The sequence below is a fragment of the Melanaphis sacchari genome, unplaced genomic scaffold, assembly GCF_002803265.2.
Source record: "Melanaphis sacchari strain LSU unplaced genomic scaffold, SCAv2.0 Contig0_pilon_pilon, whole genome shotgun sequence".
Taxonomy (NCBI): Eukaryota; Metazoa; Arthropoda; class Insecta; order Hemiptera; family Aphididae; genus Melanaphis; species Melanaphis sacchari.
In genome coordinates this window covers 22,108,149-22,169,096 of record NW_020270366.1, presented here as the reverse complement: position 1 = coordinate 22,169,096, position 60,948 = coordinate 22,108,149, and the positions used below count along the sequence as shown (strand labels likewise).

Below are 60,948 nucleotides of genomic sequence, written 5' to 3'. Positions count from 1 at the left end.
AATGATGAATGTAACGATACTAATTAATTTGTTTAAATTTAAAATCATTATTTGTAAAGACTTAAAATGTTTACGTATATTATGAATTATACTATATTCAAAATGTGTGTTGATTAGTTTTGAAATATTATAATACATTTATACTATGAGTTTATTCATATTTTTTCGTGATATTTACAGTAAGCTATTATTATAACTTCTAAATTAATAACAATAATATAATATATGGTATTAACATACATATTATATATATTATTAAAATAATAAATGCAATATTTTTAGAAAAAATTAAATCAACCTATCGTGATACTAATGGCAAAATAAATTACTTCAATAGTTACATTCTCAAAAAATATAAATATAGTTAGTAATATAGGCAGACAAATCATTTCTGCTCAAAGTTTTACTATTCATAATGATATATCATTAAATTCAAATTTAACACATTTATTACAGTAAAACACTCGATACCTAATATATAACATAGGGATACCCAGTTGTTTACCATTTTTTAGTAAAATTTAGCTAAAGACCTAAAAAATGATGAAATAAATACAAATAAGAATATAATTAGTTGTAACGTATATAATAATAATATAATAATAATAATAATTTATAATTGATATAATAATATAATATATAATAATAATATAATAAAATTATAATAATAATAATAAAATAAAATAATAATTATAATAATAAAAATAAAAAAATAAAAAAAAAATATTAATATAATAATTATAATTATAATATATAATTATATTATATTATAATATTATATATAATTTATGATATTTTAGGAACTATACATTTTATATACACAAATATATAGTATAATATATAACTATAATTATAATTATATCGAAAAAATACATATATATACCTAGTAGCTATTTGTCTTGCATTATTTTTATGCTTAAGTAACATAATATTACGTACATATATTTACACGTACTTTATAATTGTTACAACCTTAAATAAATGGTATACCTATTATAATTAATAAATCACCATTTATATTGATTTTATTAAGCACATGACATACAAATGTACAATACTACTACTACTATTACTACGCATCTACATGTATTAACTATAGGCACCAACATAACTACGAATAAAATTAGCACTGCCCATAATATGTATATTAGTAATATTACCCTATTTTGGAAATGAGGGAGCATTTAGTGATACTTGTCCAGAGCTTAAATGATTAATTCATTTCAAACAAACGATTTATCAAACATTTAAATCCACTTTAAACTTTAAATCTAAATAAATTATTTTTTAATGGTTGATACGCAATAACCCTTTCTAAGTTAGTAAATGCTTTGGTTAGCAGTAAGTATACTAGGATATACATACATATTAAAATTCTTAACTTAAGTAATTAGAGAATAAAAATAATTATTATAGTAAATTAATATAGTAGGTAGGTATAAGGCGTATAGTTAAACAGTTTATTTTAAATTATTTTTAATGATTTAAATAATGTTTACTGTATTATAATTTTAAAGGTTGTTAAATACTTACAAAGTTTTAAGCTTTTTAAATTTTTTTAAATTATTAACCAAGTTAAAATGTTAATGTTTTAATTGAGTTAATAATTTAAATAGTTAAAATATTTGTTGTAAAAACTTAAACTTTTTAGGGTTTATTTAAAAAAATAATACTGATTAAATACATGTTTAGAGCCTTAGGGGTATCTATGTAGTATGTGCCTATAACTATGTTTATAACTAATTAGTTAATAATTTTTATTGTTTAAAACGCTGTACACAATATGATTTTAAATAAAAAATAAACAATTAAATTACTATTTATTGATATAATAGTTGTTGTAATTCCTTAAATTACGTGCATGATGATTTATTATAATAAGTGTATTTTTTGTTTTTTAATATAAATTTAAGAGGAAATCAAGAATCAATGGCATTATATTTTGTTTCTTATCTTTATACTAGCACAACATTGTAGCAATTCGAGTTTAGAGGAACCGATTTTATGAAGTTAGCTTTAATATTAAAATAAAAAGATAGGGATGTAATAAACAAGGGAAACACAAGTACTTTTATTGATATTTACATTTTAAAACCAATTAATATCGTTTTAAAATAATAATACGTATATTTAATATTCATCCAGCAAAAGAACACGTCTCAGTCCGACAAAAGTCGGTTCTCACACATAATACCTTATCATAGTGTATATAGTATGATATAGAGAGACCCGTCTTGATTTTTGCTATACTCTATCAAGAAAGAGCACACTGCAGAGATTCTACGTATACCGCCCTTGCAATGACACCATGCTAAAATCGAGACGTATTCTTTCGCTGAATGAATATTAAATATATTATTATTTTAAAACGATATTAATTGGTTTTAAAATTGAAATAGCAATAAAAGCCTATATAAGGTGAACTAGATAAAAATTTTACCTTTAGGTTTTAACTTGATGAAATATCACCAATAAGTTGCCTCTTCACTCCAGACATTTTCAACGACCATATAATAAATTATATAACTTATACTTATTGTAAACTGCTTTATAGATTGTATAATAAAAATATTTTTTAACAATAAAAAAAAAAAAAATTAATTAACTGATAATTCACTCTAATATAAATTCTACACTAACACAAAATTAGTTCTTCTGAACATAAATTTATAATGTTGTGTTAAATCAGAGAGAAAACAAAGTGAGTCCAATGCTGACATATTGATGCACGCACGGATATCGCATCATCGTCATGGTACCTACAATAATTACATATTATAGTATATTCATACGAAAATATATTTAATTAAGTTTAATAATTTTAGTTAAGTTTCTCCATCAACAAATATATTGAAATAGTCATACACGCACATTAAATAACAAATCAAAAATAGATAATAATTTATTGGTATATTTACCTATACATATAATCATTATAGATTAATATAATTTTATTCAAATCATAAAATTAAATTATAATTTATTTGTACCTGTTAGCTCTCCCTCTCGTAATAAAATACCATGATAAATATGATGAAACATTTCTGTGATAAGTTAAGCAGAATACATAAGAATTTTAATGATATAATTTTATAAGCCTATTTTTAAGTGATTGAATTTGCAATATTTAATTATTGTAACCATGCAATAGTTGTATATAGTAAGTATAAAATAAATATTCTACTGACTATTATTATTCAGTTATTATGTAGTTAACTTTAGCTTTATGTAGGTATATAAAGTTTAACTAATAATATTTATTTTTTTTTAATTATTATTAAAATAAATATTATTAACAATATCAATACGATATTATTGAACATATCTATTTTCTTAAGAAGTATAATATTATATGAACAATTCAAAATGCATTTTAGTAACGAAATAAGTAAAAGTATATCTTATTTATTATTTTAAATGATATATATCTAGAGGTTTTGGATTATTTAATTATTTAGTATACCTAAAATAAATAATAATTTATGTTTATCATAAAATATATAATGGTTTATCTAAGTTCTAAAGTAACCTACATACATGTGTAAAAACTGCTACTATACACAACTACTTCCATATTAGTTTATTTTAGTTAATTCAAATTTTTTAAATAATTTTCGTGCATTTAAATATAAATTGAAAAAATATATCAATATCAGTATACCAACCATATTTTGAAAATCTATTGTTTTGCAAAATTTTTATTATTTTTGTCCCTATACAAATTTTACGAAATTGTATTAAATTAAACAATTTGAGTAATTTATTCATACAATGTTCTAGAAATGCATGTTTCAATTCAGATAATATTAAAACATCTCAAATAGATGTCGCAATTAAATAATTAGGTATTGAAACATTAGATGTTAAGTCGATATAATTTCTGAAACCCATACTTTATACTTGGTCACTTGGATATATTTAGTTATTAATGTTTTGTACAGTTGGTAATTTATTGGTATAAGTACTAGGTAGTAGGTACATAATAATAAACATAACTCGACATTTTTATTCGTTTTTATTAGGTACAAGAATAATTTTAAATATTTAGTTAAAACACGATAGTAAATGAATAATAGTTAATTTTTGTATTCAATATTGTGTTTACCTATGTCCTATAGGCTATAGGTTATAACTAAAATAACATAGGTAGGTACCTAGTATATAATATGTTAATAATAATTAATAAATATTATAATGCTTAATGCGATGAGTAATCCTCACACTCGACATTTTGTTTGTTGTTGCAACCTGAATCTTATAAAATTTGTGTTAACACTGCAACGACAGTAATTTCAATTTCAAAATTATATTTATGTATAAATTCTACGTGGAACCACATAGGCTATAGCAACGCATATTCGTTTATTAGTTTATTACATATATTGTAAAATATAGCAAACGCGTTATACCTATGCAATAATTATTACCACGTCTATTGCCATTGCGTAATGAAAAATAATAACAGTCGTCCGGTTATTATGAGTCGCGAAACTGTGAAAGTAGATAGGTTGGTCAGCAAATTTACGTTGTCGCGTAAATACTAAATATTAATATTGTAATCATAACAACTAATAAAAATATTACGCAATAATTTAGCACGGGTGTCGAGGTCGCACTGAAACGAAGCGTCGCACTCGTAGTGAAAGGCAAGAACCGATGACGAGTTCACAGCGAGCGCGAAAACGCCGTCGCCGGCAACCAACGACCACGGCCGAATGGCAGTATTGTATCGTGTATTCGTGTCGCCGCCATCTCACTCTATCCACGTCTTTCCGTTGCCAGTTGGTACCGTAACGCGCACATCGTTTCCGTCTGCCGATTATCGATAAGACACGACGGAATCGGAACGGACCACCACCATTATTACCATCAAGGCGTGAGTACCGTTTACGACCAATCTATTGTTGAATCGACAATATTGTTAAAATAATATGATGAACAAAACGTAATTTTTACGTCCACGATAGTCGACGTGTCGGCCGTTACATAAACGGTGCGCACCGGTTGTTGGGTATGATATCTCTTATCGCTGAATTAAAATGATAAGCGTAGATTTTCTTTTCGTGTGATAAGAGATAACAGCGCGTGGTAGTCGATAAGATCTTCGCCGGGACGATTATCAACGTCCCAAGCTTTTCTTCTCACGTATGCGCCAGGACTTAAATCACGGCCTAAGAAAATAATCTTATGAAGTACCTGTATTACATCATAATTTCCTTACAAATATCACGGGTCAATAAAACTGACTTATACTTAGTAGCTTATTGAGGATATATTGAAGAATTTTAAACTACTTGTTGTGGATTATTATCATTATATTATGTTAACTGTAATTTTGTAATGATAAACATAACAATTGTTTACTTACAAATAACCAGTGGACATACCGATCGTAATGTGATCTTATACTACGTGTAGTATACATAAATGCTATGTATTATGTATTTATTATTAAAAAAATACGAATATTGAATATGTTGTGTACGCATCATTATTTACGACTCTACTCTGGTCTGGTAGCCGGTGGCCGGTGGGTATAGAAATCGTTGATAAGAAACTATGTTTTTATATTAAGAATCCCAAGCGTATGCGTGATAAGGATTCAGAATGTTGTGAATGTCCGGCGCTGATCCAAATTCCAATCGTGTGTTGTAATGGCGAGAGATCACGTTCTCGAGTAAACAGCTGATGATCGTTTGCCGGCGTGCTGTGTGTTGCAGTGTCTTCGCCGCGTGAAACGCCGATTTTACGCGTTTGTAATGTTTGTATAATGCACCTATTTGAAAAATATAAAATCGCTATTTTTTATGTTTCGATCTTTCATTATTTCTATACCATTATAAGTATTTAGATCATATTATTAAATTCTAACATGTCATCGTTCGGCCATTCTTGTGTAGGTATATTCTGAAAATATTCAACTTATAGATGATACAAGATATGAAGGTAGTATAGGTACTAAGGTTAGGTTACCTACATGTGATATGCTATAGTAACTTCAAGTTATGTTTAACGTGAGTCGTAAGGTATTTTTATGCGTGTAGCGACACTTATTAACGCTTAATAATGTTTATTAATCGCAATTCACAATTCACATTATTTAACCTGATTCCCCGCTGACAATATTTTTATACTGTTACATCGTCGTGATGATCATAACAGTGATAGTTTTTGAAATTTTTTCTATGTAAATATATCAGTTGGGGATTACCTATAATAATGCAATTATTATTTCTCTCCAGGTGTTTAATTATTTTTTTCAAATGGTTATTTCATCTTTTAAAAGGACGTTACATCCGCTTGTGTTATCTACCTGTCTCCGTCTTCCTAATGCATAATAATTTTAACGTTCAAAATAATACATTTTATACCTAATATTTGTTTTCTTTATCAGACCTACGTGTAACATAGATAAAACGCTTTCGTGTAAAATCGTTTTTATAGTTTTTAAATTACGTATCTTAATCTTAGATCTTAAATACATCTATTTCGAAAATTATAGAGGAAATCGTCTTTGAGGGTTTAATATACATATCGATTTTAATTTTTTTATTATTTGACGTTGTATTTCTGTGGTTATAGTTTTTAAGAAATCTTGTATTAATAATTTCAAGCATTTTGCCAAGATATAAAAATTCTATCAACATTCAACATAAATTAAAAATTAACATTAAAAATATTAGTTATAAATAGATAACAGATTTATGTGCAAATACATGTATATATATATATATATTTATATATGAGCTTTTTGAAATCTAATGATAATTGTTCCAGATTTAGATTCATTCTTATTAAAATAACACTAATTTGATTTTGCATATTTTACAGATTTCAACGTTTTTACCTTATTTTGCACATTTTAATGCATATTTTTATTTTCATCATGTATATTTTACGTCTTATATTTTTACATTTTTAACCCCACACAATATCGACTAAATTACGACCGGACGTTATCGCCAAAGTTGAGATACACCATATCCAACACAAAAATAAATTGTATTATATAATATATATTTCTTATAATTTTTGAGCCATAATAGTTAAATACTTGAAACTAATAAAAAAAAAATATAATATATATATGAATTCATGTTATATGAATCTAGTTCAATTGTTCCACATACGCCCCAATCAGTCAGTAAACGTGCATTCGTGCGTTCGTTACGTGTAAAATTATATGTAAATCATGCCAATTTTTATTCAATATTTTATAGATTGAAGATAAAGAAACTTAAAGAACTTTTAGTGAAGACAACAAAATGCTATTTTTAATATTTAATTAATAAATACATAAACAAATATTTAATTTTAACATAATTTTAAATAAAATATTTTTGATTGAATTTTAAGTGCATATTTGAGGTTTTTTTGTGCATTTAAATCCTCCTTCTAATTATGATGCACATGGCTTATTTTTTTTTAACCATATTTTTGTTTACATTCTAAAAAATGTAACCAATAAAAACTACTGTTTAATATTTACTCTCGTCTAATTAAAAATGTAGATGAATGGTATTTACTAGAGTCGTAATTTAAAAAATGTTAGCTGTGTACGCCTTTATATATTCTGCTATTCTAAACTTTAAATACTTTAAGTTAATTAAGTAGATATCTACTGATTCAATATAGATACATCATGAATAAAAATTTTCAGAAAAATATTTTACTACAAGAATGTAAGTTTCAATAATCACGAAAAAAAAAAAAATTTAAAAAATATTCTTTTAACATAGATTTTTTGAGAAAATGATTGTTCCGTTATAAAAAAATATATATTTATATATATATACGAATACATATACATATACAATAGGTGTTTTATAAATGTCTGTTAGTGTGTATGTGTGCATGTATTAGCCTATTGACTATCATATAAAATAAAATTGCACTATCATTTCGTCATAGATGACTGCAGCGGCCGCAGGAGGATCGGCAGCCACAGTTGCAAAGATGAGGTCGACAACTGCGGATGATGACAGCGGCTGTAGAATGAAAGCGACAGACCTATGGGTAGATGTTAACGGCGTGGCTACTCGAGTGCTTTGTTGGGGCCAGCCGATCGACGAGGACAACAAACATGAATTAAAACGAGTAGTACTATGCGTGTGCGGCAACCCAGGAGTAACAGAGTTCTATGAAAAATTTTTGCAGGAAGTCTATCGTGTCCTCAATGTTCCTGTCTGGGTATTATCGCATGCAGGTACAAATTTAATTTTTTATTATTTTACGTTTTTTTTAATTTTCAACAAGGTGCTTGGTATTTTCGCAATTAAATTATTTAGTAAAACAGTGTATATTAACTATTATAATATAACTAAATTATTATTATAATCATTTTAACGTAAGTCATCTATTCAAGTATACCCCTGAAATATTTATAATTTTTAACTTCGAATTAACGAATAAGAAAACTTTAAAATTGGTGCCTAATTGTGGTTTCTTTTAAACATATTGATATTCATCAAATAATAATTAATTCTAAGATTATTATTGATAAAGATTTAATTTATTCTTAGCTGAATGAAAACAATTTGGAGTTTTGTGAAATAGGTATTTGTAGTTTATAAACTGTTTCAACTACAGTTGAAATGTATCAAAAACATAAATGCAGTTTTTCAAAAAAGTTTTTTATCAACAGAGCGCTTAAAACGGACTTATATTTACACTAGTTATTTTAAAATTTTAAGGACTATAAATATTTAAATTTTAAATAGGTATATTGAAACACTTATTTTTTTAGAATTGCATGGTAAATCTTTACATTTTCATTCATTTATAAATCTTGTATAATTAACTAAAAAGTATTAATCAATTTTACTAAAACAAATACACGTTTTACTTTACTGTATTTTTGAATGTATTATACACACACATATACAGTATCAGTTTATACTTACAGTATATTTTATTATCGTTTATGTATAATGTGTATGCATGTTTTTAGTTTCGGTATATATGGTTTAAAATTTATATTGCTCTTTAATTAGTTTATGAAGTAGGTAATAGGTACCTAGATTGTGTTTTATTTTTTTTATTTCATAATTTGTTTAATATTTTATACGCTATAAAGTAAATAAATAAAAAACACTAATTTGAATAGTTTATAAACTTCCATGTGTTATATACGACAATAAGTAGATATACAATATACGATAAAAATAAATAATAATAGTTGAATAACATGAATTTTTGTAGCACAATGACTTTTAAAATAATTAAATATGTTTACAACTGAACATAATATTATGTATATTGTATTTTCACCATTGAACAAAGCTGCATATGATATTACGTGAAAAATATTTAATTATACTTATATTTGCTTATATTTTCACTTCTTTTATTACATTGTTAAATGTTAAACAAATAATACATTTTAATAAACTTTATGTACGTACGAGTGCTTTATAAATTAATGTTATCCAAAGTTCAATGATTAACTTTTAAGATAACACAACTATTGTTAATAAAAATTCAATCTAGTCAAAAAAGTTCATTAGGTAATCAATATATTTCCTTCTTAGGCTATCATAGTAGCATAATATTATTATAAATTAAAATAATTTTTTGTGAAATGTTTAGTTTATAAATACTAACTATAATTAACTATTATTTTTTACTTATATTTAAATAAAATAATTTAACAAAATATTCTTTTTTATTAAACTTTTTATTAGATTTTTTTGATTAAATTATCTGCGTATCATATTATTTTAATGTAAAAACATACAATTAGTAAACATATAATTAGTGCATTATAAAAATAACATCTGTTACTTTATTGTCATTGAGCGAAATTCATGTTATAGCCTTTTCATAGTTATTATATTATACAATATAAGTATAAATTGTTATTAAATGTATAATTTTTAATTTGAAGCAATCTATTAAAATATTTATTAAAAAATCTTTATTTATTAAATTTTATCATAAACACATCAAATTATTATTAATTTCCTGATTTGCAAGTTCTATTTAAAAAATGTATAATATTAACTTCATTATCTTCAGTAAAACCTATTTCATAATTAAGTTATCACGTGGAAATCTGTCCAAATTACTCATGTAGATTTGTTTATTAATTCATTAACTATTATTATTATTATGGTAGTTTTCTTAAGTTTTTAATTAATTATTAGTTTGCAATTAGCATAAACTTAGGAGCATTTTAGTTTTATAATTTTTATAATTATAATTTATTCATTTATGTATTCAGTTAAACACTTCAAAAAGTTAATTATACTGCATGTTTTTTTATTTTCTTTATTAGCTCTATAATCCAACTTGTGTTCACTAGTATATTTAATTTTAATAAATATTAATAATTTTTTTAACATTTATTTTTACATTAAAAAATTTGTTTTAGTTTATAATAAATGTAAATTAATTAGGATGGGGTGACCTATGGAAAAAATGTATGGAATTTCAAGCAGTGGGAAGTTGAATTTTAGTCAACTATGTAATAAATCACGGCACTAATTGTATTAAAAATCTTAGAGGGCCAGTGATAGAATTTTAATAACTATGAAAATTAATATTTTTATCCAAGTGAGCTATAATATTTAAACATTTATAATTTTAGGTCATGAAGTTCCGCCTTCGAATTTGGGACTTACAATCCCTGACCCTAAAAAGTATCCTGATCTATACACGCTAAAGGGACAAGTAGAGCATAAATTACGATTTATCGAGAAGTATGTGCCAGATAATTGTGATCTATATTTAGTGGGTCATTCAATCGGTTCGAAAATTATATCAGAATTGCTTAAGGACAGTGCAATGGCTCAGAGATTGTCTGTTAAACGTTTAGTGTTCCTGTTTCCCACTCTACAAAAAATGCGTGAGACACCAAACGGGCGTAAACTTATATTTACTACATCCAACTTTCTATCCATCACAATATTTTTATCTTGGGTAAGATATGATAAAAACAATTATTAAATTTTACTAGCGTAGTGTTTTTAACGTTTAATTTTTACTTTATTCATAGTATATTATATTGGTATAATATTATTATAAAATAATGTATATATTAATTAATATATACATTATATTAAATTCACTATTACATTAATATTGAATTTCTTAATTATTAGGATTAGTTATTGGTTAATATAATATTAATAAACTATAATATTGATTGCATTCCTAACATTGTAGAATTAATAAGATGTAGAATACATTACAGATTTTAATTTTGTACGAACATATCAATATGCGTTATAAAATGATGGTTCAAAATAATTAGTAGGCATATTAATTAATTCTTTCGATAGATTTTTGTTGTTTCGATTATTAATATACATATAATCAATAATCATAATAATAATATATAATTATATATATTATATATTATTCTATATAATTTATATAATCACTTTTCATGACAGAAAAGTGTATCGAACATAGAATAATACATGAAAATTGCAATTTACATTATAAACTAACTTCTTATTATATAAAAGTATATACGTCTGATAAACTCGTTCATATAAAGCAGGCATGTCAAACACTCGGCCCGCGGGCCGCATGTGGCCCTCAGCACTTTTTTTTTTATGGCCCGCGGCTACCAACATTAATGGACAAGAAAAAATGAATAATAAAATATTAATGCCGTGTCACAACTTATCTTAGATTCTTAGAGAATGGTTTGTTTGGTATACATTATTACTCTGTCTTATCTTCTGATAAGATAACCTTTTTTTATTTAGTCGTATCTGCTGTGTTTCGTAAACGTAAAGAATAAAATTGAAAAATTTGTAGAAAATATTTGTTTATTTTTGTTAAATTTTCATGTGCGGACCGCATCGAAAACTATTCATTTTATTTGGCCAACTTGATACTTTGAGTTTGACATGCCTGATATAGAGTATAGATATTATAACTTTGTAATATTTGAGTAGGTTTACAATCAAAGGGTCATAAACATCTGGCTTAATACTGGTTTTGGATTTTTAATATGGATTCTAGAATATTATTGTTCGCATGAATTACTTTAAGCCCCTCGAATAGCGCTTAAAAATTCCTTGTCAGAAGAAGCCGGTAAAATCGGTTTTGGTGTCCGTAGCACGTTCATATACAGTATAGACATACATAGCATGATTTTCATTAAGATACCACCTGGCATTTAAAACTTGAACATCACATGATATAAATTAATTCTTTAATAGAATTTTTATTTTTGAAGTACATTTCTGGTTCGATAAAATTCCAGAAAATTAAAAAATGTATAATACCAAGAACCCAAAATTTTTTATTTACTTAAAAAGTTCATATAACTGTTGAAAATATTAAAATGTTTTTAAATAATATATACACATATGTGTGTGTGTGTGTGTGTGTGTGTTTAAAAAAATAATAAGAACAATTTTTATACTATTAAGTCTGGGACGTTTCTTTAAAATTTTTGATGTTAAAGTTAAAAATAATTCTGATATATAAACAATAATTATTTAATTTTGTTGATTATTCCTCATTGAAAACTGATAAATAAACATTTTTCTTATACAGTATTAAATTAATTACATTTTATAAGTTAAAATATTATGCAATATTGTTATATTTATTTTATTTAATACGACTTAATATTTAATAATAAACAATATATTAATATATATTATAATACTATAATTTTATAGTATAAATTAAAGTTTATTATCATATAGGTAATACCTGTAATAAATTTATTATACGTTGCATTATTGAAAATCATAATATAGTTGTTATTATTTTAAATAGTTTCCTTTATATATTCTTGAATAATTTCGTCAAAATAAAATAATATTAAAAAAAAATAAACTTATATTTTACATTAAAAATCGAAATTTGGACGATTAGATTTTGTGTTGTAAGATTATTGGAGTGGTGTGGTACGGGTATCCCCAACAAAATTCATTTACGTAAACTTAAAATACTTATAACTATTTATAATAGTTATTACTCAAAAAATACTTGTTTGGATTTAAATTTGTATACATCGTATTACTTCAAAAAATATTCTGGTATAAATATGAATTAAAAAATATACGTTGTATTTAATAAAATACAAAACTTAAAAAAGTATTAATTCTTAAAAATTATGTTGTTATATTTCAACCTAGAAATTATGTGAAACAAATATTTTCAAAAACATTAATAGATTTTGAAATAATGAGTGTTCAATAAAAGAATCACCCAGTATATTATTACATGTTATATTTCATTATACATAAACAAAGTTTTTAAATTATATGAATATTAAAAAGAAAAATTGTATAATAATTAATTGGGTTAGTAAGACTACGTATATGGGTTATAACTTATAAGTTATGACTAATGATAAATATAAAGGTACACATCGGTAAGTAACATAATATATTATGAGGAATTGGCAATAAGTATTAATTATGTTTACGTTTTCAACTACTAATCTTATGATATTGTTAGAAATATAGGTACCTATAGGAAAAAATTAATTTTTTTACTCGAGTTTTAAAACACCGATAGCATATTATAGTTTAAAATATAACCTATTAATAGTTTAAATATTTAATTGTTCAAGATAAAAAAACCTATTTATTATAATGCTTAAAATAATTTAAAAATTTTAATTTATTTAGATTTTTATTTCATTTCCGGCTTTTATCAAAAAATTTTTGGTAAATGTAACACTATTAATCATGGAAGGAAGGTTTGTCGATGACTATGTTATAAGGTCAGCAGTGCATTTGGTTCATCCAATGGTGTTACGCAACGTATTTTCAATGGCATTAGACGAAATGGATAAAGTATACGATTTGGACTGCAAGGTTTGTTGTAATAAATTTACCTATTTACGTGTCTGGTAGATTATATAGAATAAAGGTTTTACCAAATTAAACGTTTTGAATTTTCAATTAAATTTAGTAATATTTTCTATCAATTGACAAATAGAATAAAAAATTGAATTACATTATCTAAAATCTATTAATGTTCTTCTCGCGTAGATAAAATGTACACTGTTGCATAAACCGCATAGATGTAGAAAAGCTTATTTAACTGTTCAACAATAATTTAAAAATTGTTCACCTTTAAAAAATTGTATGCTTTATTAATACACCGAGTTAAAAACGTAGACAATAAAAGTGCCTAATAGGATTTCTGAGAATTCTATGAAGAATCTCGATTGTGTACTTCGCCATCTTCATTTTTTTTTTTTTTTTGACGTGTTGAAAAGAATCATTACAATAGATAGTTGATGATGAATAGAAAACCCGAAATGATTGTTAGTTTACGGTTGAACAAAATTATTTATATAAATTATAAGTAGTATCTGAACAGTCGTCTATATTTTATTCAAACCTACTAAAAAATAGCTTAAGTAATATTTTATAATTCTTCTTTTTACATATTATAGGAAGCCAAAAAGATTTACGTCCCATGTTTAGGTATATAATACTTTGCCGCCGTTTAAAAAAATTGTATCTTAGAGATAAATATATATCAGTACTTATGAGAACTAATACTAACGTAGTTTTCCTTTTTTGTGGGAGTTCAAATAATAATAAAAAAAGAATATAATCATATAATATAGTAAACATATTTTTTAAATTCTAATTAAAATATTATATTAATTTTTTTACAATGTTGATTTGTGTTTCCAAATTGTATTATTTTTATTATTAGTAAGTAGCAATAATTTAAATTTATGATGATGTTATATATAAATCATAAATTTATTGTAATATTTTATTAAAATAAGTAATAACCATGATAACAATGTAATGTGAACTTACAGATTAATTAAATAATTTCTTTAAATACGTACGGACCTATGTATAAAAACTAACAATTTACTAATTTACAAATAACTAGTTAATTGTTAATTGAAACTTATAGTTCTTATGTAGCCATGCAGTGTAATTACTTGAAAATTAATTATAGCTACTATAGATTTATAAGAAATATATAATATATTTTCACTTTTTCATACATTTAATATTAATGGCATTTTTTGTTCATTAATTTATTAGTAGTGTGGAAAAATTATAAATTATTAAAAGTCAACACTGTTCAATAAATACTCTGCTCCTTAATGAAAATAACCAATGATAATAGTCTTACACCTATACATTAACCTGCAGGAGATCGAAATTCTAGAATACCCGTGTTTCTAAAACAATGTATTTTAATCATTATTGTAATACGTCTTGCGTATAGTAAGCAACAAGAATTTTCACTGTTCTTAATTTCGTGAAATTATATAGGTAAGTACTTAATATTATTGACGTGATTTTACAGCCGTTGAAGGACAACGCGAAAAGATTGCACATGTACTTCGGCAAAACCGACGATTGGTGTCCGACGTCGTTTTATGATGATATTAGCAAGTGCGTACCGGAAGCAGAGTCTGTATTGTGCGACAAAGGCTACCAACACGCATACGTAATCAATTATTCCGATGAGATGGCCGGCATCGTGTGTGACTGGCTCCAACCCGATCTAGGAGACGCTAAATCGCACTGATTTTACATATGATAACGTCATTCATATCGAAGGTGTCCACCAGCTCACTGCACTTAAAAACAATTTTGTCTTACAAATCATGGTGTTTTTTTTTTTTTATCAACCATTGTTTTATCAATGTCTTTTTGTACTTACCTGTGATATTCTTCTAGTTTGACATGCCTCACCTTACCACGAAACTTATAAATAAAATCGTAAATTATTAAAATATAATATGTATAATCAGTATTTTGTTTATATTGCATCGTATAAATATATAGTTTAAAATAATAACTATAATATAATAAATGACTACATAAACGACGTGGTATACCTTTATTTGTCAATTAATTACCTCAGTACCTATATAACATTCTGTGTAGTACCTACCTCTATATAATATTGTTTATAGATACTTACATTTTCCGTACAATATTATAATATAACATAAGTACGTATGACTCTTCTGCGTTTCATAATGTATAGACAGTAGGCACTATTTAATGTAATATTATTATAATACAACGACTGCCGCGTGAATCCAAAAAAGTGCTTCATATTCTTACGACCGTTCGACAGATGGATAATGCATACACGCATACGTAAATATAGTGTGTACTGCAGTGTACTTATGTATGTGTGTGGACATGCTGGCGCGTGTTTTTAAAAACAAGGTCATGGGAAATGGGAATAATCGATTCCATCGCACGCGCTTTTACGTGCACACATCCCCTATTGCTTCCTCATCACCGAGTTCAACGATTCGGTGGTGGTGGTTTTTATTGCACGTTTTTTTTTTTTATTTTATTACGTATCCGCGTGGCGTGACGCCGCGGTCGGCAGCAAAAGCCGTTTTGGAGTTCAGTTTTGCGACCACGTCCGGTCATTAAACAATTCGTCGTTTCCGCGCGTGTATATCGCGGTCCGACCTATATTATTATTTTATACAATATAAATTGATAATTATATTTTGTAACATCAAATAAACACAATATCTATTATAATGGGTAATTAAATAACTGTGTGCATCATGATTACGACAAGCGCCTCTAAAATCCAACGTCCATGAGACAATCGCGGTATTTTCAACGTCATATTTATTACAGCTGTGTTGACGATCCTCGTTCAAGTAAGTATGTTAAATTTATGTATATATTTATTGGTATATACGGCAGTTTGTAGGGTAACGTTAGTTACTATTTTAATATTTCATGCATAACTATGTATAAACTCGTGTATATTTTAATTCGAATTTTAAAATATCCTTTTCAGTTATCTACAGTACTCATAAATAGAAAAATTTACTATTGCCTAATATTGTAACCATATTATTAACATTTTAACTTTTTATTTAGCTTTAAAATAAAAAAGAATTAACATTTAATTTCGCAGTCACCGGATAAGTTAATGGATTACGTTGAATTATTATGTAATGACTAATGACAAACCTACTGATAATATCGGTAACTAACAAAAACACGTTTAATAAGTATATTTTTTGTTATACTCATAAATTACCGAATCAAATGTATAGATACAATACAGCTCGAGTGTTGCAATTATTTAAATCTATAACTTAAAGTTCATTATAGTAAATGCAAGTTGCAAGACACGTGTTCAGTACTACCTTGCAGTTAATTATACTGCATTATTATATTTTATTATTTATTATACATAGCTATTATATTCTGCAGACTGCAAGTTGGTAATTAACACAACTTTAGGTTTGTTTATAATAGTGTATACCAGGGGTCACCAATAAATATTTTTAAAAATCCACATCAAGAATTTACATATTTTTAACATATCTTAAGTATTATTTTAAAATTTGATGTAATGAAAACATTATTTTTTATTTTATTTATTATTTACTATTGTTTGTAAACATTAAGAACATAGTTAATATTACAAATATTTTAAAATATTTTAAATAAAAATTCATAAAATTAACTTTTTATTATAAATACAATAAAGATAGAAAATTATTCAATAATATTACAAATAAATAAAAAAATTAAAATTAAAATTGATTACAAATACAATAACATTTATAATGTTTTCGTAGTATAATATTATGTTATTTAATGCGGGCCGGATAAAATTTGTTCGCGAGCAAATTTAAAATTTGATGACCCTTGGTGTGTACTGCATAGTACTACACTTCGTGTTCAATGTAAAAAAAAAATAATTACATTCATAGTTATTAATTATTACATCTCAACCACATGTTTTTATTAACACTAAATATTTACAAAAGAACGTTTTAATTTTTCTAAATACTTTTTTTTATGCATATAAGAAGTTCATTTTAAATTAAACTGTCATTTTAAATACGAATTTGATTGGGAACGGGAAAACAGTGCGTTTTGATAAATTTTGATGACCCCAATTCTCAACATTTTTTCCTTAAAAATCAATCTATAACTCGATTTTGTAAACTTTGCCAAAATTACTCTTCAGATTTCCATCCCTCAAATATTTTCTGATATAATAATATATGGAAAATTATAACGAAACTATGTATTAAAAAATGTATTATGTATTTCCATACTACTATAGTTATTTTTCTTTGTCACCCAAGATTAATTGACTTTGTATAGTATGTACCTTTGATGATATACTAAATAATACGATAAGCATTATGTATTTATATGATACAATAAATTCACATTTTTGAATTTCCATTATTGTTTTAAATTATAAAAATTTACATGAACTACACTTTAAATTACAAATAAATAAATAATATTTTGTTTTAATTAACTATAAAAATGGTCGGTAGTCTGTATGTTAGCAAAATGTGCTTAAAGCCATATTAATAAAATATAGTTAAATAGTTTATAATATAATCGATTAAAGTACTTTATTTGTCCTTAAAGGTTTATTGATTTCGTTAATTATGTATTCGTTTTATTGTGGATACTGGCAGTTCTGTAAAGATACACATTATGAAATGGTGTAAAGGTATTGCAAATTATTCCGGTTACTTACCCCATTTTTAAAATATAAGTATATTAATATCTACCAGCTACCAATTATAATTAATAATTTATTTTATTTTATTACGTATCTATAACTTATTAGGCAGTAAAGGAAAAATGAAACGATTTCAGTATGTGGGACATTAAATCAAACACTTCTCATTTGAACGATTTGATTGACCGTAAATGCAAAGCCAATTTTAAAATGATGCAAAAAAATATACGAAAGTTAAAAATATTTAATTGATCTCTTTTTAGACGATAGTTTTTTATAATTGTACCTTATTAAGACCATCTTATACCTCTAAATGACCAACCAAAAACTATTCAATATTTATAAATTAAGATATGTTACATTGGTAATTGCTACATATAGTAGTATTTAATTTCCTGACAACTGACAAAGCATTTAGTTATTAGATAAAATATTTTACATAATGTTTATTGAATAAATATAAAAACTAGCTTTATTATAAAGGTAGTAAGTTTTGAATAGGTGTCTCGCCATTGAGCTTTGAACCATTGATTAGACAAGTTATATGTGGTTATGCATTAGATAATTTAATTTAAACATTAAAATTGTATTTATACAAAAATCACTATACCTATATGTGCAAAAAATGATTCCAAGCAAAGGAGATGAATGAATTAGCACCTATTATTAATAACAATTAATTGCATTACCGTTTAATATAAACTATACTTATATTATTACTATTATTATTATGTAGTGTATTTTATTAGTACAATTGGTTGGATAATATTGTATAGTATAACAAGCTTATATAAATCACAACCAACGTATCGTAAAATAATGTGAATAATAAATTCTAGGTTTAGTATAGCTTAAATTTAGTCTAAAAATGTTTAAAACTGCATTATGTATACACAGTTATAAGTATAATTAATAGTGGAATATTTGAAGTTTTTATTTCGGTTAATATTATCCTGAGTTCAATAAAATAAATATTACACGAAATAAGTCAATTATTTAAAACCAATGAGTAAATACCTATGCGTATTACACCTATAGGTAATAAAAGTATATTATATTTTTTTAAGTTTATCATTTAATATTATTTATTTAGCGATTAGAAATACAAATAATATCTCCTATTATATGAAGAATAAAATAACCAATCAACTCATACTTAGAAACTATAGTTATACATAATAAATATTAAATCTGAATAAAATGTATAATTTTTTTAATAAAGTTGAAATAATATTTTTTGTTTGATATTATTTTTTTATTAAAATAAATTACCTAAAAATCTATATAATTTACATATTATAACAAAATAGGAAAAAGAGATAATTAATCATAGATACAGTAAACTTATGGGTCGTGGGTGGGTAAATCGTCCAATAACTGTTCCTAGTATTTTTGATTACCTGAATTTTGTTAAAAACAATTTTTTTCGATTATTTTTAAACCATTTTATTTACTTGATTTTTGACTTTTGTTATAGCCTATTGGTTCCTTTGTTACAATAAATTACTTGTATACTGTAATAATTATAGCAATTTATTATTAACTATACATAATGTCTTTAATTTTCGTAATGAATCAAATCTTTGAAAAAATGTATTTACGTACTACATGTGGGGTCGCCCAAACACTAGGTAACTATAATAATCCATATTATTTCCTTACATCCTGCTGACGCACGATTTATTTTAACAACTTACACGTGTCCTTTGATTAAAAATCACAGTTTATCGTAGTAAGTATCATGTTACTTCGTTTGTTATATTGAAAATGTATAAAAAATGATTGCAAAATATAACATTCTTACAAAACACAGCAATATTTTACGTAGTATTTTAATATTATGAATACATTCAACGTTTGTTAGCCACGTGTCATATAAATATGATGTGTAATTTTCGGGTCATACTGTGTTCTCTAAGCGTTACACTCATTGTAAACAAAGACTAGTTGTATTAACCGACATCGCCTGAAATGTAAATTGTTTATTTTAAGAAAATTGTACATTACGATAAAAATCAAAGAGATATGAATGAATTCTTATTTCACTACTTAATTATCAGGGGACAGGAATTGAGTCAGTTGTAGATACTTTGGTAAAAAAAAAAAAAAAAGTTGTAAACATTTGAAAGGTGGTAATGATCGGATAAAAATTGTGTTGTGATTGACCAGTTTTTAACCCATGCTAACCTTTGGTGTATACTACGTAGCACGTAGCCTATGTGGCTATATCCTTTAAAAAATGATTTACAACCAACTGAACCAACATAAAAAAGCTTAATATTATTTAAAATCAATATAGTAGTTTGATAATTAAATGATAAATATAAAATAATATTGTATTGTACCATAAGTTTATAAAACTAAAATTTGCATGACAATCAATAACAATACTAAGTTACAAATGATGTTTATTATTGTAAGGGGTTATTATAAGACCTACTTGCTTTATGTTTAAATCGTTGACAGATGAACGGATAAATGTGTATTATTTGGCTTTCACATCAAATTACTATATAAAACATTATGTTATGTTTGTTATTTTAGACGAACTTGGTTGCTGTTATTTGGTATGTCCTCAAACAATGAACCTACTTGGAGAATATGCAGAAAAGCAGTGTGGATGTTGATAAAAAATGTTAATAACTTAGCCAATTCCGAAGCTTTACTAAACCGACAAGAGAATGACCTTCATATTGCAAGCGGCAAATGCTTCATTTTATTACTGGTCAGTAATTTTTATGATACATTTTTTTTTTCTTTTTTAATAAGTATGTTCTCGAAGTTACTATTTATTTACCTTTTATATTTTTTCTTCGTAGAGTATTTTATTTTTATCATTAATTGATGATGTAACTAATCGTTCTTTCCCTGTACATTTTTTGTTTTTGAATTCCATATCATATTATAGTACCTACTAGTAAATTACCTTATAGTAAAACAATCGATATTTAACTGTCCTATCATAATACGTATATATTATTAACTATTCTAATAAAGTTTAAATAAAAGTAAACGATATTCATTGTAGTTTATAACCATTAAAAATATAAAATTTAATATAACAAATGGTTTTTTTTAATTTTATGTGCGATTTAGTTCAATTATAGTTGAATTGTATTCAATACATTTTTTTTTTCCGTTATTTGGATCTAATTGAAAGATTTTATTTTAATAACAATAAATTATAATACACGATTGGAAAATTAATTCAAGTTCAAAGAAATATTTTTCATACAGTAAGACCAAATTTTATAATAATTGAAACCTGGTAAGTAAGTAATTGTTTTAATTAGTCAACGAGTATCTAAATATTTTAAATAATTTCATCTTAAGCAATTTGTATATTTCATTGATAAACAGAATTAAATCTGAAAAAAAATTCGTTAAATACACTTTCAAAAAGTAGTAGACAAAATCCTCAAAAGACCAAACATGTATGATCTGCAGGTATACTTTTAATGTAGGTATCATGATAATATTAATTTACTAATAAAATAATGTAGTAAATGACCTGGGGAACGTTCATATTGCTTAGCGGGCGTTGATGTTTACGTTTCTTCTAACGTGTCTGGGTTTCCCGTAGACGGCTATCCAAGCGCCGGAAAAGTCACGACTGGAATCCGCGCAGGCCGAGTTCAAGCGATTTGAAGCGCGGTGCGGCGCAATGTTGGACGATGGTGGTTGGTTGGGGTTGGTCAGGCGAAAACTACAATTTTCTTCCGTCACCGCCACGGGCGTCGACTACTACGACGGACAGATTGCGCTGGCTGACGTCACCTTATGCATAGTCGGACTGATGGTCGTCAAGATAGTGAACGGATATAACGTCGGTCATATGGCTACCGCTAAAACGGTTTACACACTGCGACGTGCCTGGAAAATGTATCAGCAGTGTTACGCCTCTATACTGGACGTCTACCGCACCCTGTACGAACTGGACCCCGGTCAGCAAGTTAACCACGATTTTTACTCGATATACGTATACCACGGTTATTTAATTTTAATAGCTGATAACCGTGACTTATATACCTAATACCTATGTAATACCCATTGGGGAACACCTCATTCACGAGCATTTTTTTTTTTTACTTTGTTGTGTGCATCAGACGAAAACGCTCCGCGGTGGCCGCCGGTTTTGAAACGCAGACAATCTTCATCTGCCACCTCGTTGGCTTCGACGTCGAACGTAGGAAGTCGTATGTATCGCTCGGCTACCACATCGTTTGAAACGATTCGTCAAGACGGGTATACGTACAATAATTTATTTATATTATTCAACAGTGATTATCGTGAACCGGGCCAAAATTATATTAAACAGTGTAGGTAGTTTTCTTCAATAATTAAAAATTTCATACATTTCTTAAAATAATATATATTGCTCGCAGTTCACGAAAACAAGAATCATTTTCTAAACCTATTCTGTATAATATGATGTCTAAAACTCGCCTGTTTAGTCTACTATATAGTATAATAGGTACTTTTACTTTATATTGTAATTTTTATTACTATTTACCAGTAGGTATATTAAATACTTACTACAGTGATTATCACTAATTTGTTTAACTAACTTATATTACCGTAAAAAAAATAATTCTTCTCAACGATTTTAAATTTGATACAAAGTTAATTTTTAAATTAATCATAATAATATGTTTGAGTTCAGTTAAATATTGTTGTTTTTCTTACAGTGTAGCAAATGGTATGTCTAAAGACATAGTTAGATTAATGGCAGCGGTCAGTGTGGGATACGGTGCTTTTAATTTGATTTTATCATTAGTTTCACCAATGATGATCCCTCTAATTGGAATGTTAGGTTTTCGTGGAAATCGCCAAACCGGTCTAGACGCTTTAACGTTTGCCAAAAATGGACCTGACGTACACGCACCGTTGGCATGGTAATTATAACGTTAACATTTTTATTTTTAACTAAAAAATTACTAGATAGGTACTCAGGGCAGATATTTAACATACATACAGGATATGTGTTTGTATAAACACTTTTTATTTTTACTTTTGAAGTAGAAAATTTAGTTTAATCTTAAATACTGATAACAATTTATGGTGACTAATTTGAATTTGATATATAGTTTATAATACTTTGAGAATCAAAAGTAGAATAATCCCAGTACTACACTTCAAAATTTCTAAACTAAAAAAAACCAGGGTAAAATGAGAATATATACGTAATTCAAAATGGGATTTTTTTTTATTGTAATTTAGTAAGAAACCTACTATTAGTTCCACTTATCTAATTAAAATCAGATTAATAAATATGAATAAAATATAAAATAAATAATATCCTTGAAAATAATAGAATAATAGACGTTTCTTTCGCTTAGAATCATTTTATTTCATACATTTATCATTAATTTCAAATTTAATACATATATCACAGTGGTCTATAACTATTGATTTTATAATTTATTATAAAATCAATACTAGAACTCATTAAGATAACACACATGAAACATATTATGCATAACAGATTGATATTTCAATAATATTGCATTTTAATTTATGTACAATGTACATACAGGATGATTTTTAAAATTAAAAATCAATGCTATATCTAGGTTTAAAATGTATTGTTTTTGTATATAATGTGATGCGTATAGCTTTCTATTATACATATATAGTGGTTTGTAAAATCAAAATATAATCTTGGTAAAATAGTCGCATGTAAAAAAGTTCTTAAATAATGTAAACAATATTTTAGAAAAGGTTTTAGACTATTTTAAGTTAAATAAAAAATCCAAAAAATTATAATTTAAAAATAAACTTAAAATTTAAGCACACAATAAGTTGAGCGTACTTAAAACCTCGTTCTATATAAGTATTAAAAATACTATAAAGACCTTTTTAAAGGATCTTAGAGTTGACAATAACCCCGGGTGGCTCTTTTTATATGAGCATATTACATAGATACTTACACATAAAATATTTTATAATTTAATCATAATTTTTTTTTTTTTTTATTAATTTTGTTATTTATATTCACCAATTTGTAACAAAGAGTTAGAAAGCTCTGCTTTTTGTAGGTATACTGAACGCTGTTATGATATTATTCTTTAATAATAGAATTTACCCACTTTAATTAATTTAATTTATTTTTTCTATTTAATTAAACTACCTATATTACCTATATAAAATAAAATTCATTTTTCTGGTTTTTATAATGAATAATGATAAATGAAGACATTGTGGTACTAAATTCTGAAGACGTCTCTACTGCTTAATTGTAAGCGCCTAGATGATTTTTAAGTATTTATTAGGTTGATCCTGTCATGGTATTACATGATGGGAAACACAGATTACTTGTTCGACGGTCCCCAGTCTCGAGAAAATGAAATCTATGTCAAGGAATCAGAACAATTAATTAATAATCCGCCCGAAGAATTCCAAAACTCAACAACTCTGCAGTACTTTATCGGGCGATCGCTTTATCTCAAGGTTTGTAAAAATATGTAAACTAATACAGAGGTCATTAGCTTTAATTTTTCATGACTGTGCATAACTTTATTTAATTAATAAAATGTTCAATAAATTTTGACTGTGTCAGTAAATTTATACTCGTAGGGTGATTTAGAACAATCGATACAAGCGTACGAAATTGGATCAACAGTTTTAGTTGACAATTCTTTTATAAGTATGAAAACAATGTGTTTACATGAGTTAGGATTCATGTATGCAATTCAATTGGATTGGATTGCTGCATATAAAAAGTTTGCAAGTGTAGCAGAAGTGTGGATGAGGCAATATCATTATTTCATGGCTACAGGTAAAAACAATTTTTTACATTTATAAACAATTATTATTTCTCGTAATTTTTACTGAACTAAAATTTTAAAAATATACTTATTTCCTTAGAAAACTGAAAATTTAAAAAAAACATATAATATTGTACATCTGTACCTTAAACGATCTTTAACACAATGATCAGAGATGTATTTTAAATTTTTGTTTTTGATAGTATATATTTCATATTTTTAAATATTTATTCATATAATTATTAATTTATTAAAAATTGACAGTAAAATAGTCGATAGTATTTAAACTATAATTTTTTTATTATATATAATATAGTATAATTTTATGAAGTGATATCTATTTAAAATAATTTATACTATAAAACATAACAATTTACATAGATTATTAAAAAAAAGAAAAACATTTTTCTTTAAAATTTATCTTTTTGTCGTTTGTAGTTTAGTAAATACTGCTGTATGATGTATACAGTGTATATATTCTACGAAGTACAAATATGTATCCTAAAGGTACTGATATGTATACTGTATAATATCTAAGTATTTAGATTCCTTAGAAGATGGTATATAAGGAAGCCACTATAGTTTATTGTATGTATAAGTTATTCACACAGTTAATATGATTTAGTGTAGTGTTTTTGTTCTGTGATGTAGTTAAAAAATTGAAATATTCTAAAAATACAATGTAAGTCGAAATGAACAAATAAACAACTGAGAGATATTCCCATTTATGGTTTTCATTATGTAATAATAATTTATTATATAAACTTTTAAATTTTCAAATCGATTTGTATAATAAGATACAGTCTAGTGTTCTCCGTTTTTTGTTTTATAATTTTTATGTGAAAGTGAGCTTATAGAGTTGGCGTTCGAGTCAGGGAAATAAAAACAGCTGGAAAAGTCTAATTGAGGCTCTAAAGTTTTCAAATATTAAAGGATTTATTCATATCATACTGAGAAAATAATATATTCGTTTTAAGGAAAAAACTCAAAAAACTAAATTGTTTAGCAACATTATTAGCATTTTCTCAGTTGATTTCTCGGTCTATATTATAATTAAAAATATTTGGTTGCAAATTACTTTTGTAATAATTTTTTTACGTAAAAATAAAAATAAGCATTAAAACCCGGCATATTTTTAATAATTTTTTTTTGTCAAAACTAAAATATTTTGATCTGTATTTACGTACGGTTATAAAAAGTCAATACCTATATATTAGATATCTCCGCATAGTATATTAGATATTTTGAAAATAATTTGTAAAATATAGGTAAGTATGTAATATATTTCTTTAATGGAGTTGAAATTCAACCAAAACTTATAAAAGTTTTCAAAGTTTTTAATTTGATAAAACATTAAATCTAAATGAATAATTTGAAAACTTCTGCGTTAATTACGTTCCCTGGAGTTGCACGTCCTACCATCGTACTCGCCTAAATAGTTAATACATAGTGTGGTATAATAAAGTTATAAAATGAACTGCTGTAAATTCACGTTGAAAGTAAAATTATTTTAAGTGCTTAATTTATGAGTATTTGTAACTATTATTATAATTAGGTAGTGATTCGAGGATTTTTTTATAATAATGAAAAAAAAGGTTTGAATGATCGATTAATTAATTGAATAATATACATTAAATTCATATATTTTATAAATTTAAATAAAAGTTATTCAAATCACATTTTTTTTCTATAGTTTTTATTTTACACAAAAAAATGTATTTTATAATTTTGCAACGATGTGTGTACTTTATAATTTAATTTTTACGTCTTACGTCACCTTTAGAAACAATAAAAATAATTTTTAACTCTGGAGGCTGTTTATAGTAACAAATTTAATTTTGTTTATAGAATTCGAATTTCTAAGTAAACCAATCCCTGATAATTTACAAAAAATAATTAGACTAAAGCATTTAAAAAAAAAAAAAATAATAAGAGAAATAAATAGATTGTAATTAAAGTTAGTTTTTGATAAAATCGATTTCATTGTTTTATTTTGATTAAAAAATGAAAACCATAGAGACTTAAAATGTTTGATAACCGATAGGTCGTAATTTAATCTATTTTTATGGTTAGTACTACAATTACAGCAGAATGACTAGGTACACTATACTAGTTTAACTTTTGACGCGGATCCAAATAAGGGGAGCAAGGAGCGATAGTCTTACATTATAGACTGACGAATTTTAGAATATCTGTTTTCGGTAGCAAAATGAATTTAGTGAAATCTCCCTTAACAGACACCTCTATAAATAGAAAATATATGACATTTTTTCAAAAATGGGAATACTTATTTTTAAATGCAGGATACTCTAAGTAACAGACACTTTCATGGTTAAATGTTGATAACTTATATTGTGATTATTATTTAAGAATATTTTGTTACAGTAAAAATTTTACATATTATTATTCTTTTATAGTTTATCTTATTCGTCGTAGAAAATGGCTGTCTCACTTGGTAACTGACCTTGTTTTAAATAATAAATAATAATATATAAGTAGGTATAAAAACAAATAATATTGAATATAGATAATAAATATACATTTGCGTATCATTTTTTTGGATATACATATATAGTTTATTTTTTCATTTAAAGCAGATAAAATTTCAGTAACTGAGGTCTGAGAGTGTCCGATAATTAAAAATTTAACTATACATGATAAATATTAAAACGCATTATCTTACAGCGATTGCATTTCAGTAAAGTCCATTTTTATCGGTTGCCATCAAATGTTAATCTTATCAAACATTTTATGTTAGTAATAAAATATTGTATTTATTTATAGTAGGACTAGGTATTTGAATCGGCTATTTCATCCTACTATTTATATTAAATAAATAATTAATTAAAACAAATTTTTTGGTAAAAATAGAAATTTAATTAACATACGATACAATCTCATACAGTCGCTGTGACCATCGATCATCAACGTCAATGTGTGATTGTTTTATTTGAAAAATCAAAAATACGAAACAATTTCGTTAAATTTGTTCTTTGATTTTTAATTTAATAAATACAATTTTTATATTTTATTATTAACAATTATATATCATGTAAAACTAATTTAACTTAATTATACTAATTATTTTACTAATCTAAATGTAAAATTTTAATAATAATATTTCCTTCTTAGTTGACATAGTAGATATTTACACATATTTTTATCAGACTTTAGCTGAAATTTTATACAAGTTGTCCTCCCTTCCCCTTAAATATATTCTGGATCCACTTCTGCTCTAATTCAATCTTCTATGATCACAGTGATCCGTTGTTATATAGTACCATTGAATGAATTTAAAGTATTTCAGTTTTTGTAAGTATATTTTTTAGATAGATATACTTTTAAAATACTATTGCTTTAAAATAATAACATAAATTGAATTTAGAAAATTAAATAATAATATTTGAATGTCTCTTATATCCACAAATTAATGACTGTTCAATTTAGTAATATGTCTATTATAGTATTATTCATAGCTTTAACCGACTTGAATGTTATAATAGATTATGTTATATCCCATATAGTATAGTACTTAAGAATTCCACTCCAATTAATGAAACTTATAATTAAATAGTTGTTCGAAATTTGATTTATAAATTGTATGTATCCAAATGCTCAAAAAAACAAAAGACAAACTTTGGATACAAAAATTAAAAAAAAAATGTTGTCATTTAAAAAAGTTTAATGCAAAATCAACAAAAAATATTAAAACATTTTATTTTATAAAGACTTCAAATAAAAAAAATCATTAATGCTTTTCAGCATAGTGAATTTTTACTGTAATTACTTGTAAGATATTATGCTACGACGGAAATTACACACATTTGTAATTTTAAAAACTTATATAGTATTTCTGAGTATTTTATGGAACGATATCTGTTAATATTTTAAATTTTATATAACTTTTATAATTGTATAATACTATTATGTATTCATATATTCTAGCATAAATCTAACATGCCTTGAATTTTAACCAAGTTTGGTAAATTCCATGAATTTTTCTTATTTGGAAAAAATATTGTTGATACAAAACTCCTATGAGTAGATCTGCGTAGGAAAGACCGACTTGGTAATCTCTGTACTACTTACTTGATTTCGAAAAACTTTACATACATACCTCGATCCCCTAATCTGCATAAGCTACATATACGACTGAAAAAATTTCTGCTCTGGAAAATTATACGGTGAAGTAGGATTAAACTCGTGGCGCCATCTATTTGGTTTCTTTTTCCAGAAACAAAAAATTTGTAGGATAGGTATACGGAACCTTTTACTTAACTCATTTTTAAAATAAAGTCTGTGCTATTTACAATTATTAATTTTCTTTTTCGACGGAGTCGGGTGACACAGTTTGTATATTGTACCTATATATAATATAATATTGATATTATCCTAAAATCTAATTTTCTATGTTCAAGAACAAAATCGTAAGACCTAATAATAACGCATCACGTGTATGTTTATACATTTTATAGTGTGCGCAGGCGCGGCGGGCGATACAACTATGGCGGAGCTGATGAAACGGCGGGCTGATGAGACGATCAACGGCTGCAGGTTGGACGCGTGTCGGGGAATAATGTACAGCTTCATAGAGAGCAAGAGGACTAAGGTGGCCGAAGCGCTGCGGTGGACGGCGGCGGCCTCGAGCGAAGACGACGTCGACTGCAAACACGGCCACTTCCAGTGTAATCACTGCGACGGGCAGCGATACTGCCGTTTGATCGCTTACGAAGTGCTGTACGTCAAATACGGTGTGGCCAAGTGGCCGGTAGACACGTTGCACTCCGTCTTGTCGGGTAAGAAGCACATCGTTTTTCGTCTGCTGCATTTGAATATGCGTTTTGATTTTTTTACCGCTGCACCAGTTCTGAACGAATACACATTACGTGGATATCAGCTGCCCTTATAATTATAATATATGTATACTCAATACAGCTATTTAAAATATTTTTGTAATATTATTTTTGTACATATTATTCTGCAAAAGAGTTACAATTACGTATTTGTATTCTTTTATTATTTATTTTAACCGTGTACATTATGTTTGATTTGCTAAATGTCATTTTTATTTTTATTAACGAACCATAAAAATTTAAATATATACATGACTCAATACGCTGGAGTAGACGTATCCGAGTCGTATATTTGGCAATAATTCTCAAATTTTTTAAAGTGACGATTCCTCGAATTAGATTTTTAATGTCTTCGCATAAACTTAAAAATATTTTTTAAGTAAATTTTTATTAATATAATAGGTGTAAGTAACCTTTAATAATTAGTTGGCTATTACTATGACGATAACCACTGAATTATAATGATTAATGATATCATCATGTACATCATGTGAGATACAAAATCATAGTAATTAGTACAAAATGTCCGAGTTGCAGTATGTAATCGATATTATTAATGCAACAGAACGCAGGTCCTGTAAAATATTGACTATTATTATGACGTCCTTAACTATTTGTCATCGGATTCAAATATTGGAATAACTATTGATTTATTAATCTATTTTACCACTTACGGGTCATTAGAGAGGAGTCAACATTATGAAAAAACCTTCAAAGAATAAATATAATATGTATAAAAAATAAATGCTTCATATTAAATGGCAAAATGACAACGTTTTTATTAATGTGAAGAAGTATTACAAATTTAAAATTATAATAAATATTATTTCCCTTTATTATTATTTTAAATATAAAAATGAAACTATATTATTTGTTTTAACATAAATTCGAATTTATTTACTATATTTTTGAAATATACTTATAGTCAAATATGACATATTTTGTTGATTAATAATTATACTGGAATATAAGATAAAATACACACCCTTAATATATATTAATTAATAAACGATTCAAACGTAAAATAAATTTATAAAAAAAATGGGTCTTTTGTATTCTGATTTATATAAGAAAAAAATAATTAAGTACTTATAAATTTTTTTTAGTATGATATTTTAATTTAGTTATAACAATTTTAAAATTACTTTTTTTTAAATTTTTATTTTTCTTTTGTTAATATATAAACTGAAACACAAAGTAAACGTTTATTTTAAACACGTGTTTTTACTGTTTAAGTATAAAGTTTATTTCGAAATAAAACTTGATGATAAAATAGGCACACACTATTAAACAATACGCTCTTATACTTTTTAATCTAAGTAATTTCACAATGCGTTTAAGCACTTTACTTATTTAATCGACTTTCAAAGCTATACACATGAAACGCTTTTGACTTTTTTGTGATAAATGATGATTAATTACAGTTGAATATGAGGCTATTATTTATTGAGTTGAACCATTAATCATGATTTATAATTAATTTTTGATTTTTCTATTCCTCAAGCTTCAATATTAAACTAAAATGAACACGTCGATGCAGAAGCTTATAAACTGAATATTTATATGATCATTTTTAATTATTCATAAATTATTAACAAATATCACAATACTAGTTGGTGGTGGTGATACGTTGATAAAACATCATTGACAATTAACACAACGTTTACACTTTTTCAGAATCTCGCAGTAAAAAATATATTCTCAAAGTTTTATTCGTGTGAGATCTCGTAATAAAAAGTAGTGTTATAAGTATCGCAAAAATTAAGTAAAATCGGTTGAATATAATTTTACAATTATATAAATAATATCTTTAGATAAAAAATGAAAACTAGAAACTATCAATTTCAAATGAATATTATGTTATTACTATTGACGATTAAAAACTATATTTATGAATGTACCATGACTTAACAATTGACGAAAATTGTAAATTTAATTCTTGTTTACACGTTTTTATTAAATTTTAAGATATTATTGCATATTTAAAAAGTAGCGTCCCTAGTTTTTGATATTATTCAAAATCTTATAAATTAATTTATTTAAGTAAAAAAGTGTAATTAATTTACGAATTAAAAAAAAAATGTATCAAATTATTATTATGTTACCTATATTTATATTTAGTGTTAATTCTGATGATGTAAGATCAGTACTTTCAGTCTGAAATTTTCAAAGTGACACAGCACTATTATATCGTCCATTGACCAATTATTTATTCAATGCTAACAGTATAGTTCTTTTTTTAATTTAAAATTAATTGAAATAAAATATGTATTTTGAACAAATATTGAAATACTGCAATTTGAGATTTTGTAATTGTCATAATGTATACATAATATAATGGTATTGTACCTACGTATGGAATTTGTAAGATTAGTGAATATTATATTATCATTGCTATTATAATTACTTTTATTATTATTGACAGATTGCCAAGAAGCTGAAGACGACGACAACATGATGTGGTACACAAAACAATTGCTGACGATCGTCTGTCGGAAAGTTTTGGGTTTCGTCGACGACTACTGTCAATCTCTGATTTACATTGTTGAAAATATGGACCAGAATAATCGACGTGATCACTTATATGTATATGGAGTTTACGAACTGACTGCTGAACAGATAAGACACATTGAAGTAAGTATAATTTTATTAATTATTCAATGAAATTTTAATTTTCATGCATACATTTTATTTTTAATAATTTTTAGTTTGTACTTTGTACTAGAAGGTTTTTAATGTAAAATTATTATTCCTATCAAGTTAAAAAAAAAAAAAAACAACAATAACTTTTTCAGCCTAATTTTGTATTTATATTAAATTGTACCTTTAAAAAAAAAATAGTATATTATATGAATTTTAATTTTGCTTTTTATTGTTTTTTTATTCATTCTATTTTATTTATATTTTAGTGCTTTTTTAGTATATACATTATTGTATAGAACTACAACTTCCCAAACACTTATTATTGCAGTTCCCTCGAATTGACTAGTAATTTATTACTAGATAAAAACAAGATCTTAATCTGCGATTATTCACTACTGACAAACTATTAACTTTAGAGTATTTTGTCACTGTGAGTACAATATTATATAGACAACAAATAGTTTGATGTATTTCTTTACGCATTTATTTTTTGAAACTATCAGTTTATGATTTTTTTTTTTTTTTAGTTCTTATTCACTTAACTGTTTTGGAATTAAACTATTTTGTTTTTAGTTTTTGTATGATGTATAAAGATTTAATATCATACATGTATCTAGTTTTAGACAATATAATATTGAACAATTTCTTAGATTTTACATATGATCACCATTTGAATACCTAATAATAAAATTAATATATGAAGTATAGATCATTCCCACTTTTTATTAACAAAAACAAATCAAAGTTTTAAAATGTTAGTGCATAATATATTATATTTAATGACTATTCGTAAATTATATTTTAATCTAAATTATGCATTTATGCGTGGGTTTAAACACATTTAATCATTGTGTGGGCTTATAATTTATGTACATTATTTTGTTTTTATTTCTACTATTTTATTCTAGTTTAGATTTTTTATTCTTTTCTAATGATTTTTATTTTAGATAATGAAAAATAATTGACAAAAAAAGTATAGTGATCAACACCTAACAGAGAACAGTTAATAAATATAATTTAATCTTTTTAAATTTCAATAATTATTATGCATCGTTTATAAAAAAGTGAAACATATATATCGAAAAGAATATCTAGAATAGCAGATACAAAATAATATTATAATGTTAATTTGTGAATCTCATCTTAGTATACCTAATTTCAATAACTATTGTCTGTTATGAATAAGTACCTGTTCTAAAAATTGAACGCATTATTTTTTTTTTCTGAACAGACTATAGACGATGGCAAACGAACAGTCCAAAAACTCAAGGATATTAAACGACGTTACCATTTTCAGTACTTTTACGAAATGCGATGTGTCTCGTTACAAGCGTACGTACAAAAATTAAACACCAGATGACAACTTTCTAAGTCCGAAAAACTACTATACGACGGAATGTGAACAAAAAATTTTTTTGGGAACTTATTGTTGTTTATCAGTTTTTTTTTATTATTCAAACAGATATATATTTTTATTGTTGTCATTCATCTATCATCAAAATCGTATACTAGAGTGCAATATTAAAAACGTATTTTTTATATTAAATGGATGAAATAGGGCTATAGAAACTAAGCCGTCCAAAAAATAGTTATAGAAAATTAGTGCCTTGTATCGAGTAAGAAAAACAATAAATGATTAAAAAAGGTATCTATTACCTTTATATACAATATTTAATTAAGTAAGTAACAACAAAATACATTTAATTATTTATAATTATCATAGATTTATATAGATAAATTTATAGATTAATATTTAAATGTATGATAATTAAAAACAGAATTTCGTAACAATGTGATGTTTTTTACAATTTATGCATGTAGAGTTAAATATTATTAAATTTATTTAGCCAATTTAAGAAAAGAAAAAATTATTTTTAGTTTATGTTTTTCATAAGAAATATTAATGTTTCTATAAGGCCTCAATAATAAAAAAATTGAAAACATATAAATTGTTTAACCATTAATTGAGATTTTAAATTATTTTTAATTTTCTGATTTAAGTCAAAACAATTTTGGTAGAAACCATGTAAGTTCCTATCTCCCATCTGGTTGACAAGAAATGTTGTTTCAATATCATAAAATTTTTGAAAGTTTATTTTTTCCTGATAGGTACCTTTTTGTAAACTGTAATACTTCTGTAACACAAAATCTTATTTTATTTCATAAGATCAAATATGTCCTATCGTATTTTACATAAAATATCAATAATATTAAAATTACTTTGTGTAGTCTTGAACCGATTTAACGAATTTCATGCTAAATTTTTATAAAATATAGAATTGTTCTAACATTAGAGTAAACAAGGTTACCTAATTATTCTATTATAACTAAATATTATGATCTAAAAATTATAAATGATTTGAATTTCCTATATATACGCAAATGTGTCCTAGGGGATGTTTCAAGGTGGAAGGAGATTTTCTCACAATAAAAATATTTTCATACCATTGAAATTGAATGCAATAAATTTTCTTAAATTATTTATTAAATAATATTATATAATAAATTAATAGACAATCACAATTTTAAAATGATCATAACTTATTTTTAAATTTAAATATCAAAAACAAATTCTACGTAAGAATCATTCTTATGTTCAAAATGATAAAATAGAATTATTAGTATCTAACTCAAAATAATTATTTCTGAAATTTACTATGTTCACTTAATATAATTAACATTCTAATATTTATTTAAGTTCTGGAATGAAGTATTAACAGATACAAGTGTTATAAATTATCATTGATACTTTTAGCAATTATTATTTTTTGGGCGAGTAAGTACTTAATAATCAAACAAAACTTCATTTTAATACTAAAATATTAATAAATAGTAGTTGTTAATAAATACCTACTAAATACGTTCTCATTTATATTTCATATACATTTGCTGTAGTATTTTTCCTATATTATAGATAACGTTTATAAGTTTAAACTATTTGTTAATGAAGTGAACTCTACTTTCACGTGAAGATTAAATAAAAAAAGTAATAATTAAATAATGGATTATACTCCATTAACAAATTATTGTGTATTCCATTGCATGTGTATGATATTTAAATTTGGATATCAAACAAATCTTTCGATTTCTTCATACATTTCCTATTAGTTTATTAAATTAACATTTACATTTGTTTGTAGCTATAATATTATTATTTATTATTTAAAATTAAAATACACTCAATACCAGGATCTAATTACACAAATATTTCTACATTTTTCTAAACAGTTATTATTTTTATTATAAATTTCAAATTATTTCAGCAAACAACATGTTTAGTATAATATAAAACTCTGTAAAATAAAATTATTTTATAGTAGTAAATTATACACAGCTTTACATAAAGCTTTGGATAGCATGTGTTTGTAATTTGTATAGCAGGTTGACGATGATTAATTAGGAAAAATACAAGCGGGCGTATGAAGCTTTACCTCAAACAACCTTCATCATTTGTTGCAAGTTTTCAGTCATTTTCAACAACCTCTTGGTGGTGTTTCGAAATTCTAGTAACTATTTAGTGTTTTATCAAAAAAGAAAAATATACTCTTGTAAGTATTTCAATGAAAAGTATTATTTTTACTATCACTAGAATGTATTTAAATTCCTAAGGTATCAATAGTACTTGAATTACTTTGAGCTATAATTATTTTATTTTTTTAATTATTCATAACAATCAACTTGTCGTTCAACTGTCAGTCGAGCTGGTATAATAAATTTCCAACAAATCATAAAATCCTGCGAATACTATTGACTAATTTATTAGAACAATAATTAGATTATTATATGTAACTACGCATATCAAATAATAATAAATTAATTATATTAGGTTTTTAATTTACAAGTATTTAAGTTAATATACAAAATAAAATAATTTCTAAGTGTTCGACTAAAGTTTTCTAGAAAACAGTCGACACATTATAATATCTGTAATGGAAAATATTGTAACATTAGTAACACGATTTATCAAATAATGTTTATACTTTATTTTGTCTACTATTGCTATGAACTATAAAGTATAGTTGTTAATTATTATAATTATTGTAAACGTGCTATACTGCTATGTGTAAAATGTATTAAATAGTTTTATTTTTGTATTTATTATATTATGAGTACTGTTAATACATACAAACTATTAGTATAATATGATTACCTGCAGTACTTTACTAAATATTAAAATATTTTATTAGCAAATACCTTGAAAGACAAAAACGAAACTAAATAATAATTATTATTTATTTTTGATCAGTAAATTATTAGAAAATATTTTTGAATAAATTTCGTTTACTTTTTAAAATAATATTACTGAATTCATTTTAACAATATCTAATATTGCACTGGCCATTGAGCACGATAAGAATTGTGTAATATCGTTTGCTTGCTATTGCGTATATGAAATGATCAGTAATATATTATATAATACATCATTCCCTTTAAACTTCAAAGGTCTTTGTGCAAACACCGTTTTCAATTAACGTTTGGAAATCTGTAAAAGTACAAAATAACACGTGAACCGTTTACATCAACTATATATATTTATTCCTTATACCTATTCTATATTCTTTATCCCTTATATAATATAATATTAGGTATATTTTACGTATAGATCATCAGAGCTAGTTATATAATAATAGTATAATAATATAATTGCCATCTAGACGTACCAATTTATACGCCATCTAACGAAAATTCCATTTGATATTTAACATTTTAATATTAATATACATTTGAAGTTATAATGGTATATTTTATTTAAAGAATTTTTTGCTTTCAATAAAATTTGACTTTTATTCAAAAACAATTAAATAATATTGTTTTATACTCAATGATTTTTAACGAAAAGTGGTGATCGGTTTATCGAGTTATTTATCTGATATTGACACAATGACACGCCCCCCCCACCCATATTCAAAATATGTGACTATTATATAAAATATATTAGATAACCATTATTAGATTGTCATATTTTCCCATGCTTTGGAAATTCTCTGTAACAATTCTAGTTCTAAAACCTAATAAGCCTCCTGACATATCCTCCTCCTACCGACCAATAAATCTCTTCCCCTTCTTCAGCAAAACTTTAGAAAGATTAATTCTTAAAAGAATCCTTCCATATATTTCTACCAGTTCCATATTACCAAATACTCAATTTGGTTTTCGTTCCGCTCATTCCTCAATACATCAACTGCACAAATTAGTCGATGCTATCTCATTCTCCCTTGAAAAAAAAAGTTATTGCTCCTGCGTCTTCTTGGATATATCCCAAGCGTTTGATAGGGTATAGCATGAGGGACTACTATATAAAATAAAGCCAATATTTCATCCAACTTACTACTTATTAATCAAATCCTACCTCACGGATCGTTACTTTCAGGTCAGAGTTAGCACATCCTTTTCCGGCTTAGCAAAGATTAGTGCAGGTGTTCCACATTGGGGCATCCTTTCTGCTCTATAATACAACATATACGCGCCGATCAACCCACCTCTACGTACACAACTGTTGCAGAGTTTGCCGATGACAAGGCTATTATTTCTATCCATGATAATCCTCACATAGCTTCCCTCAATCTTCAATTCCACCTCAACCTCATGGCTGATTGGTATAAAAAATGGTGTATCAAAGTTAACCAATCTAAATCGCTTCATACAACTTTCACTCTTCGTCTTCCTCCTTGTCCTATGGTATCTCTAGACAATATTCAAATCCTTTCCTCTCAATCGGCTAAATACTTAAGTCTGACAATTGACCGCCGACTCACATGGTCACATCATATTAAAATTAAAAGGCTTGCCTTAAATGCACGACTCCGCATCCTCAAAACTCTAATTACCAAAAACAAACACACTCCATTAAACACTAAACTCTTAATTTATAAATCTTTGTTTAAGCCTATGTGGACCTATGGTCTTAAACTCTGGGGCAATGCTAAAAAATCCAACACTAACAAAATACAAATCTTCAAAATAACATCCTTCGTAAAATCACAAATTCTCCTCCTTATATTTCAAATCTAACTTTACACACCAGTCTAAAAATTAAAACAGTCCACGAAGAAGCAGTAACCTTTTACAAACGTTTCCACTCAAAACTCCCTTCTCATACCAACCCCCTCATTTCAAACCTTGCCACCTTCACAGTTCTTGGGAACCCTCCCAGGAGCCTCAGAAGGAAATGGTATAAAGATCTTCTCAATGAGTAATTAAAGTAGCCATTTACAAAAAAATTAAAAAATTTTCAAGTAAGGGTAGTGTAACTACTGGGTGACTCCTCCCATCACGTTTTTCATGTAAATATATTTTCTTCTAATTTCGCATATTCTTATTGTCCCTAAAGGAACAGATTGTATATACCTTTTAAAAATAAAAAATAAAAAATAAAAAAAAAGTAACCATTATTGTGGCAATGTATATGTAAATAATGATTTCTTGCAATATTCGCAATTTATAAACAAGATCTAATCATAAAATTACTAATGATACTTGTGCTTTGTATTCAGGCTGTTGGACTAATGGACTTTAATTTGCCTGTGTTTTGCCATACTTATATGCATAAGATACAAGTACATAACATATACGTACTGTACTATTATATTATAATAGTATATAAATGTTATACAATATATATTTATGTGTAGGACGCAATTAGGGGTAGAAGAGTAGGCTTAGGCCACAGTAGTAACATTTTTGGAGTAAACTCTTTTAGATGCTTACGTAACAAAAAAAAAAAAAAAATTTATATCATAATAAAAATGTATTACATAATTTTATTATCTGTGATAAATAATAAGATTTAAAATGTAAAAATTAAATTCAAAATTCCTTCTATAAGTTTTCCTTATAGAAATTTAAAAATATTATTGATTTGAAGAATTTACACTGTCACTGATTTTTTTTATAAATATTTTAAGTTAAAACGTTAAAAAAATAACAATTTTACTTCAAACGCTATACAACAATTTTATTTTAATTTAAATAATATAACCATAGTTAAAATGTTCTACCAATACTTCAACTTTCATTTTTAATACCATATATATTGGCATTTTCAACAGGCTCTAAAATTCTAATTACATTTATTATCCATGATATATCTTTACACTTATGCTAGCTATATTAATCGCGTGTGTTTTTCGATAACTCCATAACTCACAATTTTCACTGCTGTTTTCACTGTATTTGTATAAATATTATTATTTGATCGTCTCGGCGTAAAATTGACTTAACGCAAGTCGCGAGTGCCTTTTACACACTAAATTACGAACTTGTTGCCCCTAAAGTGAACAGCACCACGTTACCACTGATTTTAAACGTCGACAACCGAACTCCTCCTACCTTTTAATATATTATACATATAAGTATCCTATATGTATCCCGATGTTGACCGTGAGGTAGATGCCCGCCTGCTGATAACGTTTTCCGTGATCCTAAATACTCACGACACGTCCAAAACAATATTTTTAAACGTTCAAAATTCAACATACTAAATATATTACACTTATTCACAAATTTTCATATTTTTATTACGGTTTCGTTGACATCACTAGATGATTTTCGTGAAAATGATAGAGTACACCGAAAACAAGGTTTAAAACTATCTATATTGAACGTACGTAACATTCACACAATTATAAAATATACAATCTAAATCTACTCTAATACGCAGCGAACTCTTTCGGGAAACATCTGTAATCGATAAATACGTGCAAACATTAGTTGTAAATTGTATAATATTAATAATAATATATTATGTCATTTGGTTTTAGGATAAACAGACAAGTCGCATTATACTACCGCAGTTAATTTTATAAAAATTATTTTTCATACTTATCAAGTTTTACCAACTCTTAACAACCTAATTACTAATAATAGTTACCTATAATACATGGCCATACGCCTATACGCTCTTAAATTATATACACAAACATGTACATAAAAAATATATTATATAATTATATATATCCACGGTTCTTATCATTTGTACGCATCTTCGAACTCGATGTACAATACACGCCGAGATAAAAATTTAATATACTCCGAAATTATTAGTCGGGAACCGACCGTGGATCTTTGTTTTCTACAACATAAAAAAATAAAATAAATCCTGATCGCACCTCTGCATATGTTACAAGTTACGTTTCTTATAATATTTCTCTAATTTGTATGTCGTTATATTATGTTCGTGCCACCGTGAAGTGTAATAAAGTAACGATGGTTATAAGTAATAGGTATACGTTTAAAATATTGCAAATAAATAAAACATGAAACAACTCGGAACTCACGTATAATTACATTTTACGTATACGAAATGCACGGTCGTCGTGCAATAAGTCAATAACTATAATCTATATTTCCATACTATCGTATGCTTTTTTTCATAAATCGTTTTAACTACAATAAATTCAAAAACATTTGAATTTAAATTTCGATATGGTATAATAGATATATAATTTATATTATAATATGTTTTTCGTATAAATTAAATTATTATGTATTACTTATTGCAATACTAGACGCAGGCATGCTGCATGTTTTATGAAGTACGAACATTACAACACGACAATAATTCAATAAAATCTACTAATTCATTAAATTTTTATAGTTATTATGGGTAAAAAATAAAAGTAATTTATTATTATAATTAAATTAATTTTAATAGTCGACAGGATGAACGAATTGTAAAAGTTTATTGTTGAATTATAAATCAAAAGTGTTAACCACAGAATTTGAAAATAAGTAAACTACAGTAAAATATAAACTATATCTAGTATTCAAATATGTATAACATGCGTCATATTTCTTAAAATATTGAATACATTAATATAATTACCTACATTTAAAAATAAAAGCCTATAAATAGGTAGAAGTAGATATATTTTTTATAAATTGCATTTTTTTAATTATTATGATTTTTTTTTTTTAATAACACTTAATTGATATAAAACACCTACAGACTAATTTTATACATGTCTTTGTTTTAAAATATGTCATTTATTTTATTAATTATTTTTCTATGTATTTATATGAATATACATTATATAACAGCTATAACAGTAACCTTCGACTTTCGAATTTCAATTTAAAATAAATAACATCCGCGGGTATTTAATTTCATTGGTCAGACTTTTACTTAAATCGACATGATAAAATTGTGACTTATTTTAAACTATTATATTTTGCTGTATACGTACTAATGTATTTATATTATTAGCTTGTCCGATTTTAACACATACTGCGACGTATTAAAAATTAGTGCTTTTTACACGCCATAATCATACCTATCATTATTGTTAAACATTTATCGAAATGTCACACTCAACAAAAACTACAACCATAGTTATACTTACCATACTATGTACAGCATATGTGAGTTTTTTACAATGGTTTCTCTAACATTTAATAATTTAAATACTAAATGGTTTGATTTTTGAAGCACACCGATATATTATTATAAACGACATGTATCATAAAATAAATAAAATAATTTTTTTTTCTTGCTAAATCTTCAACGGTAGCAGAAGCTCAAGCGCACTTGTTTACTGATAATATTAAATTATTGTTTATATAGATTTTTCTATCTACACAAATAATTCAGTATTCCTGCAGCGCACTCAATAATAATATGATATTGTAATAATATTATGTTATACTCTTACGAACATGGAATGAAAATAAAAGAAATAATTAAAGAATAAATATTAAAATATTAAATAATTAAAATAATTGAACCTTTTGTATTTTATGTAATCGAAAATAGGAATTGCAGGTTATTTATCTAGAAGATAATTTGTATACCTATACACAAATTATGCATAACACCTATTTTAATTAGAGTAACTATAAGAGTCATCCGAGTACGTACAACGAAAAAGATAGTTTTAATTGCCGGCCAACGTCTGCAGATTCGATGGCTATCTGCGTAGGTATCTACCAATTAATAATATAATAATAGGAATCAGCAGCAGCTTGTCAATTATATTGGGTGAATGCACATTCTATATCATACGCTCCAAACATTATATAATAATGTTTGTATATTGGGCATGTGAAAATTACCATTTTTCATACAAATATTCTCCCTTAATTTCCTTAAATAGCCAATTATGTTTACGTTTACTTTTATATTTTATATAAGTTGTCTAGGTATGTTCAGGTGAAAAAATCAAATGTTTTTCTAATAAAATTGAAAATGAAACACAGTAATATATATTCTACACGCTTAGTATATGATGTATTTAACAATTTCATAAAAATAAAAATCATAAAAGTATCATAAAAATATATCAATATAAACATATTATGATTAATAATAAAATAATAAAATTATACTATCAAATATGTTTTAACGAGATGTTTTTGCTAGTTTTTAGTATATTTATTTAGGGGTTATTACCAACTATAATTTGACGATTTGATCAAAACTAATTTCTAGTCAAGATTATCATCTTATAGAAACCTAAGGTCTAACCTTTCATATCACCCATTACGATACAAGTTAATAACAAACCTAGTGATATTTTTAACAGTTTATATTCATTATCACGGAAAACAAAATTATGGATTTTTTTATTTTTCACGTAATTCAAAATCGTACATTTTTGAAAAAAAATAAATATTTTACTCTTTTTTTGTTTTAAATAGCAACATAATAATTTTTATTATTTACTGTTTTTTTATCATCAAAGATTTTTCAATTTATAGTTTTTTTAATTTTAATCTATTAATAGAATGTAAAAAAATTTAGTTAGGTATTATCTGCTATTAAGATTTTCTAATACAATAAATACATTCATACAAAAAACAAGCCACGTTGCCGGGGTAGAGCACATATAATATAATGATCCGTGAGGGGTAGGGTACTATATATAATACATAAGAAATAGTTTCTGTACATTATAATATAATACAAAATATGTTTGATTAACAGCCAAACAGGTATATATTATAATTATGCAAGTAGGCAAGTTCTCTGCAATCCAACAACAATCAGTTTACCAGGATTAAATAAACTATTAATACATTTATGCAACTATTTTTGCGAATCGTAATAATATGCATGCATTGATATTATATTATCGATAAATACAGAGCGATTCTTTTATCGATTAAAACTCAATGCCAATTTCAAATCTATTAATATTTTTGAAAATAAAATTATTATATAATTTTCAGTCGAAATAAAATAACATTTTTATAATGTTTGTTATCGTTATTATTATAATTTTTTTTATAATATGACAACATAAATTTTTTATTTCATATTTCAAAATATTTTGATTCATAAAAATTGAAATTAAAACGATTAGTTTATCAAAACCTTGAAATTACTCCCACCATCAAAGGGAAAAATATTTCATTTCACACATTTTAAACAAGTAAAAGTAGTTGCTTTTGCAGTTTAATGTTTATAATTTATCTTCATTATTTTGTATGATGTATAATGTATATAAGTTTACATCGAGACAAACATTTTGGTATTAAATTTAATGCAATATGATCATTTATACTAATTATACCGGAAATATATCAAGTAAAATATATAAACTACTAACATAATAATAATAATAATAATAATAATAATAATATGTGTTCAATCGTCGTTGTGATAAATGTAAAATAATTGAAAATACCTTTATTGGAAAAATATATTTAGAGTTAAATGGAAATAAATAAAATATATTTAAAAAAGGACCACCAAAAAGTATAGAACGATTACAGAACAGAAGTTGACATTTTTACTAAAATATTATTATGTACCCATATTTTACCTAAGTATAGGTAAAATATTATATAATTAACAATAATAACCTTTGAAAAGATAAACGGCCAAATGGGCCCAAAAGCCGATTGGTACAATAAATGTATCATCATAATTAATGGCTAGTAATAAACAATATATTGTGTAGTCGTCTACAGAGAGATTTTCAATTTTCTCGTTGACAGACAATATTCTAATTAATTTTATTAACGATTCTAAGTTCAAACAAAAATTCATCATCCTCACACACAACACTCTTATAAATAATTACAGTCAATTTTTTTTTTTTTTTTTATTTATATTACCAAATATGTTTTATTTTATTTTAATTTTACATTCAGTCAGACTTTCAAAAACATAATTTGTTTTCAATTATTTTGTTATTTCAAAATTTAATATACGTACTGTTAGAGCACTTGGGCCACATTTTATATTTGTTTTTTTTTCAAAGACCAATATTTGTATTTACTTATTTATATGTTTTGTTTGAATTTTTTCAAAAAATGTTTGTTGTTAAAAAAAATTATTTAAATTAAAAATTGTTCACAAAAAAACTTGTATTTTTTATCATATTATCGAATATATAAAAGTATTTATTTTAATATGAAAGTTTTTTTAATTAACTTTATTAATTCTAATACTTTAATAATATATGACATAATAAATAAATAATAAAATATATTATGTAATGAATATAATCATATCATTGATAAAAGTATAATCTGAAGATTGGTGTATAAGTATTATCTGGTTATTTGGATATAAACAAAGCAGCTGGCACATAGTGAAACAACAATCTATGCGTAAACTATAAACAGAAAAATATACTATAACTTAGCTTAGTATTACTAAGTAATAAAATTCTATGGAACGGGATTATAATATCGTTGTTTTTATTTGTTGTACATGTTTGCATATAAATAATATTTGTGAACATGTACCTGGATAATGACTCAGTGTTTGACAGAAAAATAAAAATGAACAATATTTATTGATCGCATAAAAATATATAATAAGTATAGACATGTATAATTTTGTTCTATCATATATTATTCAAAATATTTTTAAAAATTAAAAGTTTATAGGTACATATTTAATCTTTCGATCACTTTAATTTAGTAAAAAACTGAAAGTATTTATCTATAAACTTAGAATTTAGTAAAAAGTAAGTCTATCTATTTCTCGTTGTATTATATGTTACAAGTCTCACAAAATTATATATTTATTGAACTCATAATTATTATTATTAATCCATTTTTTAAAATCTTCTTATTGCGAGAAGTTGAGAATTGGATAATTATATTTTTAGAAAATATTATAATTTAATAATATTATAACTTTCATAGTTCTTATAAAAGTTTTCCACTTTCAGTAATTGTGTCAATTATAGTAAAGTCGGCAGAATATAGACCGATTTTACACAACTATCTATAATATTGTTTCATTCAAACTAATTATTTTAAGATTTGAAAATCAGAAATTTGCATATTTTATGCAATATTTTTGAAGAAAAATCATTCTATCTGTGGTACTGATAACAGAAAAATAAATTACTTATAGCAATATTTAAGTATAAAATAACATATTATACTAGACTGACAGATCGTCTACGGTTAATATAATTTCATTCAATCATTAAATTCAAATTTAACATACTCATTACTATAGTAACTCACTTGATATTTTTAATAAACTTGAGTAGAATCTATCCACCATTTTATTGAATATTGTATTACACAATGTTCTCGTAGTTGTTATTTCTTAAGTTTAATTTATTAAAATAGTAAGTAAATTATTATTAAAATTATATCTACTCTTTTTTTTTAAACAAAATTTATTTTATTATCTTATTTACAATTTTAAATAAACAACAATAATGCTTATAGTTTTTGTTTTATGTATAAATAGCTGACTCGGCTACGCATTGCTGTAGTTGTTATAATCAGTTAAATTTATGCTACACTAAACTATATTTACAAAGTTTTAAATTGATAACATGAAATATTATAAATGAGGTAGAGAACATTAATTTTCAACTATTTTTAATAATTATTTTCATTATTTTAAATTTTAAGAATTTATAAAGTTTTTCTCTGCCTGTCACCCGTTATCAGGTGTTGCCGCAAAATCAAAGTTATTTATTAATATCTTAGTTATTTTGAGTTATTTTAGAGTTATAAATTATAACTTATAATTATAATCATAACACATCTGACGCACTATCCCAAAATCAAACCGGTTATTCTTTTCTTTCTCTCTCACATATATCTCTATATTATATATCTGTAATTGAGATAATATGAACTATTCTATGTTTTAAGTCGGACTAATTCACACATGAGCAAAATAAAAATGAAAATCGGTCTTTTAGTTTTGGAGCGCATTGCACGAAAACCAGTTGTGCGCTTTATCTTTATATATATATTATTATAAAGATAACAATAATAGAATACATCATATTAATCGCAATTGCTGCAAGTCGGTGGCAATTTGGTACCTACATAATACATTTCGATATAATATAATATACCTATTATAAACTATTAACTTATATATATATATATATATATATATAATCGTGTATATCATAATTCATAATGACACATGAATAATATGCAGTTATATACTTATATAGGTCACCGAAATGCAATACAGGTTTACAAAAAGTGTTGCACACGGAGCGCGCCGACGCGGCGTAGGGTAGTCGCGTAGGTCTACCTACTATACAACTATATAAGTACAAACTACAAGGTACTAATGTACATATTATTATAATAATACTGCGCAGACCACATTTCTCGTGTACTATATCTTTCCGGAAATCCGGTCGAACGGTTCGATTTATTTTATTATTGTTACCCATGTATAATATAGGAACGGATCAATAGTATTACATACTTTAATACTTTATATACTGTAGTTTTGTAATAAGTATTGCTCATATCATATAATCACAATAGACACGACAGTCATGTATATAAATATACATACATATGCATTTAAATTATTTTAAAAAAAATCCACATTGATAACGCGCAGTGACCATAATTGATAAGATTTACATGTTATATATTTATTAATGAACTAAATGATTAAAAAATAGGTAAACAATACTATATAAAAACGACTTAACAGCTGAGAGATTTAAAGTTAGTCGACTAAATTTCCGGCAAAGCCAAAATTTACGAAGTGAAAAATTTTACGGAACTCTTATCATATAAAAAAAAACTTTTTTAAATCATTACAAAACAACCGCTTTGAGAAAAAGATTTACAATTTTTTAAAAGTTTTTACTATTTTTACTATGACAACATACATTTTGGCTCAGTGCTAGGGGAAACCTACGTACTGTGACGAGAAATAGGTCATGAAAACCTAATTACATATTAATATCACATAATATAGGTATTCAGCATGGTTATTAAGACAGCCAATAGATACCTACTTCAATGTTAAATTATAACGTATAAAAATAGTTTAAGTTATAAATATTATAATATTAGTTTCATCTTTGTTATTGCTTGGTTACTATGACAACGATATGTAACAGAACAATATTCGGTTAAAAAAAATGTTTTATCCAACTCAAAAACATTTAAATGTTAAAATCAAATTTCGAATAAGTTGTTTATTAGCAATAAATAATTAAAGTTTAGACGAATGGAGTAATAGACCAATATTTTACGGGGTACCCGTGTAGTGTGTACTGACTACACCACTCCACTCTACTGATCTATATTTTAAATACTTATATAACTCTTAGTCATAAACTACTCGCCCAAAATGTAATTATTATTTATCGAAGAACTCAAATAAATAAATATTTTTTACTTTGGAATAGCTAGGGAATTAAAAAATAATTTTGTTGTTTAAAAATTATGAACAATTTTGTTTTTAATAACTTAAAATTAAGTAAAAAAAATATTTAGAAGACGTTAATAGTTTTTGAAACAATGAGTATCTCACGTTACATGGATCACCCGATTTATGCGCCTCTAAGATTTGCTGTAATAACATTATATATTAGGGAATATAATGTAATATTTACACATCTATTGAATACAATAGACGTGGGAGCCAAGAAAGGACCTTTCCAAGATTTTAAAAGTACGTATTAATACTCGATTTGTCGTACCTGCACAATATTAAGCTGTTATTAAATGATGACTTAAATTAGCAGAGTATACAGTGACATGTTATTATATTCACATAAATATGCCTTTTAGGATGAAAGCACGATTAGTTTATTTTCAGCTGTGGGAAAAATGAAAATCACACGTCGATTTATCGTTTTATAGTAGGCAATTATACAGATGATATTTCCTAATCGATCTGCTGCGTAATTGTCTTTTTGTCTTCGTAGTGTAAGGACGGATGTCGTGGGTTGCAGCGATAACCTTATAATATAAATAATATTTAAATAATATTATATGCATATATTTTAATAATATAATATTATAATGTTCATTAATTGCAAAGAATTACAATAAAAATACAAGTTGGCGTTTTTCAATGTACACTGAGAAGAAAATAACCACCACCACTTCCCACGAATAAATAGAAATTATACATTTCTGTGAAATCACACATAAAAACACATAATACAGGATGGTTTGCAAAACATGTTAACCCTCATTTTTTATTTTAATAATTAATTTATTCAAATTTTTATACTCGAATCTCATGTATTTTCAATCGTTTAGATTTGTAATTTGTATGCCATTTAAGAAGTATCCTAAGCTGTGTATAGATTGTATTAATTTAGTTTCTTTCAAATAACAAACCCTCATTTACCTCTAATTTGGTGAGACGATAATTTTGAAAATGTTAACATAAGTAAATCGAAATTCAAATAGAAGTTTTGAAGTTATTTAATTTTGTGTATTTGAGATGCGATAGATTTAGAAGAAGTGGGGCTAAGATGGTTTTAAAATTACAGAAATTATACTAATCCATAAATATTTTTTAATTTATAAAAAATGTTCAAGTATTATAAATACTAAATTTAATGATACATTTAATCTATTTTATATTTTTGTAAAACCATTTTTAAGGACTAATAGTATTGTCATACAAACAATAACAATAACTTAGTACTCAGAAACTAAACTAATTATTCATTCTAATAATTATTGTGAATTGTGATTAAATTTTTGATTCTTAAAGTAGAGAAAATATATTATACAAATAATTTAAAATACATGGTATTTAAATAAACGTAAAAATTCCACAGTTGAGAATTCTAATAAATTCATTATTTAAAGAAAAAATGGAGGTGAGCATACTTCTCGTTAAAACGCCTTGTTTATTGTCGACAAATACTTACGAGATTGCGACTGGAGATTTTAATATATTATTGCAATAAGATGTATATAGTTGTAAATTCGCTGAAATTACATGTTATTATTAATCTCAGCACAAACTGTAGTTAGATGATATAATAACCTGCGCACGTTTTATGCGTAGACTTTAATGATGCCGATGAAATGGCCGATTTGAAAAAATAATATAAAAAACTTAACTCAATTTGATAATACTCTGTGCGAGCATGCTTGTGTTTTTTTATTTTTAACCGCCAGAATTCGTCATTGGCGTTGCTGGAATGTTTAATTTTAGTTGAATATTAAGGTGTCAAAATCGTTGTGCATACGATAGAATATGCGTGTAAATATGTAGTAGACCAATGATGGCGGCAGCGGTGTTACAAAAATGTTAAAAGCCCCCCAGGGTTGAATCACAACTTGGCGCTCGAATTGCAGGTGATGGCCGTTCACGTGTTATTATTGTTGCTTGTTAAACCAAGTGAAACTACCGTTTTCGAAATTTCGTGTTTTTACCTTTAATAACTGACGGAAATTCTGCTGTTTGAACAGTTATTTTTCAGAACGTGCGCTTAATAGGTACCTACGACAACTTAACGCGAATATATACAGTGATGAGTTTACATACATTGCAAAAACAAATTATGGGCAGTTATTAGTTGAGCCTTAGAAGATATTTCGAAATTAAATTTACTATTATTATTAAATTAAATAAATAAAAATGTATATTTTAATGTAGCTCTGATCGTCTCAGATTTCAATGTCAATGACTATAAATAATAACTTTTTTTAACAGGGTACCAAGTAATTATTTATTACAATTAATGTTAGTTCGAATTATACATTTATACCTTGGGACATTTTCTACTTATATTAATAAAATGTAAAAACATAGAATATTATGTACATAATCAAATATATTTATTTATTATAATAATGAATAAATATTGTATGGGTACCTTCTATATGAAAAAAAAATTAAATATATAAAATAATAAAATTAGGTAAAAAGGTCACACGTGGATTAGTGATTAATTTTTGTAATACGTATATACAGCTTTTTTTAATTACCTTAGAATTTTATTTTAATCAAAATAATCACATATTATCTTTAATCTATTGTTTTTGGATAATGTTTATCTAAAAGCTGATTAGTTATTAGTTTTTAGTACACTGAAGGAAACGTTCTGCGAGGTGATGTACTCGTATTTGTTTTATTTTATTTCTCATAACAAATTACTATATGCTACACCGAGTCTCTAGTGTGGAGCCCAAGATAATGTTGTAGTATGTCTTTACCTTACATGATACATTGCAAGACGACAAGACTAGCTGTCTATATAATAATAAGATGGAAAAAACTTGGTGTGATGAGGGACAATCCCCATTTTCCTATACCCAAGAGAACTTCTGTGACGCGGACGATATCCTCTGTTTAGCCGAATGCAATTTCCCGCAACTACTTGCATAATATATTATATACATCACCGCGTCGCGGATATTGCGTTTGTACATAATATATTATATACATTGTACATCCTACAACATTTGCTACAGCGGGCCAGAACGACGAAGTCACGATAAACGCCCTCTACGCGACAGGATTCAATATATGCGCGCGCCCAGCATGTTACGGCGGATGGCGATGATCGGACGTCCGGTCGACCCTGCGACCGCATTTGCTGATGTGTTTATACCTAACCTAATATACATATATTTAAAGCTTCGAATGAATTGGCAAAACGTATGCGTCAACCGAAAACGTATAAACCCGCGATTTATTTATTACCCTCGTAACTCATTTAACGAACCGCAGTCGGATTGTCCGCGAAATCGAAAAGATTTAATAATTATACGGTGTAATCTACATCAGAGGCGTGCTCAGGAATTTTTAATGGGGGGGGAGTTTTTAATACAATATTATAATCGATTAAAATAATCTGTAATATGATATTTTATGATAAATTGATAACTTGAAGGTTATATTTTGTGATTTGTGATTGTAGGTACTAGTTGGTAGGTAGTTACCCATTAGATTATATATGATGGATGGAGCCCCGGGTTAATATTTTGATGTACATCTTAGCGACAAGTCACCAGCTATATAGCTTTTACTGTGCATGCGCAAGCGACAAGTCTCACATTTTTCCCAATGATATAATAAATAATATAAACATAATATCACAGAATAATTCTGAGTAAATGTGGACAAGTTAATGAAAATAATTATGTATTAAAAGAACGTAAGATCGATAAGTTATTAGAAGTTAACAGTTAACAAATTATAAATTTAACTCAATAAGTTAAAATTTAATATAGAAAAATATATTAAATTAACTCAATCTAAAAAGAGTTAATTAATTTTTTTTTTTTTTTTTAATAGTTTGTCAATCAAATAAATAACTATGTCTTCATAATTTACTAAATTATAAAAAATAATTGTATTAAACTTTTATCATAATATAGGTACATTGTACAGTGTAAATACCCTTTTACATTACATAACATACTATTTATTAATTTAAACTACACCCATCTCAGATTAATAATTTAACAAATATTATTATTATTATATAATATAGCAATTGAAGGTCATATAATATTAAAACAATACAATTTATAATTCATAATTTTATTAAAAAAATGTTTAATATTAACTGCAAAAAACTAAGTTATTTTAGCTGTCATTTATTAAGCTCCTGAAGTTCATAAATTGATTAGAAAATAAACTAACTGGTAAGTTAAAAAGTTAAAAAAAAATTAAATTTTTAAATAGTTAATGTCCCACCTTTGTTTTTAAACTTCGACTTCCAATTTTCCAACTTAATAACAACATCTTTTGATTGACGTTAGTTATTTTAACTGTTTTATATAAAATTATTTTTGGGATAATGGCATCAAAAAAGAATACTAGTTTATGTGTATTTTGTTTGAATTCTCTATACAAAAACAAAAGCATCTCTTCACACTCGTAAGTCATAAATCTATCAAACCAATCAGTTCATATAACCTTCACTCTTAAACAAGCACTGCAGTGTCCAGCTGTAACTTTTTATGATGTCAAGTTCCTTCATCTCCTACGGTTAAATATCTCGAACTAACGCTCGACAGCCTATAGGTCATAACTATCCATTGTATATGATCTAAGTAGTAATCACAATGTTAGAATAATACTAGTTACTATCAACGATATCAAATAATACAGACTGATAAGGAGAAAATGATACTAAATTAAAAAAACTATAAAATTGGGAAATACAATAAATATAATTATACGCAAATATAGTTAATGCATATCAAATATTTATCGAGTATCCATGGGGGGGGGGTGAATCCTTTCCCTGAGCACGCCCATGATCAACACTGACGTTCGATTTCTTTGGCATCATCTCTCCTTGTATCGATGACACAAAAATTGTTAAAGTCCCGTAGTATAAAAAATAAATACATCACCACATCATTGTTACCACGCGTATATACATATTATAGATAAAAACCAATAGATGGGGCAAGCCTGTTTATAAATGGAGAGTGATGATTAACTAAGCGTACTCACCCCTATATTTTCATTTGATAAAAAATGTATTCAAATACTAATTTTCGGAATGTTTAATTAATTAAGTTGAAGACTATATTTAAAATTATTTTTTGTATAAGTAAAGGAATGTTTTGTGGCTATACAAACTGTTTTTCAAAAAAAACTCCACTTATTTATTTTACACTGTATAGTAGATCATTTTTAAAACAATTTAATGTATCGAGTTTAAAATTCAAACTGGTAGTTTTTGAGTTATTTAAATGTATACACTAAGGATTATAGTTCTTAAAAATGGTTTTACAAAAGTATAAATTTTATTAGATTTATATAACTTAATTACATTTTCAATTTATCATTGTTGATAAAATGTTTTAATTTTCAAAAATGGGTTGGTTTTTAAAATTTTCATTATATGATAAAATATTAATAAATTTCATAAGTAATCCGAACAGAAACCATAAAATCTAAAAAATGTATAAAGACAATTAATTTTTATAGGCATTTTATATTTTAATTTGGACAAAATTAGGTACTTATTTAAACGATAAATATAACGATTTCCTAACTATTTTTGTATAGCTTAACTACGTTATTCGTGGAATTTCTACGTATATTTTATTATTGTAAATTCTACTAAACACATTAACATTTTTGATTTCTTTTGAAATATTATCTATTTATAAGTACTAAGAATCTATTTTTATTGTTAAATGGTGTTTACAGAAAAATGTTATTACATTTTGAGTTATATAAGTTGATATGATATGGTATGAATATATTATTATATAATTTTAATGAGTAGATACTAATAGTTTAATAAATGCAATATTTTCAGAAAAAAATGTATCTATCTAATATAATACTAAGAGTTAAATATATAACTTTAATAATAGTGATATCGAAAAAAACATACCTATCACTTGGTGGTATAGACTGATTTCCGCTCAGAATCGTTTTTCGTAAACAATGATGATACATTGAATTCAAATTTAACACACCTATAATGGTCGCTCACTCAACACCTAATTTACGTTTTAGATTCTGAACGGAGTGATGAATGTATTGATTTTACAATTATGTGGTTTTTTTTTTTTTTTGTGTCTATGTATAGCATAAGTAGTCGAATTAATGCTTCAATTTCAAACTTCAAGGGTGGTTTCCGATGGCAAAGTGAATATCCTTGGTGCATTATAGAGGTAAAAAGTAAACATTTTCCAACAGTTTTCAAAAAAATCGATTTTTTTATATGGTTGTAATTCAAAAACTAATCACTACAAATACTTGAAATTTTCACAAAATGTTTATGTTAGTGTTATCTATGTACAATTTAATTTTCAAAAAATGTTGACTTTTTTGAGCTATTTATAGACAACTGGAATTTTCAATTTTTCTGAAAATTTTTTTTTTAAGTGTCGATAAAATTTTTTTGGCCCAATCAAAATACTTGAACATTTAATACAAAGTTCCTCATAAGTTTTTCTTATAGTGATCAAAAAATTTTAAGAATACATAGGCACAATTTTTTTTTTATTAGCATTTGAAGTTCAAATATTGACAAAAATTCGTCAAAACCATGAATATTTGCAAACTATTTTGTAGGTATAATTCATAAAAATTAATAATTAATTGATTAACCATGACTTTTGCAAATGCGTCCTAATTTAAAAATAAAATATTTGTTTCAAAATAGAATGTATGACAATATTTAAATATAATATATCCTAGACTGACAAATCATCTCCGTTCAGAATCGTTTTTCGTATACAATGATGCCTATCATTGCATTCAAATTTAACCTACCCTAGTCCGAAGTTCACCTCACCCCCTAATGTACAGCAGAGCGGTACCCACTTGCTCGCTTTTTTTCATTTGTTTATCAGCGTTACAGTTATACCTATAATTAAATAGTTACATTAGCAAAGGAATAATTTTATTTGAGTAAAATTTTTAGTCACTTTAAAAATGTACCAATATAATAGGATATGTTAAAATATTTGAAATTTTTAATGCGCATAAACGCGCACGTGGATTTAGCAATTTCTAAAAGCTATAATAGTTATCTGAGCCCTAGCGATGAGCTTTGATATCATTTTTACTGTTCGATCATCTATGATCCGTATTGTTCTCAAATCGGTGATTGGAGATGGACTACACTGTTGTACTGGGAGGAGTGCAGAGGACTAATGCTTGAGATCTATTATTTCACATCGCGAAATGCGTCTTAATTATAAGATGTATATTATAACACATACACACACATATATATATGTATATATATATATATATATATATATATATATATATATATATATATTATATACATTATTTTAATACGTGTGCTGTGCGTGGTTCACAGATGTTACCACCAACGAATATCGTTTTTCTTTTCCTCCGACCGCACTACGGGCATAATATATTATGTTATTTACAACGACAATTAATGTCGTATATTGTAATTTATAACATACACAGTTGTACGGTATACGGTGCAACCATGCCATGTGGACTGCACTATGTTGTCTATACTTATAAATTATTGCTGCCGTTGTAATATTATAATATAATCATTGTGTACTCCACGGATTTCTTTGTGCATAATACGTGCTGTCACGCTCTTGGAACTCGGTAGCGGAAGTCTATTTACACATATTTAGACGTGTTTGGTTTCGCGAATCGAGGCTTACCGTAAGCATAACAGTATTATTCGTATCGTATTTAGGTATCACTGGCAAGTTATAAAACTTTAATGAAATCCTTGAAGGCTTGAAACGGTTATAATAATTTGATTATTGTTTTAGGGAAATTATTGAACATCCTCCTTAGAATAAGTATATCTGTACTTATTGCCACGTTCCACGAATAGGTATGCTGTTTAAAATCATACCAGTTAACGTATGTAAGCCACTTTGTGAAAACAATTTATTCAAGTAACTTTGGTCAACTTTAAGAATTCTTAGTAACAAGATAATAGTTTAACAAACAATATTATATTCAACTTGTAAAGTTCAAAGTTAATATTACATATTTATATATGGTTTATATGAAGAACAATACATTAGTTAACTTAATTCAATCATAACGAAAATAATCAATTGTTTTTGATTACCTCCACACGTGCTTTTTCTAAATTCTGTGAATAATAATTAAATATTTTGTTAAAAATGGACGCTATTACTTCATATTATGTACATCAACCTATAGTTATTTAAACATATTTTAAGTTAATAAAAACACATTTAGTGTCAACTATAAGTTAATTATTGAATCAAGAAATATCTGTTTATTTTTATTTCAAATAATATTATAAAAATCATGGTTAAAAAATAAATAATTAATTAATAGTCTTAATTATAGTTATATTATGTATATAAAATAGTATAAACATTTTATTTTAACTTGTGTATTTTTCTTCAAGTAAACTGGAAAAAGCTAAATTATTACTAATCAACTATACTTAAATCTCACCTTTGCAAATAACGTTAAAGAATTCATGTTTTCTGTATTTTGATAACATGGCTGCTTTTCCTGTGTTGTATTTTATTCACTCAGGATCTCGAACAAATGGAATAAAAATAAGTCGGAGCATTAAGTTCAGGTCAACAGAGCTACTAATGGGGAAAATAAGAGTATAATATTACAATCTAATGTCAAAATAACGATTAGAGATATATTCATTTATTCCCAGTCAAGTGTCACTAATGGGTAGCTTGAGGCTTCTTACTTCAAATGTTCAATTCATTTTTTGTTTTGTCATGCTTATTGTGCTAATAGTACAGATTCTGTATTTCTGATAAAAACTAAAAATAAAAAGAAAAAAATATGTTAATAATATTATGCTCGATACATCACCATTTAATAATATAAATAAAAATATATTAATCAAACCGCGATTAACTGAAAAAAATGTATAACTAAGAAAACAAATAACCAATTATTAATATTATGTATTTACCAGATACTCTATAGCAATGATCACCTAATGACGGCCCGCAGACAAAGAATAAATAACATATACACGACAACATTATAATATTATATGTTATTGATTTATTGTTGGGAATTTTTTCAAATATTTGTAATATTACTAAACAATTTTCTATTTTTATTTTATTTATTATTTATCTTTATTTTACATTTTTTTCAAATACTTATAATATTAGTTACATTCTGAATGTCTATAAACAATTGTAAATAATAAATAAGTAAGTAAAATATTACATCCAATTTTAAAATAATACCTATTATATGTTAAAAATATGGTCTTAGAAATTTGATGGTCCACGAAAAATTTTCATATTTCTAATGTGGCCATTCAAAAATATTAATTGGTGACCCTTGCTTTATGGTATACACGTAAGTTCTCACTGCTCGCACTGAAATTTTAAAATTTTCTTTTAGAAATTATTTGGCGTATAATTAGCATGTATGTGCACGACCGTTTTAATAAATTGTACTTCCGGATAAGTAGCAATTGGGTTTTAGTAGAACACACATATTGTATCCACCCTATCTCTCACCATTTAATATTTGATATCACTCCGAAAAAAAAAAAAACCATGCAAATTCATCCTAATTGAATATATACTATTGAAATACTATATTAAATACTTAACCCATATATTTAGAAGTTAGTTGGTTTCAGTTAATCAAAGCAATCCAAATTGCTTTACACCAGTTTAGTAAATTCGTGGATGTATAGGTTTGCTCTTCTAATAAATTATAATTTACGATCAGAATTAACTTAAAAACAAATTAAATAGAAGGAACGGGGAAATATAAGTTAAATGGTGGAGACAGATCGTGATCCGAATTTGTCAACTATACCTTATAATCGTGGTCGAAAAAAAGTAAACCAGTGTGTATTATTTATAAATAGGTTAAGAACAGAGGGTTTCTTAAAATAAAAATTTACTTTTTAAGAGGAATAATTCTATACCGGTTTGTACTAGCGAATTTCTTGAATCAAGACGTACGTTTATTGAATAGTTTACGCAAAAAAACGCTAATAGTTCTTTGAACTCACGTCCATTGATCATTGTCAGATGAAGCGAGTTGACTTGACAACAACATTGTATATCTGTACGATTTACTAAGACAAAATATTAAAATGGTGAACGTCGAGCATAATATATGTTTCAGTTCCGACAATTTGTGATTATATTTCGAATTATAGGTGCGAGTAAAACATTGTTGCTAACAATTATGTTATCTACTTACCACGAATTATGTCAATGAATAATATTATTAATAAATAATAATATTACTCATATAGGTTAACTGAAAAAAGTTGTAAAAATCAAAAACAAACTACAACTGAATAGTTTTTGCCTCATTCGTCTTTGGTTGTGAAACGTTGAAAGGCACTGTTGAGGCCATAACGGCGTCATATTTGTTAATTAAAATTTACGATACCTAATCTAATTACCGATAATAAAAGAAAAAAAAATACAAATAATAATGAAAAATGTAAAACTATGTTAATAATAATATTGTTTGAACGTGAATAATCAAGAAATATTGAAATACAAAATAATATGAATTTAGATGTTTATATTTTTCTTTTTTTCCTTCTTATTAATGTAAAATAGAAGTGAGATTGTGCCTATAACTTTCCTCACCCGGGGAGCACTGAATTATATAACCTTCTTGACGCTTGTGACAGTCAGCTATCTTTTTTTCCTCACGTGTTCAATTAGAATACTTATATATATATATATAATACATATTATATAACACACATGTGCTCGAGATCGGTTTTTTTTTACCACGTGGATAATAAAACCTTTCTATCGCGTTGGAGGTTTCTACAGAAGAAATCCTTATTACGAGTTACGCCTACTTCTCAAAAATATCAAATCGTTTTAAACGTCGTCACAATTCCCTGTATGAAAATATCGATATAATGTATTATATTACGACTCTTACAGCAGTGATCATGATAAAACGATAGGTTTATATAGATTTATATTCTGTATAAATACACTAATTATTTATAAATTTATAATTTTAAAACACAAAATCATTTCATAACGTACGCAAATATGCAATACGACATACAATTATTTTTATTATTATTAACAAATAATAACTAATTAAACACATTTTTATTGTAATAACTTTATTTGTATCAATTGTGGCATAATTAAAACGTCACATCGTATCGGAATTACGTTTAGTTTTTTAATTAATTATTATTCTTCGTGGTCTGGTTAAAGAATTAATATTTTATCTTTAATGGAAACTGTGAACTTGTGAAATATTCTTTGTGATAATCGTTAAATGTCGAGTTAAGAACGAAGTTTTCTCCTAAAGTCCTGACAACAATATAATAACAGGCAACAATATATTATTATTAAAACTATAATTACATCATACTCAAAATATTCTGTATCGCCAGTTAAACAGCATCTTAAAATACATATTACATGGTAAAACATTAATATTACATTTTTTTTCGTTATTAATGCAATGATATACGTTATACGTAGAACTTGTAATCTTTTTCTTGAGTGTGTGTGTATGTTTAAACAATTAAACATAAGAGATAATATATGTACGACGCCGTTTGTTTTTTATTTGTTCTGTGCACAACGTTATAACTCGAGTATACCCATAGAAAAAAAAATACTGATAAGTGATAAGTGATAATGCACTTTTAAATAATTGCCACTTGTATCAACGAGAAAACAATAATAGGTTAATAATAGGTTTGAAAAAACATAGTAGCACGTATAACATTTATGATTATTCATTATGTTTTTCTTTGTTTTACAGATCATCGAACTACAGTCGTATTATCTTCTATAATGAGAGTTATAATTTACGTGAATATCTCTACTTATTTTCAAACAAATTGTTCTACTGTTTAACCAACACAAATTTTTAATATTTAGTCAAAATTTGAGTACACTGAGCATAGGTAAACCGTATAATGTATACCTACATCGTATTTCGTGTAATAACGGTTTTGAAACAACAAATTTTCATACTTTCAAATTTCTATTTCTAAAGTCGATACTCCTATAGGTATACTCTCCTCAAAAACAAAAACTATTCGGATGTACCTATATATAGCTTAATTTGCCACACCTGTGCATACGCTTTTGACGACAAAACATAATAAAAAAATAAATAAATCTACACTCTAACCAACAATGTCCAATATACATAATATTATGGCTAGGGTTGCCATATCTTATTTTACTTAAACCGCCAAAAACGTATTTTGTTTAATTTCAATTTTTTTTTTTCACATTTGTAATTTGTTCATTGAAACGAGTTTATTTGTTTTTATCAATGTCTTTTCATTTGGAAAGGGTAAAATATAATATCTAAAACACTGCTACCTTCTTCTCTAAGAAGAGAATTTTCAATTATGTGGACGTCACTTCCAGTAAAATTGGTCCGACGGGGTAGCGTGGAGCAATCGGAACAAAGGCGAGAGACAGATTACGAAGTAGTATTTTTTTTTAATTTTTATGGGCAAAATTTACCACTTTTCCACGGTTAATCACCAATTTTAAGTTATATATCGTAATATGAGTGCGGATTGCATTTTTATACTTTATAAACGTGACGCGGCCCCTCCTATACGGAATATTATAGTAGGTGTGCAATATACCGAATGCAG

General features: G+C 25.8%; 2 protein-coding genes across 3 annotated transcripts; both read left to right on the top strand.

Moving 5' to 3' along the window:
- Positions 1–4,674: 4,674 nt before the first annotated feature.
- On the top strand, positions 4,675–15,598 carry LOC112591140 (lipid droplet-associated hydrolase). 2 transcript variants are annotated; one of them, XM_025334856.1, is made up of 5 exons: positions 4,675–4,876; positions 7,912–8,206; positions 10,589–10,920; positions 13,605–13,793; positions 15,265–15,598. In XM_025334856.1, the coding sequence occupies exons 2-5, from the start codon at positions 7,912–7,914 to the stop codon at positions 15,487–15,489; spliced, it is 1,041 nt and encodes a 346-aa protein (XP_025190641.1). In that variant the 5' UTR covers positions 4,675–4,876; the 3' UTR covers positions 15,490–15,598. The 2 variants fall into 2 exon arrangements, with proteins under 2 accessions (XP_025190641.1, XP_025190632.1); XM_025334847.1 differs by lacking the exon at positions 4,675–4,876 and adding an exon at positions 5,660–5,761.
- A 752-nt stretch (positions 15,599–16,350) lies between these two features.
- Positions 16,351–34,390, top strand: LOC112599463 (tetratricopeptide repeat protein 39C-like). The gene is made up of 10 exons (XM_025346381.1): positions 16,351–16,601; positions 20,989–21,169; positions 22,028–22,388; positions 22,551–22,689; positions 23,133–23,339; positions 24,717–24,894; positions 25,021–25,222; positions 29,687–30,007; positions 32,490–32,698; positions 33,939–34,390. Exons 1-10 carry the CDS (start codon positions 16,534–16,536, stop codon positions 34,065–34,067), a joined length of 1,995 nt encoding a protein of 664 aa, XP_025202166.1. The 5' UTR covers positions 16,351–16,533; the 3' UTR covers positions 34,068–34,390.
- Positions 34,391–60,948: the final 26,558 nt, after the last annotated feature.

Excerpts from the sequence above, each read along its gene's own strand:
- LOC112591140 (XM_025334856.1), top strand. The coding sequence starts at position 7,912 with ATGACTGCAGCGGCCGCAGGAGGATCGGCAGCCACAGTTGCAAAGATG. Across the intron at positions 8,207-10,588 it reads CTGGGTATTATCGCATGCAG|GTCATGAAGTTCCGCCTTCG; the intron begins GTACAAATTTAA and ends TTATAATTTTAG. Across the intron at positions 10,921-13,604 it reads TCACAATATTTTTATCTTGG|ATTTTTATTTCATTTCCGGC; the intron begins GTAAGATATGAT and ends TAATTTATTTAG.
- LOC112599463 (XM_025346381.1), top strand. The coding sequence starts at position 16,534 with ATGAGACAATCGCGGTATTTTCAACGTCATATTTATTACAGCTGTGTT. Across the intron at positions 22,389-22,550 it reads CCTGTACGAACTGGACCCCG|ACGAAAACGCTCCGCGGTGG; the intron begins GTCAGCAAGTTA and ends TGTGTGCATCAG. Across the intron at positions 25,223-29,686 it reads TCATTATTTCATGGCTACAG|TGTGCGCAGGCGCGGCGGGC; the intron begins GTAAAAACAATT and ends TACATTTTATAG.